Source organism: Lactuca sativa, chromosome 7 (genome assembly GCF_002870075.4).
Source record: "Lactuca sativa cultivar Salinas chromosome 7, Lsat_Salinas_v11, whole genome shotgun sequence".
Classification (NCBI taxonomy): Eukaryota; Viridiplantae; Streptophyta; class Magnoliopsida; order Asterales; family Asteraceae; genus Lactuca; species Lactuca sativa.
Window position 1 is genome coordinate 6,534,811 of NC_056629.2, and position 72,089 is coordinate 6,606,899.

A 72,089-nucleotide genomic window follows, 5' to 3' on the forward strand; every position below is an offset into this window, starting at 1 on the left:
GAAATTTAAAATTTTCAAAAACAGCCCATTTTAACCATAAAGTGTTTACAAACCATTATTATTTCAAAAGTATAATCATATTTAAAGTTTTCCCAATATCCAATATCATGAAAACAAGAAGATGTGCATGATCACACCTTCGCTTTTCCGCGATCATCTGAAGTACTTGAAATAATAAACTGAAACTGTAAGCCAAAGCTTAGTGATTTTCGCCAAAGTACCACCACACAACACATAACATATACAATCTTTCATGTTGGGTCCGCAACCTCCCATTTAGATTACCCAGGCCCACATCCTCCCAGTTGGATTACTCTGTATATCACGTATTGGGTTCACAAACTCCCGGTTGGATTACCCTGGCCCATAACCTTCCAGTTGGATTGCCTTGGTCTGTTGACCGATAGCACAAAGCAGTAGTCTCAACCCTAACATAACATGTCGATGTATAATCGATAACAAGAATATTCATCAGACAGATAATCATACAACTAGTAATCATAGGTAGTCCTACAGATCTACCAGTCTAATGCATATCATCAACCATCGTATAATCATACAGATCTACCACATACTCATCATATCGTCAATTAGTATATATGAGGATATCAATCCAATGTACCGACCTTGGTGCCTTTGACCCACAAGCACGGTGAGGAAAATAAACCCCTTGGTCTAAACAAATAGATGAATAGGTCTTTGCTCCGAATTTCAAATCTACCCGTCACCTATTCATCAAATAGGGACCAATCTCAAATACCACTCAAAATACCCAAAATGCCCTTAGGTCAAACTTTTTCAAATCCAAAAGTGAAACTTGGTAAACACAACTGAGTACGTTGGGCGTACTCAGCCTGTATGCGGGGCGTACTCGATCATTGACCAAAATGGGCGTTTGATTACGTACGCGCAATATACCCCTTGGTACGCCTAGCGTACACACCTAAACCATTTCCCTTCCTATTAGGAGATTAATGCTTAAACCCTTATGTCCAAATTACAGATCTAGACCTCAAATGTCGTCCTTAACCATAAGGTTTCCAACTTTATCATTTTGCATGGCCATTAAGTACCCAAACACAAAAACCCTAACTTCTTAACCCACTAAGACCTTGTAACTCATGCATGGAAGGAATCTAACAATCAAGATTACATTTTTATGCTTCTAGATGCTTCAAAACGTCTTAAAGGACAAATTATATGGATTAGAGTAACCTATACTCATAGTACCAAGCTTTTGGGACCAAAAGAGCACCATTAATAACTAAACAATATCTAAACAAATCTTACTCAAGTTCAGATCTTTTTACCTCTAAATGATGCCAAATGATGATGTTATTCTAGATCTAAAGAGTCCCACTCCTCCAAGATGATATTTTCTTCTTCCTCTCCCCTTAAAGGTTACCAAAACATGCACAAAAAGCTCAAGAATGCTCTAAAATTGATTAAGGTTTGCTTAAGGAAGAAAGTGGGTTGGAGGTTGGTGAAAGAAGGCAGATTGGGGACTTAAGGATGCTTAAATAGGGTCCAAACCCTAAAAATAGGGTTTGAGGTTCTGGCACGTACGCCCAACGTACGTGAGCTCCGCCCAAAATTTATAAAAACGCCACTATGAGCCATTTTGCAACACCTCATATACACAAGGGCTAAAGTGCAAATACTCTTCATACATAGGGTTTAAAATGAAAATACCTCAATATCAAGATGTTACAAATTCACTCTTTATGATACGTAGAGTTGTTCCGGTTTAATCACAAAACTTCGAAGAAGCATGACTTCTTCATACGAGGTCAGATTTCAGTGGTCTTTATATGGACGAAACCCTTGTGGCATATACAATAACATGGTTAAGATTATTTATCCTAGATAATATTCTATTAAAAAGTCATTTTTAACACTTATTCTATTTTAATTGACTAGCCCGAATCTATGGTGTTACAATTATCTCCCCCTTAGGATGATCATGTCCCAGAATCATTAACAAAACATGACTTGTATAATGACTTTGCATGTTACCTTTCCATCCTAGGTGATAACCGTAACTCTTATGTATTTTCTATTGAGTTACTAACTCTTAGACTTCTTAACTGCGGATGGTGCTCAATCATGCACCTGCTTTTCCTTCTGAATCCGATTTCCATTGGAGGCTCTTTCTCCTTTTAGAATTGACTTATCCTAATATAAGGTCTTTACTTTGACGATCGTAACAAAATGATGGGTCATGTTCTAATGACCTTTCAATGGCTAGACTCACGTCTCTTTGAGTCAAACTCTAACATGAAGGATATCTTCCTTCATATTCTAATGTGTTATAATTACATTCTAGTATGTAGCATTTCTACCTATCGGCTGCTTAATCCTTAATGGAGAATGTGATACTTCTATCGATTTCTTCGATTATCTTTTATTTATATCTAAAGTTGGACATTACGTCGAACTTACTTTGTAGATTAGCCGGACTCGGTTCAATATGACCACTAAGGTAGGAATGTTTATCTTCGTAGTCACTACCAAAACAAACATAATGATGGAAATGAACAAAATAGCTCAACTACTAGTGTCTTAGTAACCTTGTGACTTTCCCTGATTCAAGTGCGGGTCATGTGCTTCTGGTAGTATAGGCCTCTACTACCTTTCACACTTACTCATACTTGTCCCAAGTATTTTCTAGTAGTTCACTAAGATATTATTTCCTAAAGATTACAAAAGAAATTTCTAAAACACATAGATGTGTCCAAGTAATCATATACACTAAATTTCCTAGACTCCACTACAACTTCTTCCATGCGTATCTTCGACCACAACTCTACTTCCCAACCTTTGTTATAAATTCTTTCTCATGTAGTCTCCTGCATACAAGGTACACTATACCCAAATATATTCTTAACCAATCCATTATGTTGAAACCATAATTACTTATTGCTATACAACAAACTATGTAACATAAATTGGGGTTTCGTTACTTCCTAAAAGCGATTACAATAATTATTCATATTATATGTCTACTACATCAGGCCACACAATCTAATCCTATCTATATATGATATTTGCTTCATATTTAAGGTCTTAGAGAAGTGGCTCTTCTTCTCTTTTCCTCAAGCGTCTCGTTCTTCACCCTCTGTTGGATCCAACCGATTGGATCCATGCATCGAATCCCATCGTTACCAAATCCATGGCTAAAAGCGATTGCTACATGACCAATGGTAGGCTTACATCACAAGCAACCTTAAGCAATCCGTTGCTTCCTTGGTCTCATAACTATAGTGACGTTCCTACAGTCTTAGCACTGGCTTAACCAGGTCTAATACCTTTTGGGAAACCCATAAACCCAAACAGATACCTCAAAAGTAGGAGACTGTTTAATTGGTACAATGTACTCCCATGATACGCCTCAGTGTAAGTGTCAATTTTGGTTAGTTCATTCGTGACAATATGTATGGCGAACTGCATCTTGTTGGTGAAAGCACGAGTGTACTTGTCAATAGTCATATTCCCCTTCTTCAAATTCAGGAATTGGTTCTCCAATTCTAGTATGTTCTAAGCAGAACAATACTTTCGCTTGAAATTCACTAGGAACTTTTCCCATATTACTTGCAATGGCTTATTTGGGCTTATTAATTTTCCCAAGGTGTTCCACCAGCGAAAAACTGATCCCTTAAATTGTCTCACTGCGTAGGTGGTTTGCAACTTTCCTATACACCCGCAAGTGATGAAAGCTAGTTCCATATCTGAAATTCAATCCATTAACTCTGTTTGGGTTGTCCTTTCCATTAAAAGATGATGGCTTGCAAGTCATAAAATATTTATACTTGAAGTGGCCTCTGGGTTCATCATCTCTTCAAACCTATGGTTCTTCCGGTCCTTGATAAATCTCTGAGTCATTGTGTCCTTCCTGGACCGTTGTTGCATGAGAATAGATTGTTGCATTTTTTACGCGCTCAAAGACTATCGGTTCATTAATCACTGGCCCTTTGTCTCTAGCGTTTGATATCCTTGAGTAAAGAGTTCCACAAACTCGCGTCTTTACTGATCTATAATGTTCTACATCATTATCGGGATTTGAACAACAACTTCTTCGACGTTCTGAGGTGTTGGACCTCCCTCGTTGTTGACGACTCTATCGCTCCTAGTAATTGTCATGACATTCTATACACTAAAGAAGACATTCGTCGTATTGGGTGTATTATTATAGGGAAGGTTTTGGTTATGTTTTGATGCATACAATTATTTTGATAGGGAAGGTTTTAGTTATGTTTTGATGCATACAACCTCCTTATCACTCCCAAAGTGTGACACCTAGAATCTCGAGGAGCAATTATAAGGAATGAATCCTATTTTGGGGATTGGAACACGGCGTGTTAGAGGAACCAACACGGCGTGTCTAGTCAAGGGCAATCATGATTTTCATTAAAACCAACACATCATGTTGGTGTCTAAACATGACGTGTTGGCAGCATGGAAGGAAACCCTAATTTGCACCCTATATAATCTCCTTAATCCCCAAGGCCTGGTCTCCTTACCAACCTCCATTGCCACTTAAACCCTAATTCGTCCCTCAAACTTTCTTGGTGGTGTTCTTGAGCCTTGAGTGGATTCTTGTGGTTATTTTGCTCATTTCCAAAGGAAGCTTTGAAGATTAAAGGTGCTTAGCCTGGAAGGAAGATCATAGATCCAAAATCTCTCAACTTCATGCAGTCTCTTTGAGGTATCAAGTTTGCATCTTGGCTTATGTATGATTAGATCTCTTCACGGCTAGTTTATTATGATTTTGGTCTCCTTTTGGGTCTTTGGATGAGTTGGGTTGTTTAAAGGCTTGTTCTTTCATATCTGGGTTGTTTTGGTGTCCTTGAGCATAAATGTGCAAAATTTATGTGAAGAATGGTGTCATGTATGCTTCAAGTCCCCTATTAAGTCCCCTTTTAGCTTAAGAGCTTCATTTAGTCATATATGGACGTAAAGTTGGCAACTTTACATGATAATCCAACTCAAGGAGGTCAAATCTATGTGTTGGGGATATGTCTTTAAGGATTAAGTGCTTATTGGTTAAGCTGTTGAATCTCGAGCAAACACGACATGTTGGCTAGGTATTTCCCGATTATCTAGATTATGGAAGAACACGACGTGTCCATGAGGCAACACAACGTGTTGGGTCAACATGGACTGTTGACCTTGACTTTGAGTTTTTCAGTTGACCAGGGTTGACCATTGGATATTTTGGGTTTGGGCTATCTTTTGGGCTTGGTTGTTTGGGGCATTGTTGGGCCATCCGAGAACAAGTGTTTTGGATCAAGGAAAAGTTAATGGGCTTTGGGGTAAGGCCCATGTAAGGGTTTGGGCCCAATTTGGAAAATTGGGCCATAAGTGAACCTTGGATGATTCTTTGGTTGTGGGCCTTTGATTGAGAGTTTAGGCCTTAGTCTTGGAAGAAACTATGTAAGGGGTAAAATGGTCTTTTTACCCCATATATGTGGATCATTGGATTCGATTCAGAACCCAATTGCTAATTGGGTGTTATTTTGTACTAATAGCTCGGGTAGTCGTCAGCACTACTAGAAAAACAGCCTTTTACGACGCTCATTGCGCGTCGTAAAATGCTCAGACGACGCGCAAATGCGCGTCAAGGAAGGCCCTGTCATAAAGAGAGACGACGCGCATTTACAACGCGCATTTATGACGCGCATTTACGACACGCAGTTATGAGACGCAATGCGTATCAAGGAAGGCCCTGTCATAAAGGAAGACGACACGCATTTGCATGTCGTAACCTTACGACGCGCGTGTTTATGACATGCAATGCGTATCAAGGAAGCCCCTGTCAAGAAAGGTCATGTCATAAATGAAGATGACACACATTTTTGCGTATCATAATTTTAAATGTTAAAAAATATTATTTACAGATTTACTAAATTTCAAATTAAATTTGCATTTAATGTCTCATAACAGAAAATAAAATACCATATACAAAAAATACAATCCATTGCATAAAATTTATTGTCATACATTTAACAAACTTTATTTCATATTCATACATATGATTACATTATTCATTAAAAGAACATATACCTACATCTTCCCCTAAAATGTTATCACATGATGTTGGCCACTTCATTGATGGATCACCAAGAGGAAAACCAACAACTGCCCTAAAATGTTCCATGATGTGCTGATACTCATGTCGTGTAACTTTAAACATTTAATAAAGTAAAATATCTTCTAAAGATAAAATTACACAAGAAACAACACAACAAGTATCAACCTTGTGGTAGGTCATATGTGGAAAAGGAAAAAGAACAATTTGTTACATGATTACCCATCTCAATGTGCCATGTGTGCAATAATCTTCTACACCATCTCCATCTGCCAATAAAAAAGTGATTTTGTATGGACTAATAACAACACCTCACCTATATATAGTTGTTTCTTTTTTACTTAATGCATAAACAAATAATTGATATTAATAGAGAAACTACCATTAAGTCCTAATTTTACAAATTTGTTCTCATTTATATGTTGTTTTCATTTTTCAAGTGAATTTTCATTTTATAAAGTATATTTTTTAACAAGAACTTGATTAAAATATATTTTTTTTATCAATCATACTATTTAGAGTTTAGAGTTTCACCTTTTGCCTTGAATTTGTGGTTGTAATTTTAGAAGACTTCACTAGCTGCATTGTTGTTTCAACAACTTTACTCCCACCAATAAAATCCGGGTGTGAAGTGTTTATATAATCCATTTGCAAAAGATATTGGATATCACTTTATAGGGTTAGATGCAAGAAAAAGCAATGTACTTTCATGAGCTTAACCAAAAGTTGCTTCCCATTTTTTATTATAAACAAAAACAACCCTCATGAGCTTAATCAATGCAACAGTTCAGTCTACTGCCTGCATGGTTAATAGCAATCACTATAAATTTATAAAACTCAAGAGATTAGAAAAAAGTACCTTCAATGTGAAATATGACTTTCTGTCCAAGGCGCATCCTATGTTCCTAAAAAAAAGAAAAAGAAATATCAATACTAAAAGAATAATGTTTTAAAAAAAATCTTTAATGGGACAATACCATGAACAGTGAACTCATATAATATGATGCCCAATGACAGACCTCATGCTTCAATTCGGAATCTAGTTTCTTCAGCAATTCATGAAGCAGCCTCTGAATCATATTGACGTTAACTAATATAAAACAAGTAATGAACTTACTATTAAGCAAAGAAAGAAACTAACCTAATTTTTTTTTACATGAAAGAGTTGAAAGTCCAACATCTGTGATGTGGCAAACATCTAAGTTAAGTGATCTAAGAGTTGATAATCCGGATAGATTTGATAAACCTCCATCCATGATAACAGTGAGTGAAAGATTTAAAATTTGGAGATTCATCAACCCTGCAACAGATTTTATAAAAGATTAATTAATTAATCCTTAAAAATAAAATTATGAAATTTTATTAACTCATCTTGAACTTCATTGGTTACCATTGTGATCAAACCAACTAATAAATGTTTTGAGGCATGATTTGAAAGTTTGCTTGAACGGGTGGCGTTCCCATACAAACTAGTAAGAGCTTATATGGTGCACTCCTGGACTAAAAATGGCACACGTGCTTAAACTGTTTGACTAAAGTCAACTCAATGTCAAATGGATTTGATGCTCTGTTGTTTTCTGATTCATTACCGTATATCATAAGAGCAGAAACTAAAGCTCCTAATGTATCCGCCGCCTATCCAGGTGAAGAGCACGAGTCAAGACTTTGACCGAGACTAGTGATGACATGGCACAACCCACCGGAAATGTTGGCGAGAGCACACATCGCGTTCTATTGTAAAGCTTGAGCATCTTCACCTTGCATAAACCTTTTTGAAGGAGCTATTGTGGCATTAATCAAAGAAGGGATGCCATTACAACTTGCTATATCTTTTCTTGTTTTTTGCTTTGAGCTGAAAGAGACTATAAAGTTGATGCAGCTTGTGCTCTAACTAGAGGTTCATAACCAGGTCCTAATAGCTTCAGGAGTCGTTTTGTAGTTTCAGAAGTTGATATCTTTAAACATACGGATGCATCTTCCATCATCATACATGATAATAAAAAGCAAGCATTGGCTTGCGTGTTTAACTGGTCATGTGTTAATAGCTTTACCAATATATCTTCTCCCCCAACTTTGACTATTGCTGACCAAAAACCCTCAGTGGTCCCACACATGTTTCTCAAAGCACCAGTCAGCAAATCATCAACTACTTTTGAACCCTTTTCGAGTTGCTCCCACAACACTGGAACAACCCCTTCAGTGGCAAAGATTTTGGATCCAACATGATATTTGGCATCACCTTCAGAAACAACATAAATGGTATTTGCAGCTGTGATTTGACCTTCTTTTGATTTTAGAAGAGCGAGAAGCAAAGGAATGCAACCCCCAAGTAATACTTTGACCCGTAGTTCATTTTCCTTACATAATGAGCCCAAAACTGTAGTTGCTTGGATCTTTACACCAAGTGGACCTGATCTTAGGAGAGACACTAGAACTGGAACTGCTTGAGAATATAAACTAACAGGGGTATTTTGGTACTTTAGTAGAATAAAAAAGAAACAACGCCTTACCCTGTCTCTCAAGAGTTGAGACTCCTTGTGTGCATGGGTGATTGTGGGAGGACACCGTTTGATGGAGGGACACCAACGAGACCACAAATCAAAGTCTAATTTCACACCAGTAATGGTTGTTGAAATGTAAATAATAACAATATAGAAAATGTAGAAAAGGGAAAAGGGAAATTAGAATAGACTAATATTTAATACCATGAATCCAAGTAACAATATATCATAATGGTAAGCAAAAGGGTTTTTGAGATTGAATTCTTTCTATTGTGCCATTTGTGCAGCTACGCGATGGTCAAAAAAGTACAAGGCTGCTATAATCAGTGCTGGTATTATAGCAGTGAAAATGTGAACTGCTGGAACCTTCATCATATCCTGAAATAACATTGATCTTTAGTTTCTAATAAAGGTACAATCTACCTTCATTTCCTCAGTCATAATAGGAACATACTTCAATTTTTTAATGATTATATTAATATACGACCCATAATTTAATAATAGGAACATATTTACATTTCTTTATAAATAATAGAAATGTACTTGTAACAATAGCAATATGTGACAAATAAAGTACAATTCCCATATTGGTAATGGAATGTAAGTATGCTACTGCTATGGGTAGAAAATAAAGTACATTGTTATTACCGGCAGTAAAAATTAAAAAAAATACCTTAATGAATGTCCAATGAGACAAAGATCCAGGTTCCCAAGGAATTGAATTCCTTCACCCTCCCCTAGGAATGGTGAAATACATTAAACAAGGAACTAAATTGTATCTCAGACATGTCAAAAACATAGAAATTTTTTTTAAATGAAGCAAACAAACAATCAAGCTTAAGTGGTATAAAAAGAATCCAAATTACTGTGATGCATTTGCCAAATTCTTGATATTTTTAAACAAACAGACTCACCTATACTTGTTTTAAGCTTCAGAAATATTTCATCCTGACTCTTGCTTGAAACTTTACTAAGCCTATCCTGTAATGAGTGTCGAAGAGCACCTGTTGGTGGACAAAAAGAGCATTCAAAATCAATAATCATACACACACACACACACACACACACACACACACACACACACATATATATATATATATATATATATATATATATATATAGAACCCTATTACTAAATGTGTGTATGTGTGTGTCGAATTGGCTTAAGCCCTTAAGTATGACATGAGGACTCACTTGCAGACACAGGTTGGGATTTACTATTAATCTGCAGTACAATTGATTTGCTGCTTAAGTTACCATCCCTCTTTAATTCAATACATATAGGCACACGAGTTGCACCACCTTCACCAGTTGGCTGCACAAGTTAATTTGCAAATTGAAATGACTTGTTGTGTTCTCAAAATGAATTAGAAAAAAACATAAAGTGAATATATATGTCTAGATTGAAGATGAAAATAAAGAAAAACGAAGGTCGTACCAGAGCAGGATGCCCAATCAATCTATTCAAAACTGCTGATTTACCTGCACTCTGAATAATTGGTAGCCCATAATTAGAAATTAGCTATCATCCTTTAAGTTTACAAAAGGGAAATCGAACTAAAGAACTGTCAAATATGATACACAACAAATTTGCCCACAAATCCACAATGTGACTGCACTATCAAAGTTCTTTGATTCCGTATTCTTTTCTAAAGTATGTAAGTGTGCTAGGTTGAGTGCATTTACTCCTTAAAGGAGTATTGTTCTTATGATCATCAAGATTCTCGTCTATCTTAACATACAAAACAACGACAAATAGATGTGATGAGTGATGACCGTGTGCTAGGTTAAGTTTCTCAAGTAATGGTCAAATCAACTTATGTTAGAAATGATTACTCACTGCCACTGGACCTCTTAAAAAGCATATGTTAAAACTACAAGGAGCCTAAAAAGATATACATACAAACTGCAGCCAATAGAGATAGAAGATTAGACATGTGAGGACAGATTGGAACTGCAATTTGAGGGATTTGGTACTACAACAGACTTTTTAGCACCTCCATCCGCCGTTTCTTCAATTTTTGCACTAAATGTTGCACTTTGACCCTCTAATTTTTGGCCTTCAACACCATTCACCCAAATTTTAATCATTACCTGAAAAGTAAACACATAAAAAGCATATCATGTGAACAAATCACCAATTTACGCTATAATCATCAATAGAATCCCATCAGTTAGTCTATATATGTATGTATAATCAAATATGTGGCTTACCTTCAATTTATCACATCTGATAATTCTTTAATAGATGAGACGTAATCTCTCTCTACAACTCCATGTTTTTGAGTCTCGGAGACAAATCCTTGGTCACTTCATCCATAACAGTGGAACTAGAACCCTTGATCGAAGCTTGACAAGCAACCCTAGAAGCACTGGAATCGGATTCCCACACACCATCAGATTCCGATACATCCTCCCTCTCTTCTTCTGTAACATCATACACATAGTAATCCTCAGCATCCATAGGAGTTCCGAGAAGAGAATCGCCCCGATTAGGTTTCCTAGCTTTATGCAAACCCTCCAATTTCCACTCCGCTTTCCTGATTCCCAACACAACAGCTCCAGTAGCACTTGGCTTTCGTCGGGCACGGTAGTTAGTAGACGAAGACTGATCGACAATCCCAGGAGGAATAACATCGCTTAAATCGACCTCAGTCCGCACAAATCAACCCACCGCTCCTTTATCAGGAGACTTAACCTTTACATCCTTCAGCAATGAGATGAAAAATGGTAAAGAGAAGTCATACCAGGTTTTAGGGTAGAGAGAGAAAGGGTGGAGAGAATTGTAGAGAGAGAAAAGGTAGAGAGAAAGCGTTTTTTTGTACCGTGAAGTTTCTTAATCTCTTTCTTCAAGTCGGCCTCAAACTTCTCCTTCTGATTGGCATTGTCAGTATCGTATACCTAAAATACGAAATTCAACACGCGAACATGAAACTTCAGCATATAATTCAAACAAAATTAAAAACATTTATGAAGAGGCATGGGAGAAAGGATTAGGAGAAGTCGTACCAGGTTTTAGGGTAGAAATCAAACTAGTTTCGATTGTTGTAGAGGCCTGGGAGAACCGATGGAGAATTGGAGAGCGTTTTGAATTTTCTTGAAAAAGCCCTAGGTGTGAATGAAGGGAGATACAGAGGAGAGATCGAAGAAGCGGGCACTACAAAATTTTTGCCCTTTAAAAACGCGCGTTTGATAAAAAAAAAATATAAAGCGACATTTTTAGAGGACACCCATTTAAAACAAGTGCCCTCCGTGTTTGTATTTTTTTTTGTTGGACATCTATTATTAGGCGCGCAAAAATGAGTGTCATCTATCCTTCAAATTTTGAAAGGCTGACATTATTTTTAGGGACACACAACAATGCGTATCGTAAATCAGCGAGTGTCGTTGTTCGTGCGTCATTAAAAGGGTATTTTTCTTGTAGTGCAGATCAGCAACTAGGGATTTCTTTTAGTGAGCTTCAGCATTCGAGGTGAGTCTCCTCACCGTTCTATGGGTCGAAGGCACTAATGCTATCCCATTTGGTTTATGTATTATAAGAAGACCCGGGGGTGACCCTTGGCATATTGTATGAAAGACCAGGAGGCAGCTCTTTGTAAACTATATGCAACACCAGAGTCTGAACTATGTTAGTTAATTAGTTAAGTAATGTAGATCGTATGCTAGTTGTATTTGTGATGCTTTCATGGAAGACCAGGAGGTGGCTCCTGACACTTGTCTATGAGACCCAAGGTTTTGGCCCCCGGCCTGGCAAGGAAGACCGTGATACGGATCGTGGCATAATGGCAAGACTATGGTTGGCACATAACACTTTTATTGATTGATTGGATATGTATTTTATGTATGGTTCGTTTGATATGTATGGTACATGGTATTTATGGAACTCACTAAGATTTGTGATTACAATTTGTGGTTTATGGTTTCAGGTACTTCCGGTTTGAAAGGGAAGGTCCTGGCTTGATCGCAGCGCATACGCCCGTGTTTTTCCGCAATTCATGATTTTGGGATTTACTCTGATAATTGTTTTACTTTGGAATACTTTTAATTGTTTGGATAAGGATAAAGGAATGTTTGAATATATATATATATATATATATATATTAAAAATGAAATTTTTATCCTTGAGTTTTGAGATGTTACACAAAGTTATATGCCAGGTCTAATATGTTACTTATATTTTTAGAATCTTAACCACATAAACTTTTCTAGATCCGGTCGACAATAGACCAAAGATCTAATAATAGCAATTTAGATAGGTAACCTAAGGTATGTTATTCTCTAATTCAATTAGCACATAAAAGAATATTAGGAATCTTATCCTAAAGTAAGCTAGTGCTTGAGTTAATCTAGGCAAACTACCTAAAACTTAATAGATACACACATCCCGATCATTGCTTAGCATTTTAAATTTAAGTCTAAAAATTCCCAAATATTCCTAGTTCGCTTAAACTGTAACACCCTGTTTCTGGTCGTTTCATAATTTGGGGTCGTAACCCGAAGATCAAGTATCATAAGGATTCTAGCTTTACGGAAGTGAGGTTTAGGCCCATTTGGAATAGTTCGGTTTGTGCTTTGAAGTCAAAGGGTAAAATGGGAAAGTAGTGTTTCAAACTTCTTTTATGAATTATGGATTTTAGCTTAATGTGTTTTAAGTCAAAACTAATTATATAGGGCAGTAGATCTCCTCAATACCTTTCCATGGATATAAAGATCGTCTAAATTAGAGTTGAAACGAAGAAGTTAATGACCGTTTGAAGTTTGGACGGTTTCGGGTTAAGTTGAGTATGTAGCACCTGGTTCCTGGTACGTATGACCTATCTAAGCAATTTACATTTTTAGCCTTGAACTCGGCGAGTTGTAGGCCCAACTCGCCGAGTAGAGTCAGGTTATTGAGCACGTTTAAGTTGGCGACTAGGCGAGTCCATATTCTGGACTCGGCGAGTCCCTGCTGTCTAAATAAAACCCTAATTTCAAGGGTTTGCACCCTATTTAAACCAACCTTATGCGCCCCAAGCCCGAATCCTTCACCCTCAGAGCTCCCTATATCGTCCTAACCCTGTTTCTTGTGCGATTGAAGTGTTTTGGTGTGATTTCTTGATGATTTTGAGAGAACAAGGAGAGTAGATCAAGAGAAGAAGAAGGAGGCCAGATATCTTGGTGTTATTTTAGAGATTCCTTGAGGTATAACTCAGTTTCCTTCTGTTTTTATGCTAAGAGTCTCTTAGAGCACCATTAAAATCCTTCTTGAGCCATTTCCAAGCTTGTTTATGGATTAGGGATGGTAATGAGTTGATTAACCTCTAGATCTAGGCAGGGTTGAGCTCCAGAAGCTCAGATCCATGCCCTTTATGGGAGTAAAGTGCTTGAATGTCCTAGATCTACCATTTTAGCCTTTATTAAGCCTTAAATCCCCATCCTAGGCATGTATACACGTAAAGTTGGAAATTTTACGTGTAAAACCTACCCTAAGAGCCCAGATCTATGTATGGTATGAGCTGGATTCAAGCATAATCGAGTATATAGTAATTGCATGTGAATGACTCGTCGAGTCGTTCATCGGACTCGGCGAGTCTAGCCGCGAGTCCCCGAGTTTCCCCTTTTTCGTGTTTGCTGAGTGGGGTTGTGAGTCGCAGGTGGACTCAGTGAGTTGGAGGCCAGACCCATCCATGGAGGGACTTGGCGAGTCAATGCCCTAACTCGGCGAGTCCAAGGCCATCTTCTTACCTGAAGAACAGACTCGGCGAGTTGTTCATACAACTCGGCGAGTCTTAGCATAGAGTGTTCATCGGATGAAGATGAACTTGATGAGTTGTTCTTGCAACTCGGCGAGTAGGATGAAGGACTTTTGGACATCAGTTAGAAGGAGAATTCGTCGAGTCAATGCCTAACTCGACGAGTAGAGTCGGATTGAGGACAATCGAATGGATAGGGACTCGACGATTTGGCAAGCGAACTCGGCGAGTCGGGTCAACTAGAAGTTGACTTTGACTTGTACTTTGATTTGGTCAAGGGTAAAATGGTCATTTTACCCTAAGTACAGCTAGCAGTGTTTGACTGAATGTTTTGTGGGAATTATAGCCGGAGGACTTCCGGAACAGCAGCAGCAACAGTAGACAATCAGTTTCCGCTCAAATCAGCAGCTACTTTGAGGTGAGTTACCTTCCAGTAGCGGTGGGTCTACAACCACAATGCTGGCCCCACCAGTAGGGTTCGTATGACAGATGATTGTCTTTGTGATATCATCTAGGATTGCTACTACCTGATATGTTATAAGCTAGCATGATATGTGGTATGTCATAGTAGTAGAGCTCGGTTGTTAGGACCGAAGGGTAGTCAGACACCCCATATATGTCTGACAGTATGTGATGATATTTTTGCATGCTGGCTTGTTATGTTTTATGCGATAGAGGTAGTAGGAGGGGACCAGTTCCCGAGTTCAGTTGTTAGGACCGAAGGGTAGTTCGGACACCCCAGATATATCCGACAGTATGTTTATGTTATGATATATGTGATAGTAGTAGTAGGGGATGAAATAGTCCCCGAGGATCGGTTGTTAGGACCGATGGGTAGTCAGCACCCCAGAATGGCTTGACACGGGTCGGACGGCACCCCAGAATGGCCGCACGGGTAGTCGGCACCCCAGAATGGCCGCACCAGGTAGTCAGGCACCCCAGAATAGCCTGGCAGTATGTATGTTATGTGATCGTATGGTATGTGGTACGATGGGGGAACTCACTAAGCTTCTTGCTTACAGTTTACAGTTTTGGTTTCAGGTACCTCTTCGTCGAAGGGGAAGGAGCTGGCGCGGTAGCGGCACATCATACACACACTGTTTTCCGCATTCATGGGATTGTTCTAGGATTTATACTCTAATATTTTGATAGTTCACATTTTTTGGTTTTCAGACATAGTATATGTTTATGAAATGGTTTGATCGGATAATGTTTACTTGCAAATGATTTTACTAAATATTAATTGGAAAATGAAATTTTTGGACGTGAAAAATGGGTTGTTACAGAGTATGTTAGGCGTACAGAGGGGAATACGTTGGGCGTACCGGGGCACCCTGAGTACGCTGGGCGTACCAGGAGTACGCAGGGCACACACAATCAGTGCCAAAACCCTATTTTCGTGGTTTGAGTCTTATTTAAGCTCCTTAACTTTCCAAAACCCACTCCATTCTCAGGCTCCACCTCTCCAACACCCTTCCATGAAGCCCTAACCCTAGTTTGAGCCTTGTTAGCTAAAATAAGGTGTTTTGAGTGCTTTGGAGTATGCATGGTGCACCTCGGAGAAGAAGGAACTTCTTGGAGAAGTGTTGGTTGCATTGGAGCTTGTAGATCCAGACCTTGTTCACCTTGATCTATCTTCTAGAGGTATAAAGTTTGAATCTTGATGATGCATTCGTTAGATCTAACTAGTTTTGGATGTTATGAGCTTTTGGTCATTTTAGTGTATAAATTTTAGATCTTGAAAGTTTGTGACCTTCTTATGGATAAAGTTGGAAACTTTATCTATCTAAACATCATTATGATTCATATATGAAGGTTGGAGACTTTGACTTAATGGATTAAGTTGAAAAGATGCACTTATTGGTCCCTTTGATACTTAAAGTCTAGATCTTGGTGGTTTGAACCATTCTAATGGATAAAGTTGGAAACTTTATCCATTATGGAGCTATTAGGATCCATAATAATGTGATCTTGAGCCTTCTTTTCCTTCCATGAAAGTGTCACGATGTCTTAATGGATTAATAAGTAAGCTTTTGGCTTTTGGACCTTGTCTAGACATGGAAAGTCATTAAGGTGGAAACTTTATGACTTAAAATGATGTTGTGGGACTAGATATGAGTGTTGGATGAAAGGACTTAAGAGATTAAGCACTTAATGGAAGCGTGTCATCTGGCCGAGTATGCTGGTCGTAGCTTTGAGTACGCTGCACGTACTCCTATGGGGTCCTGATTCTAGATGGTGAGTATGCCATGCATACAAGCTGAGTACGTTGGGCATACTCAACCCGAAGTTGACTTGTTGAGTTTGAATTCTATTGACCATTGGCTTTTTGACCAAGTTTGACCGTGGGTCAAACTTGAGGGTTTTGTGCTATTAAATAAGATTTTATTTGGTTATGGTATTGGTGTATTTACGGGTGCAAACAGTACATAAAAGGGATCGTATCGTAGTGTTTCAGGGTTCTTCGATTCAGGTGAGTATTCTCTCGGTGCCCATGAGTCAAAGCTACCAATGATGACTCACTAAGTTATGTATGTAAGATTCTAGTTGTTTTTGTGACTCTTTCATGTTTATATTAGCTTGTGTGGTAGATTACCCATATCTATGATGACAAGTTGGGTCTAGCTGTTATTATTGTGTTATATTGTTTATGTGTGGCTGAGACTGTTGATACTCTCCAGGGTTGTTGATAACCCATCAGGCATGCTGTTAGCCCAGTGAGACTGCCGATAGTCTCCAGGGTTGCTGATAACCCACCGGGTGTGATGTTAGCCCACTGGGACTGCTAATAGTCCCTAAGGTTGATTATAACCTATAGTTGTTTATTTGTGTTGTGTTGTGTGTGGTATTTTGAGGAACTCACTAAGCTTTGTGCTTACGATTTGTGGTTTACATGTGCAAGTTTTCTTATATTAAAGGAGGGGCATAGCTCGATTGGATCGCATCAATGGGGGACTTGTGTACTTGATAAATTTTAATGATACTCTAATAAACGTTTTTAAGATCTTATATTTGTGATTTGATAAAACACTTAAAGTTTTAATTGAAAATTTTGGGTTGAAATTTGGGGCGTTACATAAACTATTGCTCTGATACCAACTGTGACATCCCCATTTTACGGACAAAAAAGACCGATTCGTTTATGCTTATTAAATCAGAGTATTATTTTAAAAAAGATTAATTTTGTAGAATATAGTCTCAAAAACATGATAATAATATTATCGAATCATTTCCCAAGAAATGTGTTTTATTTATAAAACTCAGGTTGTCATCGTCAATAAAGAAACATAAGCATAAACGAAATAGACCTTACAATAATTATACTAATGGCCTAACAACTCCTTCAGTCTCTCATCATAATGTACCTTCAAACCGTTACCTGTGATACAGAAAAACTGAGTGGTTCAGGTTAGGGAACTTGATGAGCACATATGGTTTTCAACCTACAATAATTTAGTTGTATATTTTATTTGACACAATTAAACCAATTACCCATTCCCTTTATTTTCACTCCATGATCCTAAGGTGATGATCTTACTGTACCTATGCTAAAGGATCTTTGTGAGTAGACAATATTATTATGGGGATTTTGTAGTGTAACATTCGCAATTTATTGGTATGTTCCTTTTAACCTCTATTAGTAAATTCTTTTCATTATCGGTCCCTAGTTGAATACGTTGGGCGTACTGGCTCGAAGATTGGACGCGGAGGCACCCACATATGCTGGGCGTATGCTAAGCAGGGGCAAACCCTAATTTTCAGGGTTTTTTTTCCCTATTTAATCAACTTATGTTGCATTGAGAGCAACTTTTGGCCAGCCTCCACTCCTCCAAACTTTAAGAACAAAACCACATATATCGCTTTTATCCCACTTTGGGTAAAAGGAACGGATAAACTTTGACTCAAATGCTCGCTTGTACCTACTCATCAAATCACACACAACAATATGTTTTATAACACCAAGTTACTGGTGTGTTTACATATTATCAATGTGCAACCGACTTGCAGAATACAACTCACACGTCTTGGTTTTAAGAATATAAGATATTATCGTCTCACCAATCACTCGAGATAAAATCCATGAAGCGATCCAAATGAGCGCGGGTTTAATAAAATACTCTAATCTTATAGCAGCACTCATGAACTCTGCAACAAACTTGTGCTATGTCTAAACACTTTAGACAATCTACAGACGGATTCATGACAATCTTCTTTCATACCTACTTCCAAAGTATGAGCGACTGTGGAGGGTTTAAATAATCTTATTATTTGGTAAGTCAAAACATGCAAATTGAAACACAAGAATAATACTAATATTATATGGCCTCAAACCTTTGAGTATAAATAAGACACTTATTTAATCACCATATTGATTACTCATTATTTGTTGTTTCGGGTAATCAACTTCTTACTTGAATTATAACAACAATTGTCCCATGCTCCAAGTATGCACACTATGTTTACCTATGGTCCTTACTTTGTGAAATAGATCAATTGATCACATTTCCAATGATGCTCATTTCACAATTCTTAATCATTGGTGTAAGAATACAAAATTCTTGCCACTACTGGAATATGTTAGATTCTAACATTTTATGCAACGGTCCTTTCGTAATGTCACGGCAAAAAAGTCACCAAGACTCGGCCAATGAAATTACAAAATGCTCTATTGGAGATTGTTACAAGACAATTCCGTAGATGTGAAGTCTCACATTCAAAGTACATTCCTTTGAACATCCTTCTTACATAAAAGTTTCTAATCTAGACATAAATTTTTAACGTCCAACTCCCAATATGGAAACATTTCCATATTTTCCATATGACAACTCATTCTAAATAGAGTCTTACCTATTCATAATAAAGTCAATATGGTCCATCCATTAGTATACTTCCAACTGTCCACAAGCGACCAATCTTTGGCGAACCTTAGATCGTCCTTGACAGTTGTTTAATTATTTTAGTCAAGTCCGGTTCTAGTCCTTTTTCCCTCTTAATGCCCTAGGCATTTGGAAAATTTAAGAACGGTCAAATATTACAACATATGCAATCGATCCTATACCAGAAGCGTATGAGACACGATTCATAATGTCATACATAAAAGCATGATACTTTATCAGCCATTAGCCATAATATTTCTATTTGCCACATTCTCAAAATTCGAACTATGAAGAGGGATGTCGTAATCATAATCGAAATTTGATGACACAATTAATATATCCTTGACTAAATTTGATTCAAATTTCTCAATCTAAGCTTTTAGATTTCGAAACAATGTATAACATTCTCTCCCTTAATTATAGCAAAACAACTTTTCAACCCCTGCAACTTTGCAAAGTGAAACCTTTTGTTTTCTATAATTAATAGTGCTAACTTGCAACACTTAAAATAATAATCATGCTCTCACTAACATGATGATTATATCCATTCCAGCATAACATTTATGCTCCCATTAGCTTTGATACATATTTAGAAAACAACTAAACTTCTTATAAAACAATACTTATTGACTTCCAAAGTTCATTTTCCTAATACGATATGCTTTGATAAGCCTTTATCTGAGCATCTCAAACTCATAAACCTTTCCTTAGATAACTCACATGTATGTCTAAACTAATTTAAAACTTATATTACTAAGTCCTAAAATGTTCAGACTAATCGCCAAATCTCACAATTCGTACCATGAAGAGGGATGCCGTAATCATAATTGAATTTGAGAATGAAATCTACACAATTGCTATCTTCTTAAAATCTGCCTTAGTGAAAGTGTTTCCTCACAATCATTTTCATCAAGGAGAGAAACCTTATGACACTTAGATTTTATAATGTATGTGTCCCACCATTGCTTCCAAGTTATTTAGCAGCTCACCTATACTAGTCAATGTACTTTCATTGAACATGGTGCTTGGCTTATGCAGTCTATTGAGAACTCGTAGAACTCATATGCATAAGCAACTCAACTGGATTGGCACAGAAAACAAGAATACGTCAACACGATAGGTTACAAACCTCAAGTCGTGTGCTAGTATTTAATAATAGGTTTGCTCTTGCTTAGTTCTTGAAACTTTTCACGATCATTTAGACTCCCACTGACCTCTTGACATATAAGATTCTCTTGTCAAGAAAACATTTCTTGACAAACAAATATTCAAGAGTTAGTGCAGATTCTTATCAAGACAAACACTACACACAATTGATATTAGTTGGTCTTTGTATTATCCAAGACATCACAATATACCAATTTCAAACGTGCAAGAGTAAGAAAAAAACAATTTTCTACTTCACATTTGATGAGCGTGTTAGAACTTCTTAAGATGTGTCACTCAATTCACAATCTTGGAGTACGCCCTGCGTTGACCCGGAAGTGGGTTGCTGACCCAGTACGTGCAGCGTACAAAGGAGTACGCCCGACGTACTTTCCAGAGTCCCAAAAGCTAATCAAGGGTCTTAATCCCTTAAGACCTTAACATCCAAACATTAGACCTACATCATTTTAAGGTCTTAACACGTAATGTTTGTAACTTTATAGTTTTGCATGACTTAATGGGACCCAATACTCAGTTTATACCATTCATGTTTTGTGTATGACACTTTTTTTTGTGCCAAAGGTTGTTGAGCTCCTGAATATAGTATAACCGGTCATGCATAGTAACATTATGACTTCAAAATCCATGGACATAACTTTTCAAGGAACTATTTTTGCAATTCAAAAAAAAAGTTATCGATGCAACTTGTTATATGTTTGTCTTCTATCTCGATGTAAATGTTAATTTTTTTGGATAATTTACCAACCCTATATTCTATTAAATAAATATTAATATCGGATTTGAAGTGAGAACCTTTAAATTATATGGAATCAAAAAGTGTTATATGCAAAACACGAATGATATAACGTAACATCCTTCATATGGACTTGTTGAAAAACTCATTAAAAATTAAAAATAAAGAATAAAGAATCCGTATTATTTGGAAAAACATCATTGTCCGATTTGAAATTAATAGTTTGTTTATTATTATCGTTTGTGTACCTATAAATTTCACTTTTTTCAAGTAATCAAACTAACAAATGTTTTCGGTAACAACACCTAAATCCTAATATAATATATTTTTTCATAGCAATGCTAATCAGAAGACAAGATACTTTCCCCATTTGGTAAAATGGACTCATCGTTAAAAATGATACATTTCACTTCGATTTTCTTTACTATATAGTAAACACTACATTAGATAACTCCAACAATAACTTTTTTTTCTTCACAGTTATAGAAAGAAGAAATCAATATACTTTTATTATAATTATAAAATATTAACCTAATCTTCAAACCACCACACTCTTATATTGCCAACATGGCATAGTCAAAACTACACACTAATAAGTAATAACATAGTATAACACTCAAACATGTCCTTTACAATTCTCCCAAAAAAATGATTCTCTTTTCGTTTCCAATATACTTATTAGAGATTTTTTAGGATCTAAAATATACGCATTAATTAATAGATTATTACGATATACAAAATCAATAATAGAAGTTCACAATTTGTTAGAATTTTGGTTATTGATTTTGGGTAGGGGTCGGAGCTGTCCAATATTGCTTTGTAGCAATGAGTAGTTTCTCCCTCACAAGTGGCCCTTCTTCATGATCAACCAATCTTGTTTCCCATTTGAGTTCATCAGCAATCGTCTTTGCATTGACCAAAAAGTCAACATCATCACGTATTATTACACTTCCTTGTGGTCGTAAAATCCTGTCCATTTCCAACAATATATCTTCCATTTCACACCTACAATGTAAAGTACTTACATTCTTTATCACTAGAATACCACAAATAAAGAACATGTATATATGGCAATATGACATATCTTAGCAAAAGGTTACCTGTCTTTATATAAGCTAAAAATCGCATCAGCATGAATGAAATCATATGTTCTTGGATAAGTAGACATCGCCTCGCACCTAGGCAACAAATAATGATCATTAGATATGACAATTTGAAAGATAAGACCCATATAAATTTATCTAAAACAAGGGGGAATATTACAAAAAAAAGTACCAATTTTGATAAGTTCCAATTAGTCCACGCTCGTATATGACTCCGAGAGTATTCACATTTGACTCAACTGGGACAATGTTCATGACCCACACGGGATCCTTGTCGATAACAAGCGCGGCTGCAAAACCTCCCAAGTAAGAATTCATATCTAGTAAATTACGATACCGCCCCTTCTCTGCTATTTGTTGATCTAGTGTCTTGTAATATGATAACCTTGTCCTCCAGAGATTTGTATTGTTTATGAAAACCTCTTCTGTAATTTCTCCAACGCTACCAGAAATAATTCTTGGTGGGGTTGACGTTAATCTTTGTGGCCATTTTGCCACCGGCCCACCACCAGATGTCTCTCTGATATTGGAAACATCCGGTAGTGGAGTTAAACATGTCTCCAACTTCGTATACCTACAAAGGGTAATTTTGTCATAAAAAAACACAAACGACATGTAACATATATATGAAAAAGGTAAAAACCATTCTTAATGCCTCCACCAATGGTCCCATGATCAACATGGATATGTAAAATAAAGTCTCATCAAGGGGATGCAATAGTCTGAACCTAAGACCTCCTTACTGCTAAGACAAACACATGGGACCACAACATATAACATATAATCGATCAAAATTTTGTTGATATTACCAAGCCATGTCAGGATCTTGATCTTTGCAAAACTGTGGTTTCTTGAAGATTTTACGATTGATTTTGCAATGAGCATGATTCGTAGGCTTTTGCCAAATGGCAATATCGTCCTTTTGAATTAGCTTTTTCCAACATAGGCTTTTCGCCACACTTTCAATCAAATCTTGTTCTCCTTTGAATTGTTCCGCTGTTTTGTCCCAACCCTTCCAATGCCTTTCCCAGTTGATAGGTGGGCCCGAGAGGATCCAATATCCTCCTGGACGTAAAACTCTATCAACTTCTATTAAATACAAGCCATCTGCAAAACACATTAAATCATAACTTTTTTCCATATCTTACGTATAAACTATCTCATAATATATGTAGAGGTAATTAATTACCGTACTGTCCCCATGGGATGAGGCAACGAGAACAATGTGCCATATCAAAAGCTCTAGAAGGGTAAGGTAACCGAATCGAAGCAAGAATGCCAATTAAGGCAGGAACTCCTCGTTCAAGTGCAAATTGTACTTGAGCAATATGAGTGTCTTTTGGTGCAAATGACATTGTTAAAATGTTTCTAGATAAAAGGTATGCTCCTAAACTAGCAACCTACAAAAAGAAAAGAATATTAAAGCACATTGTGATATGAAAAGAATTAACCTGGAAGTAGTAACCATTTATACTAAAAAGAAAGTATTAACTTTCGCCTTTAAAAATGAAAGTTGAAATATCCCTACTTTTATAAAAGAATAGGTTTATTCTCCATTTGACACGTGTTATCTTATCAGACATTCTAATTAATGTCATGTCATTGATTATCCACTAGTTGTGAGACCCATGTATTACATGAGTTAATTTAAATAAAAAAATTAAATATAAATATTAAAAATATTTGAGAACTTTGAATTTATAAGAAAATAAGAAAAAATACTGATTTATTATTATGAAAATATTTTTTATCTTATAAATTTAAACAAATAATTTAAATAAAGAAAAAAAGTAATGAGCTTTAATTTTGGGAGTTTTCAAATTAAAATGTAAGTTTGTTAGTGAAATTAATATCCATTTATTACTATATTTATTGTAATTGTTATATTAAAATATTATGTGGAATTTAATAAAATAGCAAAAACTTATAAAATGATATGTGGAAAAAAAAATCAAAATAACCACAACATGACATTTGACAAATTGAATAAGAGTGTAACAAGTGTAAAAAAAAACTTTCATTTATTAGGAAGGATTTCAAATTTCAAATTTTAAAATTTTCATTCTAATTACATTAAATTAATAATATTAGAATAAAAATTAAAATAAAATTAATACAAATTATAAGGTAGTATAATTTCACGTATTTATATAAATCAACGATTATAATTTCATATAGCTAAAAAATATCTCTTAATTAATAATTTATTTAAAATAATTGATTAATAATTTTAAATTGTTAATATTAAAATTTAATTAATTTTATACCCGTTATAAACTAGTCGCATAACAGTTCAAACAAATGTCTTTTATACAAGGTTTCTAGATATTATAAAATTACAAAGTTATGCTATAAAAAGTATATATTATACTCTTGAAATTGTAGAGTAATGATTAACTACTTATTTTCCTTTTCATTATGATATATAATCAACATTGTAATCTCAATACCCAAAGGATAAATCCTATATACTAATGTATGGGGGCGAAGTGGACTTTTTACGGATTATGCAACAATGCTACCACTTTTTTCTAGCAATAAATGAATTATTGTTGCTTTTTTTTTTTTAACAAACCTATGCATGCAGAAGTTGATAAATTTTCAAATAATATTAAAAGTATAATTGTATAAATTATTTTAAAAAATTTGTTTATAATAAACAATGACAAAAATAGAGTATAATTGACAACCCTATTTATGAAGATATAAAAGTGAGTAGTTTCCATTTCCAATTTGCTTTCCTTCCGAATGGACATTTGTAGGTCCAATCCATTGAACCAAACACTTTTCCAAGTTTTGCAACAAACCATTAAATTCAAAGAATCAAACCATATTCGAATATATATATATATATATATATATATATATATATATATATATATATATATATATATATATATATATATATATATATATATATATATATATATATAGAGGTTCATGCGAAAACATAAACTAGGCAGCCGATTAATCGGAATGAGGTAGGGGCCGAAACGCCTAATTAGGAATCGGCCAAAAAATTTAGAATCGATCAAATTTGGTCAAAATTGGCTCAAATTCGGTCAAAATCAAAAAAACTCAGGAAATTTTGATTTCTTTTAGAAAAAATCTATAATTGATATTTATATTCATCTATTTTGTTATAACTTTTCATAAAGTTGTTATATTTGTTATATAAATAATTTTCCTAAACTTAATTTCATATAATTTATTAAATCAAAATATTCCCCGCCTAGACCGAATACTCGTTAGACGGTAGTCGACCGCCCTAGAAACGCCTAACGAGTTATGTAAAACCCGTGGATTACACGGGTTGATTAAAAAAATATAAATAATAAGTATTTTTTAAAATAAAATTTTGAAATAAGGAAGGAAGAAACATATTAATTGCAATTTATTATAATATTTATTATATTTGATACTTTACATATATAAGTATAAGATTATGTGGCTTTTTAATTTAAAAGTTGAAAAAACTATAAATTAACATGTGTATATTATTTATTTAAAAAATATCACAAAATGACAAGTGTCAAAACTCATTAAAAATTGATATGTGACAAAAATATCTTCATTTATTATATATATATATATATATATATATATATATATATATATATATATATGTATATATATATATATATATATATATATATATATATATATATGTATGTGTGTGTGTGCTAGAATGCACCAATAGAAATTTAGTAAAATTAAATAATTATTTAATTAAATAAAGATAGATATTAAATGATTTTCATAATTGTTTGTATATTAAATAATATCCATAATTATAATTTTTTTATGGAAACTAAATATATTTTTCATTAATGTCAGTAATAACATTCTTTTAGAATGAATTCGCATCTAGATTTTTATGTATGAGTTCGTTTTTTGTTTCAGGAATCAGACACTTTAAATACAATAAATTTGCATCGAATATGAAAAACGAAAGTGTATTATACTAGAATACACTTTTATTCTGTAAAAATACACTCTCTTTATTTTAGATACGAATTCATTCCGAAAAAATATTATTGTTGAAATTAATGACGAATTTAATTATTTTTTATAAAAAGGAATTATAAGTATGAATATTATTTAATTTACATTTAATTTTACTTAATTCTTATTGGTACATTATAGCACACAATAGATGAAAGAAATATTTGAACCTACCTTTCTCTCTTTTTCTTTCTCTCTGTCTCTCTCTCTTTTTATATATATATATATATATATATATATATAGAGAGAGAGAGAGAGAAAGAGAAAAAAAGGGAGAGAGATTTCAAAGACATTAAAAATGAGATATTTTAAATTTTTTATTCCTGAATTTTTGTTGTTTGTATGATTTGGGTGTTAAGTTTTTTCTATTTTTTTTTTTTTAATTTTGTACCCCTACATTGGTTGGATACTTGGATAGCCTGATTGTACATGTGTCAGCCTCATATTCTATTTTAACTAGTTTTGAGAAACATAACTGTTCAAGTAGAATTATAATCCAAATTTATTCAACAATCCTTACAATGTATTGATAGACATATGGACACTGATCTTTACTCTTGATTTTTTTTTTTTCCATTTTAATTTATTACCTAAATACTTTAGATATTTAATTTACCGTATGAAATGACAGTTCTGCATTTAATTTATTCACCGACGACTCATTAAAATATGTGTTAAATTAAAACTTGTATATTTTATGTATTAAAAATAATGAAATAATAAAGATCAACCACTTTGACTAAATTTTCCATGACTAACTACTACCACATCCATGATTACCTATGATTTTTATTTTTTTATTTTGATGATTTTATGTGAAATTTAAATATTTAATTAAACAATAAAAATAGAGAGAAAATGATCAATAACTATATTAATAGTTATGTATTTTAGATATCTACTATATAACTATATTTTGGATATACAAACAGCCAACAATGCATGCCTTTAAGTATAATCTAAGTGTATGTACTTTAGATATGCATGTTTACTTTTTAATATATATAGTTTGTAAAAATTGGATGTTTTAAGCATGGTATTTATTTTATACAACAGTCAATAACAGTTTTGTCAACCACAAAAAAACATTACATAAATACGTAATAATCGTATGATGGGTAAACCCTTTGAACAGGCAATAATTCTCAACATCGGCATGCGATAGATAACGATGTTTATTAAAATTAAAATGTGTGCCGTCTCTAGTATAAACTGTATTTAAATAAAAGAATATAAATAGATTATTATCTACTTCAAAATCAAACATATAAAATTTACAAAAATAAGATTATTAAGTTTCAAAAATATCAATATGTATAACCTAAAGTTTGGTTAAAAGGGATATTTGGTCATACTTGAAGTATAAATATAGTTTTAAACAAAAAATTATATTTATCTTACTCATAATTCATCAAACTTCTGATCAAATTTCACCAAACTCCGTATTTTTCTGATAAAATAAAATTTTTATGATATTTTCATATAATTATTGATTAAAAAAAAAGGTTCAACAAACGTATCCGAACAAAAAGATTCGAGTTACATACCCCACAACCGGTATCAATGGCAGTCCTGATCGACCCATCCCGGAGATTGATCAATTTTCCGATATCGTCAATGTAGGCGCCGGCGCCGTTCGGGAACATGGTTCCGCCGCCGGGGAAAGTAAACCGGTCGCCCTTAAACCGCACCCAATTCTGACCGGCCTTCTCCACCGTCAAATGCTTATGCGGCACGTTAGCATACCACGCCGCGTCACGGCTCCCCGGCCACCGGAATGTTTGCCGGTATCCGTACGGCGCCGGAATTCTACACTTCAACACCTCCGATTTCTCCGGACAGTGTCTCTCTCTATACACCAGTCTCTCGCGGTCAAACTTTAAAGATCGGTCAACATCCTCGCACGGCGTGTACTCGCTGAATTTCGGTATACACGGCGGGATATGTTTCACACGCGCCACCGGTAAAGCGTTTACAAGGTCATCGGATACGTGGTGCGGATTGAAATCAAGTGGAGTTTGTGTCCTGATGGCACTGGTGGCATTTGAATGAATGTTGCAGGGAGTAGAACGGCGGAAGTCGGTGGCGGTGTTGGCGAGTTTCCAGTTTCCGAGTAGATAAGAACACGAGCATAAGACGGTGGTGAGAGCCATGAAGAATATATTGCTTTTCTTCATCCTTAAACTGATGAAATACGATAGAACTCTGTTCGACGCCATTGATGAAACATGAAAAGGATAAAAAAACAACCCACGAATAAGATTGTATGATTATAGTTTGGTGATGTGTTGTTGTTCGTTACAGTCACATGTGTTGTGTTTTTTAGAGAGATAGAGAGAGAGGGAGAGAGGGGGGGCGGTGGAATACCGGAGGTGACGATTGAAGCTTTTTTATGCCGGTTTTTAGTTTTTCTGTTTTATTTGGCAATATTTCCACGCGCTGCAGCGCGTACTGCTTCTTCTCGTGAATGCTACTAATTTTGGAACTATTAATATGTAGGTGTGGTTTTGCGGGATGACCACTTGCCTCCCTCGTAATTTGTAAAATTGCACATTACCCCTTTCAACATTTATTGGAAAAAATAATAACGTTAATTCTCCATTTTTTTATTTTTTTTAATGACACATATATATTAATAAAGTAATAAACATAATAATTTAAAAAAATTCAAAAAATAAATTAGTTATATGTATGAAACATAGGTACCGTTAGTTTTTTCAAAACGAAAATACTTGAGGTCTACGGACCATCACTGCAATTAGGTGAGAATATTAACCGAAAACCGAGCCATAACCAAATTAACCGATATAACCGAACCATTACAAAAAGATATGATTCGTTTTCTAATTTTGATTAACCGAATACATATGGTTCGGTTATGGTTTTCATTTAAACACGAATCATTATAAACCGAACCGAACCAATTGTATTAATATATGTTTTTAATATAATATAATATTAAATATATTGTATGTAATTGTATTAGGACTTAAAATTTTAAAAGGTAATTATTTAGAGTTAGATATGATAAATAATCTTCTATCAATACAATTGTATATACACAATCATTCATTTTTTTATAATAATATACTTTATGTATTTTAATTTTTATAGAAAAATATTTTTATTTTTATATCGTCTTTGACCATTTTGGTTAACCGATATTAATCATTAACCATAACCATTAACTGAAAAAAAAAACCGTTAACCAAAACCAATATTAACCGCTACCTAATGGTTATCAAAATATATTAACCGCTTGTAGTGGTTATGGTTCGATTTTGACCAATAACCGAACCAAACCGCCCCAAACACACCCCTATCTGTAGGTCTGGCAATCGTGTCGTGTTCGGGTTGGCGTGTCGCGGGTTGGCGGGTCAAAATATGTCAACCCAAACACGACCCATTTAAATATACAGGTCACTGGTTGGCGGGTTTGGAACATAAACGCATATATGACCCACCAACCCATTTATTTATACGGGTTCACAAGTTGGCGGGTTCGTGGGTCCGAATTTTAGACATTTAAATCTTAAACATCCAAATAAAAATTAAAAACATTCATAGAAACATGTTACAAACTTAGCCTTATATGTTACGACTTACGACCTTAGACCATCCACCACGAGTCAAAATGTCAAAACAATCAAATTGTCTATGAATCAATGGTATATATTATATAATACTTATTAAATATTAATACTTGATACATAAATAAATTTAAAAATAAAATAATTTTTTTATTAAGAATATAAATGGGTTAGCGGGTTAACTCGTTTATTTTTTTAGAAACCCATATATGACCTGTTTAACAAATGGGTTGACGAGTTGGCGGGTTGAAAAACTCAACCCAAACCCATTTATTTCGTGTCGTGTTGCTGGTTGTGTCGAGAATTGCCAGCCCTACCTATCTGTAACCCTCTGTAGCAGAAGAGATGGACCACACGGCTGCAACATTTAAATAAAAATTTTGTTTGTTTTTTAACCTCTACAGACTGCTAGCATAAGTTAAAGTAAGGTGTGAATAGGTTTGAAGCAGAGAGTCAAGTGATGCGGCACACAACACACACGTAACAATTTTTAAGTTAGAAGTATTCTAAAAAGCAAACAACTGTGAATGGCCAACTGCTGTGCGGCGCAACAATAAGTGGTCAGAAGTGGTTTTTTAAGAAAAACAAACAACAGTTGTTCACTATTTGGATAAAACCGAATTGTCCAATTGGACAATTTGGATTGGACTATTTGGTTCGGATATTCGGATTTTTGGATCGGTTTTGAACAAAACCGAATTATTATTTTGGATTTCGGATTGGTTTTGGTTTATAAAATAAAAACCGAATAGTCCAAAAAAACCGAATAAACATTTATTATTTATTATATATATATATATATATATATATATATATATATATATATATATATATATATATATATATATATATCGTTATTTATTAATTTTGTAATTTATTCTTTAAAATATGTTCAAAACATTTCACCCAATAAAAAAACATTAATATGCATTTTCTTTCAAAAGTTTTCTATCTATAAAATATTTAACTATAATATACATTCTTAATAGTCATTTATAAAATCCAAATCACAACTAAATAACTTGTTTTCACTTCTTGTGGGTAATATTATAGTTATATGTCGTTTTAAAATATTTCGGTTTTTGAAAACCAAATTATAAAAACCGATCCAACCGAATTGAAAATTGGATCGGATCGGATCGGATTTGAATTTAGTTTGGATTATTCGGATCCATGTTTTGAAAACCGAATTCAATTTGGATTCACTTGATTGGATCGGATCAAACCAATCCATCCAAACGAACACCCTAATATATATATATATATATATATATATATATATATATATATATATATATATATATATATATATATATATATATATATATATATATATATATATATATATATATAGGTTCTATGGAAAACAAAAAACCCTAAAAATCATAAAAATGCATAAAAAGTACTTAGAGATCACAAAACTTTTTTTTTTGAATTTTTTATGAAAAAATCGCATGTTTTTATATAAATTCATTGATTTTTTTTTAAAAATTGATTTTTTATTTTTTTTCAGCGAATTTATTAAAAAATCTGCGATTTTTTTATAAAAATTTTTTTTAAAAAAAAGTTTTGTAATCTCTAAGTATGTTTTTATGCATTTTTATGATTTTTTTGGGTTTTTTTTGTTTTCCAAATAACCCTTCCATATATATATATATATATATATATATATATATATATATATATATATATATGAACTAAAAGTAGAACGTTGAATAAAAAAAAAGGGATGATATTAAGGTTTGTGAATATTCACCACACTTGGTGATATTTTGTATTGATCTCTATAAATAATACAAAGATTACAACATAATGAAATAACAAACTTTCCTACTAATAGAAGCTATACAATATAATTGCTAAACTTATCATGATTATGTTGAATCATGTCTATTCTCCCCCCTCCCCCTCCCCACCTCCACCCCCGACAAGCAAAGTGGTTGTGGTCCAACATGAAGCTTGGCTCTAAAATCTTCAAACAACGGATGAGGAAGATTCTTAGTGAAGATGTCCGCAAGCCGGAGATGTGAAGGAGAAAACTTAGTATGAAGTTTCCCAGAAAGTACCAATTCCCTCACAAAATGTTAGTCAATATCCATGTACTTGGCTTGTTTATGTAAAACTGGGTTTCGACTGAGGAATAAGGCACTTTTGTTATCACACAAAAGAGTAGGACGTGATGTAGATAAAACATGCAGTTCGCATAATAAATGAGTGATCCATATTATTTCAGCCGCAGTATTAGCTAAAGCACATTATTCTGATTCACAATTAGAATGTGAAACAGTGGGCTGCTTTTTAGCACTCTAAGAAACGAGATTACCTCCGAGAAAAACAGAGTAACCATAGGTGGAATGGCGAGTCTCAATGCAGCGTGCCCAGTCAACATGAGAGTAACTTGGGAAAGAGGGCATGCGAGCATAAGAAAACGAGAGACCATAAGACAACGTCCCTTTGACATATCGTAGGATGCGTTTAACAGTCTGAAAATGATCTTGAGTGGGAGCATGGAGAAATTGACTAACCTGATTAACAACATATGAGAGATCAGGTCGAGTAATAGTCAAGTATTGAAGTGCACCGACAAGAGAACGATACATAGTAGGATCATGAAAGGGAGCACCAGTAGTGGTAAAATAATCGGATGTGGAAAGAAGAGTTGCAACCAGTTTGGCATCCAAAAGATTTGCTCTTGTAAGTATGTCATAGGCATACCTAGCTTGACTTAGAAACAATTCAATGTCAGAATATGAGACTTCTAAGCCAATAAAATAATTCAATTTGCCCAAATCCATAATAGAGAATTCTTTATGAAGACGAGAGATAATGTCCTTAATAGCATCCGAATCATTTCCAGTCAAAATGATGTCGTCAACATAAACAATTAAATAAAGAATGAAAGAGCCGCGTTTGAAGATAAACAACGAAGTGTCAGCACGGCTGCAAACAAAACCAATAGTAACCAAAAAGGTGCTCAAGCGTTGAACCCATGCCCTCGGAGCTAGCTTTAAACCATATAAGGCCTTTTGTAAATGACAAACATGAGTAGGAAAACGAGTGTCAATGAAACCCGGAGGTTGCTCCATGAAAACTGTATCAGTAAGATCACCATGCAAGAAAGCATTTTTGACATCTAATTGATGAAGAGGCCGTTTGTGTAAAACTGCAAGTGAAAGAACAATCCGAACTATTGAGACCTTCACTACCAGACTAAAGGTTGCAAAATAATCTAAACCAGGTACCTGTGTAAACCCTTGAGCGACTAAACGTGATTTAAATTTATCAATCGTGCCATCAGCATGAAATTTCGTCCGGAATACCCATGTAGAACCTACAATATTAGAATTTTTGGGCCTAGGAACAAGTTCCCAAGTATCATTTTTTTAAAGAGCAGCCATCTCATTACAAATCGTCGAGTACCAAGCTGGTCCTTAGAGGCAGATATGAATCCTCTCGGTTCTTTTGAAACATCCCAAAAATACAACCCAAAAATTTCATTTTTAAATCATTATTAAAACATAATATCATCGCCATAATATAAAATAATAAAACATGTGTCTAAAAATATCATAATATCTATCAACATATCAAATCTAATATCAAATATCATAGTAAATCTCCGAGGCTAAAGACTGTGGTGTGTGCCATGCGATCATCCCGACCCTTCCTTTTGCTAGTGGAAGTACCTGAAACCAAAACTGAAAACCGAAAGCACGAAGCTTAGTGAGCTCCCCCAAACCACCACATACCATACAAATAACGTACAACTAGGAGATACGGACCCCACCCACACTCCGCTGTCTAGGAGATTTGGGCCCCGCCCACACTCTACTGTTTAGGAGTTTCGGGCCTCACCCACACTCTGCTGTCTAGGAGATTCGGGCCCTGCCCACACTCTGCTGACTAGGATATTCGGGCCCCGCCCACACTCCACTACTAACATGCATACAAGTATCACACAGACAACAAGTATATCTATCAAACAATCACATAACTATACTCAAATAATACTATGAGATTCGGGCCCCACCCACACTCGACTGCTAGGGGATTCGGGCTCCGCCCACACTCAACTACTAACATATCACATTTACGGGCCGACCTTGGTGCCTTCGACTCGTTCCTACTGAAAGGGAACTCACCTCGCAAGACCGACTGCTGAAAACTCGAGTGAGGAATCCATGTCTGCTGCTCCGGCGACTCTCTGACTATCAATTCCATAACAACACTTAATTAAAATTTGATAATCCTTCTTAGGGTAAAATGATCATTTTACCTGGTCAAAGTCAAATTCAAGGTCAACTCCCAGTCAACCCCTACTCGTCGAGTCAACTCCCAACTCGGCGAGTTCATGAACAACTCATACACGTGGTCAGCTAAGTCAATTCGTCGAGTCCTTTAACAGACTCGTTGAGTTCTTCCTTTCATAAAGATCGGGACAGACCGCTTCAACTCGTTGAGTCCTTTCCTGGACTCGCCGAGTTCCCCTGTCTGATTGAGCCATCCCAATGGATTAAGCTCCTACCTTTCAAATCTATACTCTAAACTTCATATACATACTGGAATTACACTCTTAAGGGGAAAGTTTCCAACTTTACCTGTCCTTAGTCCCTCTTAATGGTTTTAACCCAAACCCTAACTTCTCTAAAGCATGAATCTTGGTCCACAAGCCATAACACCCTAAACCAAGGCAAAATACACTAGATCTAGGCTTTTAACATCTGTTGGACACATAAAGTCCCAAGCTTTCCTTCCATGCATGGTCTTTTAGGGCTAAAAGGCCATGAACTTGCTTATTAGCTTGCATAAGGCTTCCATGGTCATAAAGTTTGCACCTTTATGCCATGGAACCCTTACTAGATCCTAGATCTGAGATATAAGTCACTTGGGATGTCCCAATCCTAAGGACCAAGGTTCTTGAACCAAAACCTTCATAAAATGGAAACAAATAGATAAGAGAAGAATGATCAAGTTATAGACTTGATTACCAGTAAATGTAGCAAATGGAGTGTAGTTCCTAGATTTACTTCTTCCCCCTTGAGCCTTCTATCTTCTTCTTCTTCCACAAGCTTCAAAATGCACAAATAACACTCATAATGGAAAGAAATAGGTCAAGATCATTCAAGGTGGATTAGGGTTTCGAGATTAGGGTTTGGAGGTGATGGAGGCTGGGATGGAGGCCAGATATGATGCTTAAATAGGGGGCAAACCCTAAAGATCAGGGTTTCATCTAGCCTGTCCTACTCATCGAGTAGCTCACTTAAAACTCGCGCATATACTGCCTTCTACTCGACGAGTTAGGGCCACCAACTTGTAGAGTAGCCATTCCAAAATGAATAAATAAATAAATTAAGTGCATAATAGGAACCAGGCCTTACATCTTTAGTGTTAAATAAAGTATGATGAAGAACCATTGATGATAAATGAGATAGATCAGCCCGGTATTTTAGTTTAAAAATACCATTTCTGGAATGTGCTAACATCGGATGACCAGGTGGTTGTGGAGGAGCAGCTGGTGGTGGCGGATCAACAGGTATAGGTTGTAGTTGATTGACAGGTGCAGGCTCATCTTGGATAGGGACAACATGAACAGGCGATGTCAGTATAGGATGCGTTGGTACAACAGCAGTCTGCGCTGGGCAAATGTTGCATGGTGCTGATTCAGTTGATGATGGCGGTGGAGCATTAGGTTCTCAGATAGGTGATGGGGGTATCACGTCATGAATGGAAGGAGAACCATCATTATATGTAGATATGAGCAACTGATCAGAGGACGTTTGTGATGAAGATCCAGAGTATGGAAATAGAGTTTCATCAAACTGAGCATGGCATGTGGTATAAATCCGACCAATAGAAGTGTCTAAACAACAATAACCATTATATTGAGTATTATAGCCAATAAAGACACATAGTGAACTGCGAGGAGCAAGCTTATTTGAAGCATAATCTCTAATATATGAATACACCCGACAACCAAACACCCATAAATTTCCATAATTTGGAGATATTTTGAAGAGAATATCATATGGAGACTTGTTATCCAATAGTGGTGTAGGCAACCGATTTATAATACATGCAGCAGAACTGAATGCATGTGGCCATAAGGCTGTGAGTGTATTGGATTTAAACATCATTGCCAATCTAGTTTCGATGATATGGCGGTGCTTTCTTTCAACACGAGCATTTTGTTGAGGCACATAAGGGCATGATAGGCGATGATGGGTGCCATTATTTAAAAATAATGTGCGTACACGTTCATTGAAAAATTCGGTACCACTATCAGATTGAAAAACCTTAAGCTTGCATGAAAATTGTGTTTGGATGAAAGTGACAAATGAAGTTAAAACATCATAGAAATCAGACTTCTTTTTCAAAGGATATAACCATGTGAATCTTGAGAAGTCATCAATGAAGAGAATATAGTATCTATACCCACTAAGAAGATGATTGTTATTCTGACCCTTAGTGGTCATATCAAATCGAGTCCGACTAAGATGAGTGTGTTACGTGGTTCAGAGAACCAAGTTCGATGTAGTATCCAACTTAAGCCAGAAGACTGAAGAGAAAGATAATCGAAGTGGCCAGTAGAAGTATCGCGATCGTTGTTAAAGTAAGAAGCTTGTAGATAGAAGTGCTACATGCTAGAATGTGATTATATCACATTAGAACCTGAAGGAAGGTATATTCCATTCTGGAATTTGACTCAAAAAGACCTAAGTCTAAGCATTGCATCGTACAGTGAGAGTTCATTAAAACATGACCCATTAGTCACGAATTGGATGGCAGGCCCAATTCTGACTATTACGATAATCGAAGTAAAGACCTTATCATAAGTTAAGTATGTTTAAGAAGAAGCAGGAGTCTCCAATAAGGACTGAGTTTGTAACTCGAAGGTTAAGATTGAAAGTCCAACATAGGATAAAGAGCGGGTGCAAGATTGCACAACACCATCAGTCAAGGAGTCCTAGAGTTAGATACTCATTTGGAAGGACATAATAGTTACGATTACCACCTAGGATGGAAAGGGAACGCACAGAGTCATTATACAAGCCCGATTTTGTTGATGATTCCGGGACGTGATCATCCTAAGGGGGATATAATTGTAATACCCGCATATTCGGGCTAGTCAATAATAAGCGTTAAAAATAATTTTTTTAATATAGGATAAATAATCTTAACCAAAGTAATAGTTATGGTCAACAATTGTAACCTATTCAATTTAATAAAGAAGAATTATGTGAATATTATATGTGTCATGATTATTATAATATAATAAAATAGGAAAAATCAGTCGAATCATCCGTAAATCGTAAAAATAAGTGCGTCAAAACATATATATATATATATATATATATATATATATATATATATATATATATATATATATATATATATATATTATTTAGAAAGTACACGTCCTCCAGATCCCAAAAATATAAATTTCGTAGAAATCCGACTCCGTATTAATTAGATATCATTTTTATATGATATAAAAGTCATCCGCGTATAACGAATGTATGAAGTAAAAAGATACGGAGAGAGTGGTTGAGTTTTAGATAATGCGACCAAAAGAAAATCGTAATACTCCTTAAAATAGGAATTTTGAGAAAAAGAATCCAAAAAACGGATTCCGTACGAGAGAGATATAATTTTAGCAAAATCATTTGATTTTATAAAAATATGGACAAAACTATAAACTCAAAATTAGCCGGCGGAGTCTAAACGAAAGTTGTAGGTCTCGTCGATAGCTACGCATGGATATAAAGAACGTCAAAAACGGAGTTCGTATGAATGGGTTATGATTTTTAGTAGCAGATTTACGTATTAAAATAAAGTGTAAATTATATATACGTATACATACATATATATATATATATATATATATATATATATATATATATATACACATATGTATATATCATTAGAAAGGTATCGACAATGTGGTCGTTATAAGACTAGTGTTGAGTACTTTCGACATTAGTTTAGTACAAATATCATTAAATCTATTTTAAATAGTATTATAAATGGGTGTTTAGTCATTTAAGTAAATATAGAGGGTGATTTTTGAAAATTCAATTACTATAAATTAGAGCCTCTAGGCTCTCATATTTCTTGCACCATGCTTTTGATTCAATAGTTTTTCTCTTCTTATCCCGCCAAGAATTTCGGTCCCTCGTGATTCGACTTCTATTTTTGTAGTTTTAGTATAGTAAGGTGAGCACTGAAGCATTGCAAAAATCTTTCTTAGAAAGATTTAGTGACGAAGTTTTGCCCTTGCAGAGCCTGACTCCTAGCAAAAAACCCCTTGTAAGTAAGTTATGCTTACCCAATTTTAAATATAGCTTATATTTAAAATTAGTATTGTTATTATGAACTTATAATAAATATTTTGGATATTATTATGGCTTATATAAATGTCGTTATAATATCTTTTTAATTACTCACGTTACGGGGAATCTGGTTTAAAGGGCCGCATATGGTTGTTAGATTTTAGAAGTGCAATATGCCAAAATGGTCCTACCTCCGGTGTTTTATGTCTACCGGGTCGGGTTCTTCTCCTACCCGTATCGAATAGAACATGCTGAGCCAAATCTTCTTCATGTAAAACCTGTTTGATTTAGATCGGGAAAATCGTGTGGTTTTATGAAACCATGTGCTATGGCTCGAATCCGTAGTCAATCCTATTTCCGATAGGGACAGTTGACAACTGAATCCTATTTTCCCATTATTTTCATATCCGTAATAGTGCGAAAAAAAGAAGGCTCGGTTGAAAAATATTGTTTAAACGCTTATATAATAATAATAATAATGCTATGAATAATAATTAGTCATGGTAAATATTAGACTAAAATCTAGTGGTAATAATATTCTAGGTTTCATCGAAGGAAATTATATTGTTAAGAAGCGAAGCGTTGTCCGAGTTTGTAATCATCACTTTAACAAGTGAGTGCATAGTTACTTTCATCTTACACATAGATATGAAGCATTTAATATAAATTACGTGCTATGTGTGGATATTATTTGTGTTCCTGATATCTATGTTGGATGAACAAAAATATACATGTTTTAGTTGTTTTAAAATGTATATGTATTTTATACCTATAATTATGATGGGTAAAAGATGGGTAGATTAAAGATGAGATTAATGATGAGCGATGATATATGAGTCGTAAAAGATAGTGAGAAGCGATGACCCAAGCGATAGCCTCTTCATCTAGCAGAGTATAGATGACAACCACAGACTATTCTAGACAGTCCAGTGGAACACTAGCAGGCTCGCGACCTGTAGGTGTTGTGAACGATGTGTTAACCCGGTGTACACTAAAAACCCTTTGACATGTATTGCGGGTGGACTCCGTAAAATAATACTGTCAATAAATGAGATAAACCCTGACAACTATGGACTTTGCGCCTGTTAGATGAACCCTGACAACTATGGACTTAGTGTCTGTTATATAAACCCTAACAACGATGGACTTCGTGCCTATTCCTTGAGACAATCCTTAGGAATAAATAATGAGGAATAGATGACTCTTAGGGAAGATACTTAAGAATAAAGAAGATAATGGGGATGAGTAATTGGGTTTATTGTTTGATGATTAAACATAATAAATTTATTAATGTGGGTTGAAAATCCTACGTACTCACCAGGTTTTCCAACCTGACCCACTCAGTTTTTTTGTATCACAGGTGTCGGTACGAAGCTACGTTACACTAAGAGATTAAAGGAGATGTAAATCACTAGTGCAAAAGAATGTAAGGTCTGTATATGCTTATGTTTATGTATTGACGATGACATTCCAATGTTTTAATATAAACAAATACATTTCTTCAGAAATGCTTTGATAAAACCTTTATCATGTTTTCTGGGAACAAAATTCCGCAACATTGTTCTTTAAAAAGGATACTCTGATTTTAAAATAAGCATAAATAATTTTCTTTTAAATGACCGTAAATTTAGGGATGTCACAATACCATCTTAGGGTTTGTGAATATTCACCACACTTGGTGATATTGTATTGATCTTTATAAATAATACAAAGATTACAAGATAAGGAAATAACAAACCTTCCTACTAATAGAATCTATACAATATAATTGCTAAACTTATCATGATTCTGTCGAATCATGTCTATTAGATGACCAAGATGCATTGTGACATTTTTATAAATAATAGGAACAATAAAGGGACGTGGGCATATAAATTAAATGGCATTAGGGGCATTTTAGAGTTATAGGAATTGACTACTTACACACACGTCTGATCACCATTCCTCATCAGATCTCTCTATCTTTTCCCTCCCATCTCTCCCATATCTCTACCGTATCTCTTTCCTTCCATCGATTGTATCCGCCCTTCCTTAATCGACAACCTCTACTCCGACTTCATCGTCATCCTCGTCGTCCTTTTGCATTCCTTAATCTGCGTCCTCGGTCTCGTCGCAGTCACTCGCTGCACCTAGATCTATCAGATCTCCTATATAATCTCCTACACTAAAGAAACAATAACGGAGAATTTCCCCGACTGTGTTATCTGCTTGATGGAATTCGTCTCCAGTGATGAGATCAGATCATTGCCAAGGTTCATCATGGTTTTCATGTCTTGTGCGTTAACACTTGGTTCGGATCTCACTCCTTCTTTCCGTCTTGTCGCCATATCCTATTAGCACCACCGAGATGTAAGAAATGCAGTGAAGTTCCTGTCGATGAATCCACTGCAGCTCAGACAAATGCTTCAATCGACAGGTCTTTGCCCTAACTCGAAAAGTACCCATTTGATTCATTTCAATTTGTAGTTAGGTTTAGAACTGTACAATAATTAATTAGGTGAAAAATTATTGTGTTATTTAGTTCATCGGAAGTGACATCTGTTATTTAGTTCATTGGAAGTGAGATCTTACTGTTTTGTCAACGATTATGTTGAATTTTGTTGATTTCTTGTGTTAATTCGTTTGATTATCAATTAGATATAAGTTTGAAATCGTGTTGACTTAGATGAACTTTCTTGAACTGGTAATTGAGTTTAATTTGGGGGGAATTAGTTAGGGGATTTGTAATTAAGCATCTCATTAACTTGTTATTGAAATTTGGTTCTAGATTAATTATGTGAATGAGTAATTTTTGATCCAATCTTAGTTAATTATCAGCTTCATTTCGTAAATTACCCAAAATTTAATGATGATAAATTGAAGTTATCATAAACAAGAGACTAAAATGCGTCATTTATTATTATTTCTTTTGCAAACGTGTTATGCATGAGTAGTTTTATGCTACTTGCTTCAATTCCTATTTTCGTAGTTCCAATTTGAATACATGCATAAGAATTTTTTTTAATTTACATTTTCTAGACATGGTGGATCATAATTTTTGGCGATTGATAATGGAAATTTATCAAAATTTATTTGCTTTTCATGTGCAAATAACTAAGAAGAAATCTGAATTAGTAAAACCTGAAGCCATTGATAATGGAAAACCACTTGATGAAGTAGCATGGGATATAATATGTTAATCATATTGTTATTTTTTATTAAACTTTTAAAATTTTGATATATCTTTTCAAATTCACGATGATGTAGCTGGATGTTTTGAATATAATGCTGATCTTGCTGAAGGTTTGGATGCAAAGCAAAATGCACTTATTGATCTTCCAATGGATACATTCAAATGTCATGTGAAGATATATTTTCTCTGGTTTATACTCGACATACATATTTTTTGTTCATTTTCTTTGTCCTTTTGTAAATCATACATAATTCACATATGAATCACAAGAGACTCATGTGTGCATCACAAGTGATTCATGTGTGAATCAAAAGTGATTCACGTATGAATCTAAATTACATGTGATGCACATGTAAACCACAAGTGAATTACATATATATGCATACATGTATTTTTGTGAGAGTTCTTCGTTATTTTTTTTTTTAATTTTCTTTTGAATTTTATTGAATCTTAAAATATACAATCACATATGAATATCACATTATATAATCACATAATCACATGTGAAATCTTACATGATATAATCACATGTGAGCCTTACATGATATATACATGTGCATTTTTGTGAGTGTTCTTGCATTAATCATTTTTTTTTAATTTTCTTATAGATTTGGAAGAATTTGTGGAAAAATATTGAAGATGTGAAGTGATAATTTGAGGAAAATATGGAAATCTTGGCGCGACGACCTAAAAACGCTTTGACATTTTGTAACATTTTTTTTTTATATTATATTTTGTATCGAATATAATGCTTCTACTATTGTGTTTAAAGATTAGTAAATAAAAATGAGTTTTTTTTATGATTTACTGACAAATATTATAATATAAGAAATATACGACGTTGATTTTTTTGGTTAAAAATTTATTGATTTTTTTAATATTCCATAATTATTTTTTAAAAGTTTATTGTTAAATGAGATTGGTAAGATAACGATCATGTCCTTAATGGGTTAATTTTGATCTAACACGCCATCTTTAGTTTTCTAGTTCTCGGGAAACTATGAGTTTTCAACGGATCTCACCCATATATATATATATATATATATATATATATATATATATATATATATATATATATATATATATATATATATATATATATATATATATATATATATATATATATATAGACACACACACACATACACACACATATATATAGCTAGGCTATAATGTGTATGACATCTATTGTGTGGCCGTAGGGACAATCTTAGACCAATGGATGAAAAGATTGAATGGCTCTTATTTGAGGGTCTATATTATTAAAATGGAATGACATGTAGTCTATAATCGCATAAATCTCATTATAAGAACATTTTAGTCAATTAGAGTTGATTTAAAAAAATAAAATCCTAGATTTTAGGGGATAATTAAGTTTCTTAATTTAAAAAATATGATTATTAAAAATTATTTTAATTTCAATTTTAACATAATTTTTAATCAATTTCGATTTTATTCATTTATTCTTTAAGAATGACACCTTCATATATTCTTTAAGAATTTGATTCAGTTCTTTTTTAAGCAAATCAGGAAAGGTAGGAAATCGATAAAAAAAGGCAACGAAATATTCATTCTTGCAAACCACCATTCACGTTCTTGAATGAATAACAACAAAGACTAAGCATATGAGTTCATTCTTGAAAGAATTTCAATAATACACATTCTTGAAATAAATACATTCTTAAAGAATAAAACTAAAGTTCATTCATTCTCTAACAAAACTGATATAAAATTTGAGAATACATTCTGCCAATTTCTTCTTAAAGAAGAATGTTATTTTTGTAAGGTGAACATTGATATTCTGTAAGAATGCTCATGTTTTTGTATGATGAACCCTTATATTCTGAAAGAAAGTTGCAATTTTTGTAAAATGAACCCTAAAATTCTGTGAGAATAACATTCGGTTATAATTACATTCTGTCAGAATACACCTTGTTATTAAGATAATCTGCAATAATACACATTTTTTTTGTTATAGCACAACAAGAAGAATCATCCATCTTTGCTTTAAGAATACATGCTTAAATAATGCATTCTTGAAGAATGTCAATTTGTTGTAGTCAACAACAGTAGAAAGGAGACAATTGCTACAAAATAAAGAAAGAACAACAAATAGAAATGTCAATTATAATCTATTAGAATAAGAAAAAAAAACAAGAATTACATTATGATTTGAGTTTTCAAAATTCTTTGAGATGAAAAACAATGAGCTGACAAGCAAATGATTTATCTCAGACAACTTCACCCAATTCAAATTCACTTATTTTGTTGTGCATAGTGATGTATGAAAATTGTTAAACATTAACCAGTTGTCAAGTTACAAGAATTTTGAATTGAGCTAAGTTGCCTATCAAATAAGTTTCAATGCAATTATGAAAGTCTTCGTTAATCTACAAATTCTTACCTACCGGACCTCAACTAAAATACAAGTCAAGTAGCCAATTCATCGGTGATTTCTCTCATTATTTATCGGTGATTTCTAACAAAAAAAATTCACAAACTGGTAAGTAAGGCTTCTTTCCTTATTCATTTAAAACACAACATACATCATATCTGTATATACACACTTCTTCCAAGAATATATCTTTTCATATCAAACTCAAATGAAAAAAAAAGATAATTGATTTGGAAATTCAAAGCAACAGATAAAACTTTGATCGACTCCATAAGAAAAATCTCATAACATACGAATCTTGACACAATTCAGAAAAGTACTTGAAACTGGGATTGCAGCTCAAGATCAATGTAGTGGGTTCTTCAGCAACATTTATATCCATGCTAACAGACCAAAAATTCATCGTGGTCTGGACTTGTAACGATTGATAATGAAGGCTCAACTTTGAATTTGGCCCAAAGTCTTGATTCTTGACAGTTATGAAATTAAAATCATATGAGAAGGAGAGGAAGCTACTAACATATCAATTTCGATGCTAATCCAAACCTACCAGATCTATTACAGATGATATGGAAATCCCGAACTCATGGTTTACCGCCGCCAACGACCCAAAGAAAAAATCAGCCACCACACAAAGTGGCGGAGTCCCTGACATCAATTAAGCCCGAGAGGGTATATTTGAAGGTTGGTTTAAGAGAGGTAGAGGCGACAAGGGAAATCGTAGATCTGGTATCGATGGAGAGAAGCGGTGTTCTAAGAGATATGAGGGAGGCCATGGTCGGAGATGTTAAGGGACTTCATGGATGCACGACCGGAAGTGGGGAAGGAATGAAGTCGTTAAATGGTGATAAAATGGGTAGTTTTGTAGGGTTTATAAACTTACATCCTTGATTTAGAGGTTAGCAAATAAAGATTTTAATTATTTACCATAATTAAGTATATAAGATTACTAATATACCCTTTTTAATTTAATTAATAATTTCTTTTTTATTAAATTATGATTGGTTCCTATGTCCACACAATCGATGTGTATCCACATTTGAACCTACCTCTCTCTCTCTCTCTCTCTCTATATATATATATATATATATATATATATATATATATATATATATATATATAGCAGTCTATTTCAAGGTGTTTTTCAACCTTCTTAGTTTTAAATGAGTTTCAAGATACGATTTGTAGTTACTAGAGCGTGACTCTACAATGAATTATGACTCATCTTTTGATTGAACTATTTCAATAATATTTGATTCATCTTCTTAGTCATACAATTGTTCTAAGATGTTCTTCAATGATCAATGGTGATATAGCTCCACAATCATTAAGATGATCATAAAACATGATACTTAAACATAATCCTTTCTTCTCAAATAAGAGAATCTTTTATCTTTCTGCCTAATTGATTCTTGTTATTCGTTCTGCTACTCTTTGAATCTTTTCAAAGTATCAGAATTATGCTTAATCTTATAAACACAACCGTATTTGCTGAAACATCAGTAAATCATGACGGATAGACTTATCTTCCCTTGTGGTGGATCTTAAGAGTCTATATCAATATGTACTAGATCCATACTACTTCATTTGACTCACATAAACATGTGATCAACGAATTAGTCATAATTTCCCAATGAACATGATTGTCATATACTATACAATACGACTTGTACAATAACAGGTATTTGTCCAGTTGGTGATGAGATTTCTTTTCACTTGGTCAATTATGACAATACGACAAGCGATATCATAAGAATCAAATCCATAACTAACGTTGCTAATACTAGAAATGTGACCAACACTTTCATAAATATCAATGCAAGGAAATAAGAATAAGGCAACCAAATAAAACAAAATTTCACTTTTATTGAAAATAAACAAAAAATTGAAACTTCTCCTTACAATGTATAAAATGAAAAACCATGTTTCTAGAAATCTGCTAAGAGTAATAGAAATCTATTAAAATATCGTAACTTTTAAGTAGTATCTCAAAATTCTGATCATCGAACTATGTGACCGAAGTCCATCTCTTACGATCAGATTTAACTCACTCTGCTTAAGCTTCCTTCACTCTCTTAGATCCCGCAACAACATCAAAATGTGATCATCATATCATGTATTAAGATTCTACGAATAGGAACTTGTTAAAACAATGGAGTTGGATAATGGATGTTCCTGAAGTAGAGTCACACAACTTGACTTCACTATCTTTGAGATCTTTGAAGTACTTTGGGAAGCTTCGCAACCAATTTCATTTCAATTGGCAATAAAAACATATGAACTCTTTGTGGTTAACACATGGAACTCTCTCAGAACTAGCCTTTCTCTTTACCATACGACCAAACAGTTTGACCTTGGTCGACCTGTTTCCATTGGGAAGAAAAATCTTTTTTGGACCACCATTTTCAATGTCAATGGAAACTTTGGAATCAGACCCTTTAGGCACCTCTGCTTTAGATGTGATCTTAAGGATTTCCGCTTCAGAAACAATCAACATTTGAGTCAGATCAATTAGGGTCACGTCGATGTTCATCATATGAAAGTTCTTAATGAACTGTTCGTATGACTTTGGAAGCAAAAGAAGAACCAAAAGGAACTAGAATGAGCAAGTTTCAAACTTTATACCTCCAATGAGCTAGGAATGATGCACAACCTCTAGATCTACAAGCTTCTTCTTTTATTTTGATTCTCCTGAAGTCTACTTATTCTTCAAGATCACAAAAGGAACACCCAAAACTCTTGGTAAGCTCAATAATGCTCTTCAAAGTGGCTAGGGTTTCGAGATTAGTACAAAAGGCAATGGGGTTTGATAAGGTTAAAGGCTTGAGGGGTTTAATGAGATTAAATAAGGTATAAACCCTAAAAATTAGGCTTTTCACCTAGCTCGCGTACGCCATGCGTACGCATGGGTACGCCCACCGTACGTAGACGACGCCCCAACTTTGCGCATGCATGAGAGTATGTCGTGTGTACCTTATGTACGCCCAACGTACTCAGGCCTAGTCCACCGGTAATAAGAAGTTTAATGCAAGAATTTTACTTGGCGAATCTGGACGTTACAACTCTCCCCCACTTGAATCAAACTTCGTCCTTGCAGTCTACCATCGTAAACAAATCAGGGTAATGCTCACTTATTTCTTCATCTGGCTCCTACATCCACTCAGAACCCTTGCAGTGTTGCCACTACACTTTTACCAACTGAACAAGCTTGTTCCTCAAGGTTTTCGTCTTCTAGTCAAGGATCGCTACCGGTCTCTCGATATAATTGAAAGACCCCAACTTTCGTATTTCTGAAAGACCCAAACTTTCATACTTCAGAATATTATTACTCCAAAACATGTTACTTGCATATTCATAAAAGCAATATTTTACATTGATAAAGAGGTTACAACCTATTGGATACAAACCAACTATTACAAAATGTTATATATTACATAACTACCCAGGATATTGTAATTTATACAAACATAAACTGAAGTACAAAAGTTTTATTACAAACTATTCTAATTCTTTGAACAATATATGATTATACTGGTTACTTATCACCTGCAATTGTTAAACATTAATAGGGTAAGCGGTGACGCTTAGTGAGTTCAATAATAGATACAATATAATATATATATATATATATATATATATATATATATATATATATATATATATATACTCTTCAATATGGCAGAAGCAAAGAGAATCAAGGAGCAACAAAGGCATATGTGAATCATGTGTTAAACTTTCTATATCAAACAATGACTTGATTCAAAGGTATACAATTAATGAGACATAACAATTTCCATACTTGATATACATCAATAAAACTTCAGCCCAAATGGCACAGAAGACATAAGATTTATGATTAATATCTTGGTAGATTTCAGGCTTATAGCCTTGTCTAACCATTTGCCAATACCATAGAATAAAAGTCATTCTCTTACGGAGACATGCTCTACATGGTCAGAGGCTACGTACCAATACCACCATGAATCTAAGTCCTTTCACTGATCACATGGTCAAAGGTATAACTTTGCTATTAAAAATAGCGAATAAAGTAACACGGAAAAATAACTCGGAATAATAACACTGAAAAGCACATAGCACATATAACACATAACATACAATTGTTCCTATATATTGAACTCACCTTGAAATAACCGGGGTTAAAATATTGATTTGGGTAGCACTTCGGCTCTAAATATGACTTTTGGCGACGAAACTGGGGTTTTTAGTTGAAAACCGGACTTTATTCAGGCAGAGTTTTGACTTGAAAATAAGATTTTCTCGGGAACTTCGGGGTGTCGGGACTTGCTTCAGATGTCGGGAATGATAACAGAACTTCTGGGGGTTAAAAGTGGCTTAAATGGGTGAAAGAGGGTGTAAAAGAGTGAAAACGAGCAAACATTTCAGGAGAATCTCGCTTACTATTTATAGTAGGCCGAAGCCTCGGAGTACGCTTGGCGTACGCGAGGTGTCACCAGCTCGGACTTTGGGCCTCGGACGTGGCTTCTATGTGGCGATCATGCGAAGACGGTAGACGTGGCTGACTCTGGACCGGATACGTGCGAGGTACGCTGGGCATAGCCTCGTGTACGCGGGGCGTATGGCCTCGGATAAGATTTTGATTTTTCATTTATTTTTATTTAATAACTTCAAAAATTCATATCTTTTGCGTACAAACTCCATTTTTGACGTTCTTTATATGAACGCGTAGGTGAGAATATACTCTACAACTTTTGTTTAGACTCCATCGGCTAATTTTGACTTTATTTTTAATATTATTATTTTTAACAGACCGAGACAGGAAAATCCGTTAAAAATTCATAACTTCTTCATTTGACGTCAATTTTTGTCAGACTTTTTACCGTTGTACTACAAATGACGAGATCTTCAATTCTCGTTTAGGTTGTGTTGGCTAAAAATCACTCGATCTAAAATTCGAGTTTTTAGTTGTCTACCTGCTAAACTGAAACTTGTAAAAATCATAACTTCCTCATACAAAGTCAGATTTTAGCGTTCTTTTTTCGAACTTCGATCAGGAAGTCAGATTTTGGCGTTCTTTTTATCGAACTTCTCGGTTTAACGAATACTACGACTTTTATTTAGATTACTAAGGCTAAAAAGTTGTTTATCAAAAACTCACTTTTTACGTCATTCGGTGCCGTGTCGGTTTTGTCGTGAATCTTCGATTGGTCATAACTTCTTCGTTATAACTCGGATTTCGACGAGGTTTTTGCCTACAAGTTTCTAACGAGATTATTTACAACTTTCAATAATAAAATTTTACTTATTCCAAATTTTATATTTTCGCTAAATTTCACTATTTGGCTTTTAATTGGAATCTCATAAGACTTCCAATATTTTATGAGTGATTCTAAACATAGTTTTACTTCATTTCTAGTAAAAACCATCTGTTAGAACTCAACGCTCAATTTCACATAGTATTTCACAATTTTATTCATTACAAAACATGTATGTTACAATAATCCAGACGATCATCCACATGAATATCCTCCAATGGAACCACCGAGGAATCATTAAGCAAACATTTCTGCAGTTGAGAGACGTGAAACGTACTATGGATCTGACTAATCTCCTCAGGAAGATCCAAGCGATAAGCCACTCGGTCCACTCGATCCAAACCCTGAAAGGACCAATGTACATGGGGACCAACTTGCCCCTCTTACTGAATCGGATGACATTTTTCCAAGGGGACACCTTCAGGAGAACCATATCTCCGACCTGGAACTCTAGATATGATCAGCGCTTGTCAACATAGCTCTTCTTCCGACTGTGTTATCTGAAGTCTACCCTGAACCCGCTGAATTATCTCGGTTGTCTTGAGTACCACCTCGGTACTCCCCATGACCCGCTAACTGACCTCACCTCCATGTATCAGGGTCCTACACTTCCTCCCATAGAGCATCTCAAAAAGGGGTCGACTGATGTTGGCATGATAACTGTTGTTATATGAAAATTCCGCTAATCGAAGATATATATCCCAACTACCGCTGAAATCCAGAACACATGCCTGCAACATACCCTCTAATTTTTGGATGGTCCGCTCACTCTGACCATCCGTATGCGGATGAAAAGCCATGTTGAAGTGCAACCGAGTACCCAACTCCTCGTGGAACCTCTTCTGAAACCGAAAAGTAAACCAAACATCCCTATCTGAGACCATATAAACCGGAACCCCTTGACGTGCCACAACCTCCTGAATGTAGATATTGTTGGATTTGGTGTCTTATCCCATAACTATAATTGGTATGTACTTGACCCAATAGTAGCATGGTCCTTTTGGGTTGCCTTCACCATAGCAACTTGACAGATTGAATTATGAGAAAGAGGTTGTTAGATGATTTATTAATATATTATAAGAATATTATATTAATTAAGAAATCATATTATTTAATTAGTATTGATCAGAAGTTAATTTAGTGATCAAAAGAGACTAATTAAATGTATGGGGACTGATATTACAATTTACTGTTAGTTGTAAGTTGGGTTGTGCACTCCTAATAGAAGGGGTGGACGAATTATATGGGAAGCCCATAGAAGAATTCGTCCAAGGGGACTTCTAGAAGGGTTCCAAAGATTTCTTAAGGCCTAAGCAGAGAATTAGGATTCCAGTCTAAAACCCTAGCATCACAACTATATAAAGACCCCTTAGCAGGAGGATTTCGGCCACTTGATTCCTATAAGAAAACATAGCCGAAAATCCTAGCTTCCATCCTCTCTCTCTCTTGTTCATCTATTGCTAGTTGGTGTTTGCGACTCCATTAGAGGTGCAAAAATTAAGGCACTAAGCTCTTGAAGGTCAAGATCAACAAGCTATAAGACAAGGTATTCTTCTAACTATGTTTAAGTTATCAATTTCGCAAACTGTATGCTAGATTAGGTTTTATGCTTTGGATAATAATTTGCCTGTATAACTTGAGAAAAAATTAGATTCAAAGCATTAGGGTTGCATGTGCATCATAGGAATTTTGTAGTGCTAAAAAACCATCAGATATCTACCAACTTCTCTGCAGAGATACTCTCTTGTATCGGGATAAAATGTGTGCTTTTGGTCAATCGATCCACAATGACCCATATCGAATCCACTTCGTGCGTCGTCCATGGCAACTTCATGATGAAATCCAAAGTAATTTCTTCCCATTTTGAAACGAGAATGTCTAATGGATGCATCTTGTCGTGAGGTTGCTGATGCTCGAGCTTGACTTTCCTGCAATGTATGATTTCATTTCAAAACATGCGCACACACAAAAGTTTCTATTTTGATGTTTACACGCCAATATGATTGATTAGTATCATATCTTTCAACTTGAGGACAACATAATGTTAGGAGAGTCACATGAGGAGGTGGTGGAAGAGATCAAGAAGTATAACGTCCATGTAACGCCCGGTTCCCGGTATGTATTTTAAATATGAGTTTTTGCATTTTATACTGGGACTCAATGAGTTGAGGCCCTAAACTCGTCGAGTATGGGAGAATCTTGGACATGGGTGGAAGAGTCTACTCGACGACTCGGAAGCCCCGACTCGACGAGTAGATCTGTCTAAATGGAACCCTAAATTTTAGGGTTTGCACCCTATTTAAACAACTTATATGGCCTCCACCCCAACTTCCATCACCTCACACCCTATTCTCGAAACCCTAATAAGTTTGTGAGTATTCTTAAGCTATTGTGTGTCATTCTAGTGATTTGAAGCTTGGAGAAGGAAGGAAAGGATTGGAGGTCCAAGAAGAAGGCAGTAGATCCAGAGTTTTAGTTGCATTTCCAGCTTGTTTGAGGTAAAAAACTTTAACCCTGGCTTTCCATCTCTTAGATCTGCTTTAGGGCTTGCATATTGTCATTTTTGGGACATTTCTAAGTCACTCTCGGGATTTGAGTGTATATTAGAGTGATGACTTCAGATCTGGGAACATTTGAGCTCAGGAAGCTCAAAGTGCCACTTTTATTGAGTTATGTCCCTATCCCATGCGTTAGGACTCCTTTATGGCTTAGTTTTGGTGTTCTAGCTTCACAACACCCATGCATGCATGTAAAGTTTGTAACTTTATGTGTTATATCGACCCTAGGAGGTCAGATCTTTGCTTTGGATGCAATAAGCCCGACTGAAATCGACTGTATGGACTTGGACATTGGGGGACTCGACGAGTCGTTCATAGGACTCGGTGAGTCGGGTCATGGTTCCCCAACCTTTTTCTGTTTCTGAGTAATTTGGTTGAGTCTAGAAGAGGAATCAACAAGATGGGTGTGAATATGGACTTGAAGATCAAAAAACTCGACGAGTTCAAGGATGAACTCGGCGAGTTCAAGGCAAGGTCCCGATTTTGTATGAAGGAGAACTCGACGAGTAGGGTTGAAGTTTCAGTATTTTGTGGATTATGGAACTCGACGAATTGGTGGACCAACTTGGCGAGTTGAGTCAACCAGATGTTGACTTTGACCAAAAGTTGACTTTGACTTTGACCTGAGTTGATCATTGAAAGGGTTATGAGTATAAAAAGGTAATTAAGGAAGATTGTTATGTGTAGGAGTTTGAGAGGACTTCATCCCAGCACCGAGGACATTTCAGATACTACACGACATTGTGGTGAGTTACCTTCCAGTAGAAGTGGGTCTAAGGCCATAATGTCGGCCCACTAGTAGGAGTGACTGTGGATGATTGTCTTCGTGATAATTGTCTGGTTTTCCACTATCTGTTATGTTTTATGTGCTAGTATGATATGATGTTATATGATAGTGGTAGTAGGGGGGAAAGTCCCCATATTCGGTCGATAGGGCCAAGGGGTAGGTCGGGCACCCCGGTACGCTTGCTAGTATGATTATGTTATGCTTTTATGTGGTAGTAGTAGGGGTGAAATAGTCCCTATAACCGGTTGAGATAGACCGGAGGGGTAGGTCGGATACCCCGGTATGTCTGGCAGGGGTAGGTTAGGCACCCCAATATGCCTAGCAGGGGTAGGTTGAGCACCCCGATATGCTCAGCAGGGTAGGTCGGGCACCCAGATATGCTTGGCAGTATGTGTTATGTATGGTATGTGGTATGATGGGGGAACTCACTAAGCTTCGTGCTTACAGTTTTCAGTTTTGTTTCCAAGTAGCGCATCATATACAAGATTTCCGCATTATGAGATTCTTGGGATTATACTATGACGTTGTTACTGTTTTTATGATATGGTTTTGAGACATGTGATTATGGTTTTATGAAAAGAAGAATAATATGAATCTCTGTATGATTTGATTAGAATTAAAGTTCCAGATACAAAAGATTCACACACACAAAACTTCTCTCTGGCCGTAAACTCTCTTCTATCATTCATCAATCTCTACTCCTCACCCTAACACCTATATTTATACTTGGAGAACATGGGTCGTAAATGGGTTTACGGTCGTAAATCTGTTTACGGCCGTAAACACAGCCGTAATCACCTTACGACCGTAAACACCTAGTTGTTTACGGTCCAACACACAAAAATACATTTTTCTAGAAAAGCAAAGTATAAACAATATTTTTGACCCAACAATCTCCCCCTTGGTTTATAGCTGTCTTTTCTTAATTGACCCAACAAGACCCCCCTAAAAAGTAGCTGGCTTTTCTTGTTAATCTTCAATGGGAGCTTTGGCTTCAGCTTTAATCTTCGATGACTTCACAGCTTCAAGATGAATGTAACATCCGGATTCCCAGGTATATTTTTTTATTTAATTATTTTGGAGTTTGTGGAGGGACTCGGCGAGTTGGAGCCAAGACTCGCCGAGTAGGGTCGCGGATGTTCATCCGGGTTCACGTACGGACTCGGCGAGTCCATTTATGGACTCGGCGAGTCCACGCTGTTTAATGAAAGCCTAATCCCCTGGGTTTGGAGCCTATTTAAGGGCACTTATAGCCTCCCATTGCGGCTACCAGTACCTTGAGAGAACCCTAAGTGAGCCAAATCGTTGTGAGGAAGAAGAAGTCACTTTTGATCCTTGTACCTTTGGTTTAGCAAGAAGGAGGTGACCAAGAGCAAAGAGGAGGTGCGTTTCTAGCAGTTCTAGAGTTCAAAGACTTCATTTTGAGGTAATAGTTCGAACCTCCTTCAGTTTTGGTGTTGATGATTAGAGTTAGGGTTTTCTAACCCCTTTGGAGAGTGATTATGTGGAGCAAATAGTCCCTCTTCGAGTTTGTGCCTTGGATCTGGACTCAAAGAGGTCCAGAGACCTTAACCCTTGGAGCTTTATGGATTAGTTTGGGGTTATTGGACTTAGGTTGCCATTTTTGGGACTAAATCTCCTTTTGATGCCTTGTTGTTGTTGTTATACAAGCATCAAGTTTCGGACTTTACGTGACATTCATGCTTGGGGAGGCCAGATCTATGGTTTAGGGAAATAGATCTGACCTCAGGAGGTCAGTAGAGTTTGTGCATGGCATGAACTCGCCGAGTTGTTCTTGAGACTCGGCGAGTAGGGTTAGGGTTTCACGTAAATTGCACAGTGAGTAGAGACATTTGATGAGAGATACGCTGCTCTTTCTGAGGCTGCTGTTGCTGCGGCCACTGCAGCTATAGCTGTGACTAGGCCGCAGGGTGGTGATGCATTGCTGTTCCGAGAGTTCAGCAACACAAAACCACCAGAGTTTGACGGGACCTAGGACCCGATTGCATCGATGAGATGGATTTCAGGCATAGAGGGGTGTTTCTTTACTTGCTCATCTTCAGAGCATTTGAGAGTCCGGTTCACGCTGAACCAGCTTCGCTTGGGAGCGAAAGATTGGTGGAAGTTTGTGACGGCACACTATACGCCTGTTGAGCTTGTTGCAGTGACCTGGGAGAGGTTCACTACTATGTTCCGAGATGAGTACGTTCCCCAGGAGGAGAGGGAGCGTTTGGCCCAGGAGTTTCTGACCCTCAAGCAGGGTACTGAGTCTGTTACAGTGATCACGAGGATGTTCCATGAGCGGGCAATGTTCTGCCAAGAGCACGTGTCCTCCGAGCAGGCACGTATGAGCCGATATCTGAGCATTTTGAGGAGGGACATACGAGAGTTCGTGGCGAACTCGACATACCGGACATTTGTCGAGCTTCAGGCAAATGCCCGGAAGAGGGAGATAGAGCTGGAGACCCAGGCTAGGGAAGAGGCTGAGTCTCAGGGGAGGGATCGGCGACCGGTGCAGTCTCAACCGGTAGCCAAGCAGGCCAAGCCCACTGATTCGAGGCCAGGGAGTCAAAGGCGCCACACTTGTGGCAAGTGCGGCTAGAGCCACGATGGGGTGTGCAGAGCAGAGTCTTGCTACAAATGTGGCATGGAGGGGCATATGGCCAAGGATTGCCCCTAAGGGGTTTGCAGTATGTTTTCACTACAACCAGACCGGACACCGGAAGGCACAGTGTCCACAGATGTGGGGATCGACACAGGGAGCATCTCAGGGATCTTCCCCTGCTGCTATCAGAGCTACTGAGAGCCGGCCAGTGAAGGCCGAGGCACCGAAGGCACGGGGGAGAGCCTTTCAGTTGACCGTGGAGGAGGTCCGCGCAGCGCCCGATGTCGTGGCTGGTATGTATTCTTTCGTGTATTTATTTTGATGTTAATATATTGTGCTTATATTATGTTATGCGTAGGTACTTTTCTTGTGAGTTCTGTACCTCCCTTGGTGTTATTTGACTCGGGTGCGAGTCGGTCTTTTGTATCTTTGGCTTTTAGTCAGCACATCAGTGTTAGTCGTGAGGCGTTGAGTCGACCTCTGAGAGTTTCCATAGCTGACGAGAGGGCGGTGTATGCCACAGAGGTGATCCGAGGGTGTGTACTCGAGATTTTCGGTGTTGAATTCCCGATTGATTTAGTTCCTATTACGATGGGGGATGTCTGTGTCATCGTGGGCATGGATTGGTTGAGCAGATTTGGAGTGGTTATCGACTGCGAGCGACAGTTGGTGACCATACGAGACCCTAGTAGGGGGAGTTCTTACGGTGTACGGCGAGGGTACACGTTCTGGGTCAACATTTTGTTCGGCCGCTAGAGCGAAGCAGTGTATACAGCAGGGTTGTAGGGGCTTTGTAGCGTATGTGATGGATACGAGGATTGATTCAGAGAGACCGAGGTTAGTTGATGAGGTTCCGATAGTGCGTGAGTTCCCGGACGTATTTCCGGAGGAGTTGCCGGATGTGCCTCCCGTGAGGCAGGTGGAGTTTAGTATCGATTTGGTTCCGGGGGCCGTGCCTATCGCCTTGTGCCTCCAGAGATGCATGAGTTATCCTCGCAACTTCAGGAGTTGCTGGGGAAGGGGTTTATTCGGCCGAGCAGCTCGCCGTGGGGAGCACCTATCCGTTTTTTCAAGAAAAAGGATGGTTCACACCGGATGTGCATTGATTACCGGGAGTTGAACAAGCTGGCGGTCAAGAACCGTTACCCGTTGCCGAGGATCGACGATTTGTTCGATCAGTTGCAGGGAGCATCTTGGTTCTCCAAGATCGATTTGAGGTCTGGGTATCATCAGGTGAGGGTGCGAGATGAGGACATCCAAAAGACAGCGTTCAGGAGTCGTTATGGGCATTACGAGTTTGTGGTGATGCCTTTCGGACTCACCAATGCACCGGCGATGTTCATGGATCTCATGAACAGAGTGTGCAGGCCGATGTTGGATCGCTCGGTGATCGTATTCATCGATGATATTTTGGTGTACTCGAGATCCAGAGAGCAGCATGAGAAGCATTTGAGGGAGATCCTCGGAGTTCTGAGATCGGAGAGGCTTTATGCCAAATTCTCCAAGTGTGATTTCTGGTTTTGAGAGGTCCAGTTCCTAGGGCACCTCGTTAACCAGAAAGGGATATTGGTCGACCTGGCCAAGATTGAGGCAATGATGAGTTGGGAGGTGCCGAGGTCACCCACCGAGATCAGTAGTTTCTTAGGGCTGGCAGGCTATTATCGGAGATTTATCAGGGATTTCTCCAAGATCGCCGTGCCACTCACCAGGTTGACCCGGAAGGGTTGGCAAGCTATCATCGGAGATTTATCAGAGAGAGAACAGATTCAGATTGCTATTACTTTATTTCAGAGGGATTGAGAAGTAGAAGGTTACATATGCTGTGTACCAGGTCGGATTGGAAGTCACGCAAAGGAGACAACATATGGCAAACAGATAAGAGGAATTTCATATATATAACATGCAGAGAAATAGAGTTGCATATGTTGTGTACCAGGTCGGATTGGAAGTCACGCAAAGGAGACAACATATGACTAACAGATAGAAAGAAAGAAAACGATTTTCTACAGACCTAATTTATCGGAATTTACCAGTGTCCCCATCCAACCGGAATTAAGGATAGAATCCGCACATCGAAGAAAAGTTAAACCATGGTTCCAAGTACGGGTTCATTTAATGTGACGAGTGGATTCCCATATATATCTCCCTGCTCAACCTATCCAAGCGTCATATTGTCAGGCTAAACGTATCTAACTAGGTCAAGATTTGTCAAGTCTATAAATTTCCTAAGTTCAACTCTGCCTAGTCAAGTCCATTTAGAATCTTTCGTGCCTACCGATGCATCAAACCAGAGCAAAAACCCTTCAACTTTGGGTACGTTACGCAGACTCAGGCTGCCTGTTATCACTTGATAATATCACTTCCCAAAACATCTCCTGCAAGCACATTCCATTAACACCACATTTTTGATTTTCTCATTTTCTAATGTTTTTGGATTTTTTTTTAAAATTTTCTATTTTTTTTGTTTTTATTTCTCCCCCTAAATTTGTGCATAGGAGAGAAACTAAAGTAAATGCGCAAATTTAAACTATCCTAAAACAAAAATTAGTCTTTAAAGCGAATCAGTTTAAGAAAAACTCAGGAGTATAGAGAAGAAAATTATAACCGTAAGTCACCGATTGAATTAGCATCCAGAAGGTCTGAGAACAACACGCGTAATCTCAGAACATATCCAAAAATTCTTCATATCATTAAGCACTAACCCCATGAGTGATCCCTTCCTTTCTTCCCTTCCCGCAAAAGGACACATACTCTCAAACAAAGGTCAAAATGTTGCACAATTGAGAGATGCCTCCTATCATGTGCCTGGAACAGCCACTAACAACAAACCAAAGTCTGATGATATGCCTCCATAGCTGCTCCGACACAGAGCGGGATTAATTGGTGTTTGAAACCCATTCCATTTTGAAACTGGGTCGACCTTTGTCATCAACGCACGATACTCTCTCCCATGACATATCCTGCTTATCACAAACAGAAGATGTAGAAACGTTAGAAGCATTAGGAGATTTGGGAGAGTGAGCCTTTGGAACTCATTTGTAGTTGGGTTTAACCCATTTCTTTTTCGATCTGATGGGTGGCTTGGTACTTGCTTTTGATCTTGATGTCGGTCGTTGAGATGACTTTGATTTTGGCTTTACGGGATCATCTCTTTGATTTGGCTTCTTGGCCGACATTCCCTTCTTGCCCTTGGGATTTTGATTCTTGGCCTTCTGTGTGTTCCAGTCATCATGGTCTGAATGTGACCTTGAGAGGTTTCTTTTGGAGTATCTCCCTCTTGGCGCGTTCTGCCAGCCTTCTGCATAGTAAGGAACGTATGCGCGATTTAGACAATTTCGGGCAATGTGACCAGGTGTTCCACAATGAAAACAAGCCTTTTTCTTCACTAGGAAATTGTTTCTTCCTGCCCCTGGTGGCGTATCCTTGCCGTGTCTCTTGTTGTTCCCACATGCACACTTGCAACAGGCACTCTGCTTCACTGAAATTGGTGGCCTGTATTTCTCATTTTCTAATGTTTTTGGATTTTTTTTTAACTTTTCTAATTTTTGAATTGGTGGCCATATTTTGACCCAACACCACCATTTCCCGAAGAAGAGAAAATATTTTCACCTTGATTAGAAACTGGAAGACCATCTTCAGAAGGAAGGGGAAAACTTTTTCCAAAGGAACGTGGAAGACTATTATTATATTGACTTAACATCTATAATAGGAGAAAAGAGAGTTTAAGTTAGTTGATTTTAATCCTTAATTATTAACCCATAAATTTAAATTAATGCTAGGATCCATATTTTCGATTCAAACTTTGAAGAGGGATGTCGTGGTCAAATTCAAATCTATTTTAGGTAGGTAAGACTTTTACCAATTTCAATCTTGTGAAACTCCTAGATCTTTTGAGATTCATTGAATCTTATCAATGACATGTTTAATCTTTGATTATGCTCTCACTTTATGACTGGGATGTCGAGGATCACAAACTAGATGTAAATAACTATGCAAACCCACTTGACAACCTTGATGTCATTTACCATCTCACATCGATGTGCCGATTAACCACACATGCTCCATCAACAATGATAATTTTCAAGATGTCCATCATACATATTTTTAGGCCCTATCAGTGTGATGGTTAACCACACACACTCCACTACCGACATATAAAGCATGGTGTGCGTTTTCATGGATTAGCAAAATTTCACATTTTTCCTAAACTAACTAAGAGTGAGATTTTAAAAATAGTTCTAGTACTTTAATAGCCTTATATTTTTAATGAAGTTAATTTCCTATCAGATTCGTTCTGCTAACAAACCTCCATTAAACAAGGAAGCGGTGGGTGAGAATGGACACCCATTCAACTACCATTTTACATGCAGTTTCCTTATACCCCTTTAGAGTTTGACTTCGTGAATGATGATGGGTTTTGACCAAATCATCAATCCTATGGTGCACATGCAAAACCCTAAAACTTTGGATCTAGGTTTATCTAATTGTACATGCAAATTATCCAAAGCTCATAAACCCTAGATCTATCATGCTATGAACTGAATTAAGGGTTTAGAAATTACCTTTTAGTGTTATGTAGTAACAACAATCTATTCCTCCTTGTAATTGGCTTCAGAAAGCTTAGTGCCTCAAGTGTTGCACCTCTAGTGGAGTCACAAACACCAAGAGCAATAAGGATGAAGAGGGAGAAGAGGAGAGGCACCCAAAAACGTCTAGAAACCCTAAGGAAACACTTAGCTACGTTTTTGGTGCCCTAAGGGTCCTTAAATAGTGAGGCTATTAGGGTTATCTAACAAGGAAACCCTTATTTGACTGCTTAAGCCCTAAGCAGTCCATGGACTCCCTCTTTAGAAGCCTTGGACGAATTCTTATGGGCTTACCCATACAGTTTGTCCACTCCAACTTCTATGGAGTCCATTAGCCCATTTATGTAATTATCTTATAATTACACAATCAATCCCCTATATTTAATTAATCTCTTTTAGCCACAAAATTAATTCTTAATTAATTCTTGACTAATATTAATTAAACAACATGATTTCTCCTTTAATATATTATTCTCATAATATATTAATAAATCATAATTAATCCTCTATCTCCATAATTCATCCTATCAAGTTGCTTCGGTGAAGGCAACTCAAAAGGACCATGCACCATCGGGTCAAGTGCATACCAAAATAGTTATGGACTTAGACACTAATCCACCAAATGAGGCATACTAATGATCTGACTGACTTGTCTTTTACATATATTATATTAATCTTTTAATTATATATAGTATAAGGTGAAATCAAAATTTTTCTAAAATACTAGGTTTTAATTTTAATTTTGGAAACTAATATAAAATTAATTTAATTTAAAAATAAACCAATTTTGATTTAATCTTTATCTTTAAATTAAATAATTAATTAATTTAATTAAATCAGTATGGATCAAAAACTTGTTTACAATTAAACAGTTAATAAAATAATTCAATTTAATCTTTATCTTAAGCCTTTTATTTTTGAAAAAAGGGCTAGCGTTTACTAGGTTTTAATTGTTCAAGTTTTAAGGCTCTTAAAATATCAAATAAGGAAACACGGAAATAATCTAGAGGGGATCCTTAAATTTCGAAAATTAGGCAAAGGGACTATGGTTTCTAAAACCCTTGAAGATTTCGAAAATATAGGGCGGAGGCTAGGGTTTCAAGAACCCTATGGAATTTTCGAAAATGCCTCCATTAGGGTTTAGTTTCTATATACCCTAATTTTGATATATTCAACTTTCTACAAGATCAATGAGAACAATGGATCTGATACCACCGATAGGTTTTATATGTTACAATATTTATTTTTGGCGGAAAAACATAAACCCTAAGCGCACATGCACCCTAAAGGATCTATGTTCTCACTATAATTTACCAACAACTATTGAATATTAAGAACCTTAGAAGTTTGTTACTATTTTCAAAAATATCAAAGGGTTATTGAAATTACATACCTTTTGTTTATTATAGTGAATAAACAAAGATTCCTTCTTGATCTAGCTTTAGAAAGCAAACACTAGAAATCTCGTGCCTCTAATGGTTCACACCCAAACCCTAGCAAATTGGATGATAAAGAGGAGATAGGAGAGGGAAGAAAATTTTCATTTCTACCTCTTGTAGAAGGGTTGAACGAAATTGTGAACCCTTAGGAGGGTTTATATAGGTGACTATTAGGGGTGTTAGACCCAACAAATAATAGGGGTAAGATATACTCCTAAGTAACACTACTCTATTGCACTAAAAAGTAGTACAAGGCAAGTAGGGTCGATCCATAGAGACACGGGACAATCAGTCTATACCCTTTTTGCGTAAGGTACTTGTTCACAAAAGATGAAAGAAAAAGGGGTTTGATTGCAATGATTAGACAAATAAAGTAAAATCACAAGTAATTGGCTGAATGAGTAAATTAAATTAAGATATTATAAAGACTCCAACTTCATGTATGACAGTTCAACAATGTGAATCCAAGATGACAAGACTTTTGTTTCATTCTATCTAAGTTGGTACTTGAAAGTGTTAACAAGCTCTAACACTTTCCATTCACCACAATAATTAAAACCTAGAATCCGTAGAATTCCGAACTCGTGGTTATTAAAACCTAGAATCTGTTTGGGGGGGGGGGGGGGGTTGACAAAACAATAATAGTCATTATCTTTTATCTTTACTTTGAATACAATGGTTGTTATTGTGGGGGTGTGAAGTCTTGATCAAAGATATTTTTTGAGAACAAAGATGCTATTGATGAGCAAAATACTCTCAATGAGCAAATATGTTATATGCTCACTTGTTGAGAGAATGGTCCCAGGTACGCGAATGCTTTACTTGGCGAAATGGTGTTAATTAAAGTCCTTGAATTGATTAGATAGTTATAGAAAAGCTAAAATGGTGTTAATTAAAGTCCTTGAAGTGATTAGATAGTTATAGAAAAGCTAAGGCATTTGGAGAATTTCTGAATAATTAATATTGGATTTAGTTTGAATAAGTCAATAAGATTATGGAAACATCAATGGATGCGTAGTGACGACGTCAAAAAGAGGGACAATGACCGTAACAAATAAAAGTTTAAGGGAAGATTAGTTGAAAAAATTGGACTTTATTAGAAAAAAATCATATAACTATATAGATCGTTTCTAAGTTTCAAGGGCAATTTAATAATTTTAAGCTTGTGTCCTATCGTGTCCTAGGCTTATCAAACAGCTACACAAATAATTTGTTCGGTTCCGTTAGTTTCGTCTAGTCCCGTTCTGTTCCGTCCAACCATGCCCCATATATCAAACACTGTCTAATTCACTCCCATGTTTTTCTACTCATTATTTTAGTAACTAGATTATGACCCGCGTTAAACGCGGACAATAATTAAATACATATCACATTAATAGGTGGCTTTGTCTTATCTTGAATTTTGATAAAAAAATGTTAGTTAGATTCATTTTTAGAGTTTTTGAACTGAACATATCACAACATAACGCGACTTCTTGATTAAAACATGTTGTGTAGTGGCTTTATGAATTGGATATGTTTTGTGTATCAACCCCCATGGAGGCTCATATAGCTATTTTCATATTGGTCATGTAAAACCAAAAGCAACAATAAGTTGTTACATGTACCAGCAACATTAAATTATGCAAAGAAATTCGATAAACATTACAAATAAAGTGAGTTGTCATAACCATAAACATCAAATTCAGACATTGTAGCTTGGTCGATTTCAAAGTATTTTTTCCTTATAAAAATTAAAATATGATTTTTCAGGCTACACCCAATCACATATACATATCTCCCGATCAAATAAATTATTACAAAAAAAAAATGTTATTAACAAAAATATAATATTAGTTTCATAATTTGCTAAAGGTTATGACTAATAAATAATAATGGACTTTCACAAATCTTGCATTCTGGTCACTACATCCAACTAACAAATGAAATTCGGTTTAGAGGATTGATTCAAGAAATGCATCCATGACTTTTTGTAGCTGAATTTTAAGAAATGTTAAGACCTACTGAGATATGAGAGAATGGTCTGTGACGCTATAATTGGTTTCTATAGGGCAATACATATTCAAAATCGTTAGCACATATCTTTCCTACCTGCTTCAATTATCAAATTTAGATCAAACTTGTCAAAAATCAAATTATATATAAAAAAACAGATATGTAACCTAAAAATCAAACAACATATTTTTCGTTGAAATAAATATCATAAATCTACAATTTACACTTTATATTATTCTTAAATTATATATTACATTTTCAACTTTAATGGTCACTCACACCTCTTTCTGTCTTATTGTTGTAACACACATCTATATCGAAAATAAAAGAAAGAGTTATAGAGAAGAATGTTAACAGAGTGATACTTCATTGAAAACGTAGCAAGATTCTTCATAAGGCCGCTAGGATTCTTCTAAAGACCGTTAGAAGGTCTATATAGTGACAACCGGTGTGACATCTATGAGAATGCACCACTTAAAATAACAGTTTTGATTAATGTAAATGAAAAAATCATTTAGAATGCTTACCAGTTTTGATTGTTTCCACTTAGATGTGAACATTAACATTCTTGTAGAGAAACGAAACTTCAAATGAACCATACATAGCCAAATCAACAAACATGACAACACAAAAAGAAGCTTAACTTGGCATATAACCAAATTTCCAACAGATTTAAAAAATTTTAAGGTTTTGCTGAACAATTTTTTTCAATTTATCAGAATTTTATTTTACTACAACCTTATATGAGTAATCAAGAATCTAAATCAAGTGAAAGAAGTAATTATTCATTTAAATCCAGTAAAAAAATTACAATATTGTGAAATTGCATATAATTTACATGTTTGCTTATTGTCTTGGAGATACCCGGCCACTTGGATATGTACTATTATTTGATTAATTAGTGCATAAATTACATTATAAAATATGAAATTTAACGATTGTTCAAATTCATTTACACTTGATTTAACAATAGAAAATGGACAAATTTATAATCATAAAAGTATGCTTAATTCAACAAATTTGTTATCAAAATTAATAGAAAACTGAGTTTCTTGAAGAAACAAGTCAAATACACAAAAACAAATAAAAAACAAAAAACATTTGAAGATCATGTCAGAAATGTATGACCAATAAGATCTTTTTGACACTTTTCAGTATAGACATGGTTAATCTTTTATCGTCTTCAAAATGATAAGTACAAGTGAGTAGAGAAAACAAATTTATAATCATAAAAATATGCTTAATTCAAAAAATTTGTTATCAAAGTTATAGGAAAGTATTTTTGTCGAAATAATCAATTATTAAGTATGTAGGATATTACAACTAAGGGATTTTGAGTTTTGCATCATCCTCAAGCTTCAATAAAAAAATCAACTAATGCTCATCACTTTCAAGTAAAAATTTCTGCAATTTAAACTTAATTATAGTAAATCTAATCAATAACGTTACAGAAAAATGTAAGTTTAAGAATAATTACATAAAGTTATTGAGTTATATAGTTGGAAATCGAGCAATTGTAATTTAACATATATGAGACCGATTATTATATTCAAAATTAGAAGTATTTACTATATTAATAGGAATTAAATACAAGGTGATTGTTTTTTCCTTGATGAATTTTGGTACCATCGATGTATACTGAGAAAGAAATAGAATAATTAAAAAGATATATCACGTTGATTTGCAAACATATAGGATGGTTAGTTCATAAGTTATGGTTTAAATTTGGAGAGGAATTTAATTTGAATTTAGGGATAACATAAATTGGTGAAACTTTGAGCGGAAACATTGATGGACAATGTGTTTGACCAAACATTGGTCAAGATGACGTAAACAATTTGATATAAGGGTGGAAAAGGTATAAGTGAAACATAATCAAAAATATGTATTGCTTTAGATAATGAAATAAAGTTTCTCTTTTTGACATAAAATTCAATCTTCTATTTTGTATATGTAAATGTCTTACACTTGGGTTGCGGTGACTTAGTAAGACATGTGGAAGATATGGTGGATAACCTATTGACCCATGTTCAAAGCATGACACTACTCAGCCTTTGTGGCTATGGAGGTTCGCCTACAGTGACTCTGTGTCATGAGGCATAGCCTCATGTTCGCAGTGGGGGATTAGTCGGTGCGTAAAAGCTGGCCCGGAAACCATCGTTAGGGAAGTTCCCTTTCCAAAAAAATGTAAGTCTTAGTCTTTGCCTCTCTCTAGCGTCATTATAATGGGTTTTATTATTTAAATTTGTAAAATTGTGGATAACATTAATATCTAAAAAATAATAATATTTCAATGGTAAATGTTTACTAATAAAATTTTCAATAAATTCACAAGGAATTGTAAATAATTGTTTTATAACGGTTAAAAGATTTATAAAAGTTTATAATTTCATAAAAAGTTGTAGTTTGCTAATATTTATATTGAAGTTGTAATGAATAACATTGTAACAATACTTACAAATTCACATTCAAACAAAATAATTCAAACGAAATAATAGAGTAAAAAATGATTAAAAATCTAAATTCATATGAGTTTAAACCTAAAAGGTAAATAGATGAATAATTTAACATTTCATAAAACCCTAAATGTATTTAAATGATCAAAATTCTAACCTAAAAAACGAATAGTATGAAACAAAGTAATCAAAAAACAAACTCAAAAACCAAATAGTATATAAACATAATATGAAATCAACCGTACTAAAATCACCCAACTACTCATATAAAATCATGAAAATCATATATTATTTGTCTTTCTTTGAAATTAACAGTTTTGGTTTGCCTTCTCCAGAAGTACTATCTGTCATTGATGTTAATGATCATTTGGTTGAGGACATTGTTTCCATATTATCAACATCGTAAACATCTTCCAAGTTGTGTTTTAATTCTTCATGTCTAAACACTTTTTTAAAGGATGTCCACTTAGTTAGTGAACTTGTTACAATACTTTTATCAAGATTCAAAGCTAGTGTGACGTTATCGTCAGTAAACGAAACTGCATCCTAAATATAGAAAATAAATTCATATGTCAATCTAAAAGTTAATAATATTTTAAAGTATCTAAAATATTAGATTTAGTTGTATTATATTTAAAACCTTTAAATTTAATGTGCCTTGACATCCGAATTTCGCCGATAAAACGTTAAACGAATCGGATTACGGCGCCTATATTTGTAGTACATAGAGATATGTTAGTTGATCAACTAAAATATAAAAAACGAATCTAATAAGTGTAGTGTTTGTAGTATGTTTCGTAAAAGAATGTTACATGTTCGATGTTAATTTTTTTTTCCAATTCAACAGTGATTTTATTATCAACATTGAAGTTTGAGATTGCATAACCATCAACATTGTTCTTCAAATTATAATGAGAAATTTAAATTTTGAACAACTTTTTATCCAAAAGTAATTTCAAAGCGGACGGATAAATCTTCATATTACCCTCCTAAAAATGGAAAAATTAACGATTATAAAAATAGACAGACAAAAAGTAAAAATTAGTTTTATGTAAATGAAGTTAATAACGATAACCTCATTAAACTTTTGAAGCAACTCTTGTGTGTTTTTTTCCAAAAGTTTCTTTGCGTCACGATCAAATAACGTAAGTGACACCACACCAGTAAAGTCTTGTACTATAACAGACTAACATTGATTTTGAAACTAAAATCATTGATATAAACAAATTCAATAACATAAAATTTGAAAATTTAATCGAAGATTATAATAGTATACATAAAAGAGTTACTGAAAACCTTGGAACAACATATACGTAATTGTTCATGCAAGTTGAAGTGTAATAATAAAAAACTTCTTTATCATGCTTTTGATTCGTTCCACTAGCTTTGTCATCATGCATTAAAACGACTTTCATGGCTTTCTCTTGACAAACATAGGTCAACACATTAAAAAATCGATATAAAGGGTGTGATTTTGTTTCTGTAACTAAATGAATGAAACTAATATGCTTAAAATATATTGATTATTTTTTTTATGACCTCTCAACAAGAACACAGTAATAACAAATAATAAGAACATAGTAAACGCAAAAAAATGAAGAGGAATAAGGAGAATAGAGTAAAGTAAGAGCTTGGAAAAAAGAATTTGAGAAAAAGATTGCTCAAGAAAAACATTGTAAATCATAGGACTCGGTCTAAAATCGTAAGAATAGCCACTTCAGTGTAATCGTATATATAAGGTATTTTTGAAGAAGGAAATCATTATCTTCTAAAAAACTTGGGATCCTAAGATATCATCTTGGAGATTTTCGGCTATTCTTTTGGAAAAAAAAGATATCGGCTATATTAATTCAAAACTTCAAATTAATTGACTCTCTTATTTAATCAGTTTTAAAATTCAAACAATACTTTCAAATTGATTCATTTTATGTGAGATATACTGCAAGATAAATTATGAATAATATTGACTTTAATTTTGACTCTTAAATTTTGCTGATTTAATGGGATTAGATTAGATTTTATAGGTTAATAACTTAATTATTGATATTCTTGTTTAATTAGTTTTTAAAAATAAATAAATAAATAATAAAATATAAACGGGTTTAAATTTCGAAATCAAAAGTTATAAATAAGGAAGTTAACTTAGAAACATTATTAATTAGAAAAATTGATATCATGTATATAAATAGAATGATATGTTTCAACTGATAAAATAATTACTGAATTTAAAGATTCTATATTTATTACAGATTCTATAATTAAATGTAATTGTGTTTGAATTTTATTTGGGAAAGATGATGTCAGCAGTTTGATCTAATGGTGGAAAATATAGAATTAAAACACAATCAAGAGTCATGATCACTTCACTGATGAATTAAGGGTTCTCTTTTAATAATATTTAGAAATTTAATTCTCTCCTATTTTGTTCCTGTGATCAAATTGTATATAATACCTTCTTCTCATTTTCCATTTTATTAATACAAATTCTCGTGCCTTCTTGTTCATCTGTCTCCAGTCTCCACTTTACCACATTCTTATTGGATTTGAGTATTCTTGTTGCATGAGATGAATATTAATTGATTTATTTTTATTTAAACCAACGATTTTAGCTTACTATGATATATGTCTCTTTCTATGCTTTACATGTATTGTTGATACTGATTATTAATTTATACAAAACATTTTTTAATGCAATTATGCACTTTTGTTAATTATATAATATGATTAAGCGATTAACAGATAATTGTTGTATGAGTACATAAGTTTGATACGGAAATTTAACCTCCCAATATAGAAAATTTTAGCATCAATGTCAATGAATATTTACGTCAGAATTACCATTTTCATCTAAATCGATTTTGATGTGTCCCTACATTTTTGATGCTTTCCTCTTTCTACAAGATTTTCCTATTAAATAATACCAGAGCTCATTGTCATCTTCGTAAAGATCTTTAACTTCTACTTTATTTTAAGAATAAATGGGCTGACAATGAAATATAATTGGCGTCGACATGTTTATTGTAGAATTGCTCAATTAAAATTGCATTTTATGGATAACAAACTAAATAGATAATATTAAACACACACTCAAAGATTTATGATTTTCTAAACTTTATCCTAAATATTCTTTGGATAAATACTTAGACAAAAATTTGTATACTTGTGATAGTCATTATTATTACTCTTTTTGCCTAGGGTTCATTCAAATTCATTTATGCATATTTAAAAAAATTCTTCTACATCGACTTTCGTTGTCCCTACATCTTCAATACTTTCCTCTTGCTACAAGTTTTCCCTCTTGGAGTATAACAGAACTCTTTGTCATCTATAAAAAGGTCTTTAACTTCTATAATTCTGTTGTATTTTAAAGATATATATAGGACCCTACGGTGCTCATTTTATAACCAAATTCTTATATGTACCCGCATATCTTCGTTATAATGTTTAAAAATACAAAAGACTACTATACCAACTAAAGGCTCTGTTGCCTACAAGTTCATTGGATGTTTCTCTTTTGGAAGCTTCCTATTTATTCTTTTCAACTAAAATTATAATTTAATAAGAAATGTTATAGTAATGATTAATGGTCTAAAATATTTTTTGACATCCATTTTATCTGGAAAGAACAGGGTAGTGAACACCTACCATAATGAAATGAGTCGTTCAATTATATATATATTTTGTGCAGTCTCTATCGCAAAATGGATCAACCTCACGAGTCTTTTGTATCGTTCGTGGCACTGGAAGGCACTTTTTTGGAACTGTAAAATTTTATTAATTAACTAGCAAAGCACTTGAAAACAAACAATCGATCCATAACATAAAAAGAGCTAAATCGAGATTATGCAACCAACCAACCTAGTTGAAATTACATTTTTTTGTTCCCATTAGGCCATTACTAAATCCAAAACTTTCTCAACCATCTTGTCAAAGATTAGTCTTTCACAGTTCCACAAAATATTGTGTCGATAGTTCCAAAAAGAACCCATATACATGTAATAATGATTTCATCAAAACTTTTCATTTGAGCTACATTTAGCTTAATTTATCTGGCTAAAAAAATCAAATACGCAAAAGTATTAAATGAAAGCATATAATTAGATTATGAAGTGCTTATGGTATTATATTTGGAAATAACAGTATGAAATGTTTTTGGTAGCGTCTTCATTAATATGCTTTACGGTATGGGAATGAAGTAAAAACCTTGTGGCTTATGTGGAAATGCCAACTCATGGTGAACATCACTCCAAGCAAGAGTAAGAACTTTGTCGTAGTGATATGAAGTGACTTGAGCTACAAAGCTCCACACACACACACACACACACACACTCTCTCTCTCTCTCTCTTACTTATTTTGTTTATATAAAAGTGATGACGTGGATTGGTAGTTCAGTAGTTCTTTCTTAATGTGAATAAGGATGTATTAAAGTTGATGTGACCTGAGGTATATACGTTATAGCCTAACTAACCATAGTGCACCACTTATTAATATATTCGAAACTAATTCTATATATGAATTGTTTTTTTTATGTATATCTCCCTTAAACATTATATACTATCGAAAAAAATATAAAGTTATCCCCAATCTTATATTGAAAATATCACTTTTACACTATAAGTTTGAGGACTTTAATTTTTATATATATCTTTTATGTTGTAATTATAAGAATAATATAAAAAAATAATATTAAGGATGAGAGGTGGTGTAAGGCCTTCTGGTATGGTCATCACGAGAGCTTCTGTGGTCTATGTGGCCACTAACCACAAATGTGAACACCATCCCATAGTGATAGTGGTGGAACATTTTCGTGGTCATATGTGGTGAAGAGCACAGATCACCACACCCAATCAACTTCATTCTCTCTTTATTCCTCTCTATCTCTCTCTACCTTTTTCCATCTCTCTTTACAATTTAATTAATTAAAAAAAATATATTTTTTATTTTAATAATCAAAAAATAAGAGGGATATAGTGGTGAGTATCCCAACCTTTTAGTGATAGCTAGTGGTGATGATGTGTCACCCACCACTATAGTGGTTAGTGGTGGGTATAAGGATGGCCTTATACCCACCACTAACCACTATAGTGGTGGGTGACACATCATCACCACTAACTATCACTAAAAGCTTGGGATACTCACCACTATATGCCTTTTATTTTTTGATTATTAAAATAAAAAATATATATATTTTAATTAATTAAATTGTAGAGAGAGATAGAGAGAAATAGAGAGAGAAGCAATTTTATTGGCCGTAGTGTTCCGTTCTTCCCACCACATATGACAACAAAATAACTCCATCACTAGCCACCACTAAAATCTTGGGATGATGCTCACATCCGTAGTTAGTGGCCACATAGACCACAAACCCTCTCATGATAAGCATACCATAAGGCCTAACGGATGACTAAGTAATTGACACAAGATATATTTTCAACCAATTAGCTAACCTACCCACATGGCTACATGTATGCATTGTGCAACGAATATCTGTACAATTGCTAAATTATTGCACAAATGCACTAAAAGGTACAACCTCCCAATGCCTATAAGTAGAAGTTCACAAGGACGATCAATATTCTTAAGACAGAGAGGATTGGGCCCACAATATACAGACTTGGGGATCGGTAAATTCAAAGCCATGTGTTTACTTTGGACCATTTATTTTATTCTTTGGAGCTTTGCCACTCCATCCATGATCCATCTATTTATCATATTTTAATTCTTAAAAGTCTGTTTTTGATTTTTTACGAACATGATGAGCTCCATTTATCATCGGTTTGTGTTTATAAACACAACACATTTTGCATAAATGATGTTGATTAAGGCGACTTAAAATGTATACATCCGTTTGATTCTTTCATTAGTACGTATGTTAAGTCAAACTTCAAATAAGTATGACATCCGAAAGAGAGATTAATGATGCAGAACGAAAGTACAAACACAGAAAATGTTAAGAAATTACAAGGGGTAATTTTATTAATTTCCATGGACCTCATAAAGTTTACAAGAACCTTATATATAGAGGATAGCTAAATTTTACAAGTACGACAAAAATTCTGAAAATTAAAATTGACATCAAATTTCTCTAATTAATCTACTAGTTAAACTTTGAAAAAAAATGGAAATTAAATATCTTGTCATAAAAACAACATACTAAGAGAAAATAAAGACATTAACCGATATTGAGGTAAAATCAAAATTGAAGGCCTAAACAACCTTTTTGGTGACGACGATATGGCAAACCATCTTTGGCCCGAAAGAGCTTTCAGATGTTACAAAATGGACCTTGAGATGACGAATCAAAAAAAATTGCTACAAGATCTTTTTGTGTGCAAGTGTCCAAGCAAGAATTAATATTCACATTATATAATTACTAGCAACTAAAAAATATAAAAGAAACTTATAGATATTGAGTCACAATCCTAAACGTATGATAAAGGGGATAATATTCTTTTGTTCATGGTATGTCTTGAAAAAAAAGCACTTACAGTGGTGACCATCTCTCATTTTTTACGGTGTCTATATTATTATTACTATTATTCTTTATTTTTCTATTATATCCTTAAATCTAATCATCTTTTATATATATATATATATATATATATATATATATATATATATATATATATATATATATATATATATATATATATATATATATATAGGGAAGAGTTA

The 72,089-nt window shown here is 34.9% G+C and overlaps 2 protein-coding genes and 1 long non-coding RNA gene across 4 annotated transcripts; 1 reads left to right on the forward strand and 2 right to left on the reverse strand.

Moving 5' to 3' along the window:
* Positions 1–7,950: 7,950 nt before the first annotated feature.
* LOC128127182 (protein CELLULOSE SYNTHASE INTERACTIVE 1-like) lies at positions 7,951–9,030 on the reverse strand. The gene is made up of 3 exons (XM_052765604.1): positions 9,013–9,030; positions 8,900–8,967; positions 7,951–8,545 (listed from the first exon to the last, which is right to left on the reverse strand). The coding sequence occupies exons 1-3, from the start codon at positions 9,028–9,030 to the stop codon at positions 7,951–7,953; spliced, it is 681 nt and encodes a 226-aa protein (XP_052621564.1).
* Positions 9,031–21,578: 12,548 nt separating this feature from the next.
* On the reverse strand, positions 21,579–28,678 carry LOC111912875 (probable methyltransferase PMT15). 2 transcript variants are annotated; one of them, XM_023908609.3, is made up of 7 exons: positions 28,574–28,678; positions 27,754–28,411; positions 23,391–23,601; positions 23,011–23,308; positions 22,374–22,775; positions 22,199–22,276; positions 21,579–22,103 (listed from the first exon to the last, which is right to left on the reverse strand). In XM_023908609.3, exons 2-7 carry the CDS (start codon positions 28,381–28,383, stop codon positions 21,875–21,877), a joined length of 1,848 nt encoding a protein of 615 aa, XP_023764377.1. In that variant the 5' UTR covers positions 28,384–28,411; positions 28,574–28,678; the 3' UTR covers positions 21,579–21,874. The 2 variants fall into 2 exon arrangements, with proteins under 2 accessions (XP_023764377.1, XP_023764376.1); XM_023908608.3 differs by having other exon boundaries at positions 27,754–28,675.
* Positions 28,679–39,945: 11,267 nt separating this feature from the next.
* On the forward strand, positions 39,946–42,098 carry LOC111912874 (uncharacterized). The gene is made up of 2 exons (XR_002857367.3): positions 39,946–40,542; positions 41,907–42,098. It is a non-coding gene; the product is annotated as an uncharacterized LOC111912874 (long non-coding RNA).
* The last annotated feature ends 29,991 nt before the right edge of the window (positions 42,099–72,089 follow it).

What these genes read in the sequence shown, in the direction of transcription:
- LOC111912875 (XM_023908608.3), bottom strand. Translation starts at nt 28,425, where the DNA reads ATGGCGTCGAACAGAGTTCTATCGTATTTCATCAGTTTAAGGATGAAG. An exon ending in ATTGGAACTTATCAAAATTG is followed by an intron (nt 22,277 to 22,373) that starts GTACTTTTTTTT and finishes TTTGTTGCCTAG; the next exon opens with GTGCGAGGCGATGTCTACTT. An exon ending in TTTAGCTTATATAAAGACAG is followed by an intron (nt 22,104 to 22,198) that starts GTAACCTTTTGC and finishes TTTACATTGTAG; the next exon opens with GTGTGAAATGGAAGATATAT.
- LOC128127182 (XM_052765604.1), bottom strand. An exon ending in GCACTGATTATAGCAGCCTT is followed by an intron (nt 8,546 to 8,899) that starts GTACTTTTTTGA and finishes TACCCCTGTTAG; the next exon opens with TTTATATTCTCAAGCAGTTC.